Source organism: Anabas testudineus, chromosome 6 (genome assembly GCF_900324465.2).
Source record: "Anabas testudineus chromosome 6, fAnaTes1.2, whole genome shotgun sequence".
In the NCBI taxonomy this organism is placed as follows: domain Eukaryota; kingdom Metazoa; phylum Chordata; class Actinopteri; order Anabantiformes; family Anabantidae; genus Anabas; species Anabas testudineus.
Window position 1 is genome coordinate 2,578,139 of NC_046615.1, and position 60,948 is coordinate 2,639,086.

General features: G+C 40.2%; 5 protein-coding genes across 7 annotated transcripts in view; 3 read left to right on the forward strand and 2 right to left on the reverse strand.

The window, feature by feature from the left end:
• LOC113166199 (olfactomedin-4-like) overlaps positions 1-3,097 on the forward strand; it is a 4,720-nt gene extending 1,623 nt beyond the window's left edge. For both annotated transcript variants that reach the window (XM_026366194.1, XM_026366195.1), the window contains exons 5-7: positions 279-506; positions 818-986; positions 2,151-3,097. In XM_026366194.1, coding sequence (XP_026221979.1) covers positions 279-506; positions 818-986; positions 2,151-2,586 — 833 coding nt within the window. In that variant the 3' untranslated portion in view covers positions 2,587-3,097. The remainder of the gene's footprint in view (positions 1-278; positions 507-817; positions 987-2,150) is intronic.
• A 4,590-nt stretch (positions 3,098-7,687) lies between these two features.
• On the forward strand, positions 7,688-8,804 carry LOC113166057 (C-X-C motif chemokine 10-like). The gene is made up of 4 exons (XM_026365983.1): positions 7,688-7,790; positions 8,105-8,231; positions 8,318-8,401; positions 8,521-8,804. Exons 1-4 carry the CDS (start codon positions 7,736-7,738, stop codon positions 8,603-8,605), a joined length of 351 nt encoding a protein of 116 aa, XP_026221768.1. The 5' UTR covers positions 7,688-7,735; the 3' UTR covers positions 8,606-8,804.
• A 216-nt stretch (positions 8,805-9,020) lies between these two features.
• Positions 9,021-36,174, reverse strand: LOC113166421 (anoctamin-1-like). Of its 2 annotated transcripts, XM_026366549.1 has the most exons (25): positions 35,759-36,174; positions 31,814-32,206; positions 28,244-28,342; positions 27,432-27,583; positions 27,224-27,278; positions 26,081-26,129; positions 25,680-25,735; positions 25,429-25,467; positions 24,436-24,500; positions 23,342-23,476; positions 21,263-21,423; positions 19,811-19,893; positions 18,306-18,317; positions 17,178-17,252; positions 16,109-16,177; positions 15,789-15,987; positions 14,780-14,891; positions 14,535-14,592; positions 13,905-14,005; positions 13,671-13,813; positions 12,594-12,746; positions 12,371-12,423; positions 11,935-12,119; positions 11,029-11,134; positions 9,021-10,863 (listed from the first exon to the last, which is right to left on the reverse strand). In XM_026366549.1, the coding sequence occupies exons 1-25, from the start codon at positions 35,861-35,863 to the stop codon at positions 10,609-10,611; spliced, it is 2,913 nt and encodes a 970-aa protein (XP_026222334.1). In that variant the 5' UTR covers positions 35,864-36,174; the 3' UTR covers positions 9,021-10,608. The 2 variants fall into 2 exon arrangements, with proteins under 2 accessions (XP_026222334.1, XP_026222335.1); XM_026366550.1 differs by lacking the exon at positions 18,306-18,317.
• Positions 36,175-42,873: 6,699 nt separating this feature from the next.
• Positions 42,874-50,239, forward strand: zgc:101566 (transmembrane protein 263). Its single transcript, XM_026365261.1, has 3 exons — positions 42,874-42,965; positions 43,863-43,992; positions 46,678-50,239. Exons 1-3 carry the CDS (start codon positions 42,960-42,962, stop codon positions 46,956-46,958), a joined length of 417 nt encoding a protein of 138 aa, XP_026221046.1. The 5' UTR covers positions 42,874-42,959; the 3' UTR covers positions 46,959-50,239.
• A 2,397-nt stretch (positions 50,240-52,636) lies between these two features.
• Positions 52,637-58,430, reverse strand: LOC113165605 (carbohydrate sulfotransferase 1-like). The gene is made up of 6 exons (XM_026365258.1): positions 58,362-58,430; positions 56,977-57,347; positions 55,696-55,909; positions 55,335-55,561; positions 53,154-53,371; positions 52,637-52,973 (listed from the first exon to the last, which is right to left on the reverse strand). The coding sequence occupies exons 2-6, from the start codon at positions 57,307-57,309 to the stop codon at positions 52,637-52,639; spliced, it is 1,329 nt and encodes a 442-aa protein (XP_026221043.1). The 5' UTR covers positions 57,310-57,347; positions 58,362-58,430.
• Between the last annotated feature and the right edge of the window lie 2,518 nt (positions 58,431-60,948).

The following is a 60,948-nucleotide window of genomic DNA, read 5'->3' on the forward strand; positions in this document are numbered from 1 at the left end:
TCACTGGAAACCTGGTAGTTTGTACTTAGTATAAGATGAGCAAATCTGCAGAGTAAACCTACAGAAACTGATTAGAAAGCTGAACATCAGGTCCATTCAAGAACCTCAAATGATGATGATAATGATTGCGTCTGTGAAAAGCCTATCTCATCTCATGCTGATGAGTAAGAAGATGAGAGAAAAATGTTACAAGCTCCAAGACCCAATCCCAATAACCAGGAGAATTATCAACCATATTTACATGGTTTCTTTGTCCCCAATTCACATTTCCCCTGCAGAGAGGTGTCCCCAAGGCCAGTTACTTAACATCACTGGCCCCAGGGTGTACACAGCAGGAGAGTATCCTGGCTCTTATGCATATGGAGCCTGGGGTCGAGATCCCAAACCAGCAGCAGGGAAGGAGAACTGGTACTGGCTGGTGATCTTGACCTCCAGCAACATCTACTCCAACTACGTCCGTCTCTACTCCAGCCTGAGTGCTCTCATTGTTGGGGTCAGCGTCCCAGGTAAAGTATGTACTTCAACTGTACATGAGCACAGATTACAGCATTGCTTATAATTAATGCAATAATGCTGAAATAGAAAAAAAAGAAATGGTAAATATGAGCTTGGCAATATTCTAGTGTTCTTGTCAAAAAGAGGTGTTCATCTCCAGCCTACTGGTTCTTACTGAAGACCCAAGTCTTTGAAAACAATTCAATATATATTTAAACCTTTTAGCAAATGTGGAAGGAACAGAGAAACAGCGCATTTGTTGGGGAACTATTCAGCTAAGGTGTGAATCACATTTCACTATTTCTTCATCATCTTCTTTCAGGCAATGTCCAGATCCACTCCTCTAACCCAACCACCAACACCATCCAGGGTCCAAATGTCGTCATGTATGGAGACAACCTGTACTACAACTGTTACAACCAAGACGCTGTTTGTCGATTCAACCTCACCACCAAAACTGTTACCACCTTACAGCTGCCTAAAGGCACCAGGTTTAACTTTGTTTTTCAATTAATTTACACTTATTGAATTATAATCAAATTGTTGAATTATAATCAAATTGGCTGGTCTCAAGCTAGCGTTAGCCTAAGTAGCTTTTACTTTAGGCCAAAGGTATGTTGATAATAGTAAACAGTGTTTTCTCTAAATAAAAAGCATAAGGAGGTCTTGCCTACAGGACAGTACTGAAGGTAGGTTTTGAACCCCAGTCTTGCACATGGAGGGCAGTGAACTTACTACTATCCTATCAAAAAGTCTGATCTTTCATGTCTTTATTGAGAACAACCATAAAAACCTCATAGTGCTAGTGGAAAAAGTATGTGAACCATTGAAAGGCATACCTGGATTCTTGTTCAGAAAATTAGTTTGGAGGTGTGGACTAGAGCTTCTTTAAACTTAGAACTGGTTACCATCTGTATTCATGAGTCTATAGTAGATCAAACATTGAACTAGCATGTCTATGTCAGGACACCCCAAAGGAAGTTGCTGCTTACTAAAAAGAACATCACTGCACGTCTGAAGTTTGCCAGAAAGGCACTGATGAAGTATAATGAACTATTGGGAAAGAAAACACAGCACTACATTTTACTGCTTGGCATCATTAAAACATCATCCCAATCACAAAGTATAGTGGAGGAAACATCATGATGTGGGCCTACTTTGATGTATTGGGGCTTGACCAGCTTTCAGTGATTGACTGGAAGTTAAATTTTCAAGTGTATCAAAATTCTTCAGGGTAATGTAAGATTGTCTGTGTGTCAGCTGAAACTCTGTAGAGGTTAGGTGATGCTACAGGACAATGATGCAAAACACCAAAGTAAGTCCACAACAGAATGGACTCAGAGAAACTAAATCTGCCTTTGAGTGGCAAAGTCAGAGCCCAGACCTTAACCCAATAGAGATGCTATGAAACGACTTACAGAGAGTCACTCATGAGATGTGTAAAGAATATGACAGAGCTAAGGCACTTCTGCAGGAAGAATGGGCTAAAATTGCTCTTGAACAATGTGCGGGTCTGGTGGAGGGGTTCACATATTTGTTCTACCAGCCTTTGTTTTTTTTTTTTTTTTTTTTTGGTTGTTCTCCATAAAGGCTACATTGTATTTGTAAATACTCTTGATTTAGTCCGAATTCAGTTGTCTTTTTTGTTCTGTCAGGTATAACTCAAAGGGTAACTTCTGCCACCTTGAAGAATGCTACCCATACACTGACTTGGACCTGGCAACAGATGAATCTGGGGTCTGGGTGATCTACACGACCAAACAGGACTTTGGTAACCTCGTTCTGTCCAAGATGGAGGAGGGGGAACCACTAGCACTCGGACAAACCTGGAGAACCTCTGTCTATAAGCAGGGCGTGACCAACACTTTCATGGTGTGTGGTGTGCTCTACGCAACTCGGTTCATCAGCAAGGAGCTGGAGGAGATCTTCTACTCCTTTGACACTGCAACAGGGGTAGAGAGGTTCAACATTGGCGTCTTCATCCACAAAATGTCGACCAACATTTATTCCCTGAATTACAGTCCTGTGGACCACATGCTACATGCCTACTGTGACTCCCACATGGTCTCCTACAAGGTTTTGTTTGGGTAAATTTATGTTAACAACATTTTACACCAACTCTGTTATTCAAATGATGGCATCACAAATCAAGAGTCCACAAAAAAGGGTTTACCAAAAAGCACTGAGGCTGTGTGAAATTACATGAGCTATGCATGGTGGTGTATTTACTCCTGTTGTCTGATGAAATACTGCACATGATTCAAATGCACAGCGCCACCGCTAGATGGTGCTTTAGTCCAGACAATATTAAAACATATTCACTCTTACATTAGTGTGTCTTCAACATGGCATCACATGTCTTTGTTTAGGCTATGACTTATACATGGAGAGACACACACACGCTTTCTTTCATTTCTTGCTTGACCTTAAATATACAGATTACAAATACAATTCATTTTGGTGTCCGGCAGCTTGGCAATGCTATTGTAAACTATGGTAGAGGCAGGAGTTGGCTGTGTTTGTATTAATGTCTTGTAAATCCATATAGCCTGGGAGTTTGTAAATGCATGGCACAACAATAAAAATCTATCATTTCAACTGATGCTATGGAGTGCATGGGATATTTTGTAAAATCTTGTTTTTTGAAGTTAAGCACGGGATCAAATATTCAGTTCCATGTATTTTTAAGGCACAAAACATCAAATTTCAAAGAACAGTTTCCCTGACTTACAAGTAATTTGTAAATCTTAAAATGGACTTATATCCAGAGCTAACAGAAACCACCTACTGAATGTCACTGTGTCACATTGCATTGTAATTCATATTTCTAATTTATTCAGTATTTACTATAACCAGTTAGGTCTGCTGCTGCAGTGGGTCTGCGTTTGCATTGGTATGAGCTGGCTATTAAGACTTGATAAGTAGTCAAGTCAGTGTTTAATTTCAAGCTCCCATTATCAAGGGCTCTGCACAATTTCCACATCACTGAATTGGATGACGTCAGAGAGACAGAGTGACAGCACTAGAGACCCGACAGGACAAGCTCCAGTAGATGTCCTGTACTGACAGCAGGGCGTGTGTCTGAGTACTCACTGCTCATAGAGATTGATGAAAATTAAGAAATGAGACAAAGAGGAGTCCCCAGAGCTGACCTAGAAAGTCCCTAGACTGGAAGTGCAACCTGTTCTAAAACTGTGCAGTTTTGTCAAAAAGCATTTTAGGCAATCAGACTTATCATCTTTCTTAAGAATGTTGTTTTTTGTCATTGAAAACAGCCACACACGACTTTTAATTCAATTCAATTTTATTTCTATCGCTTTTAACAATTGTCATTGTTGTAAAGCAGCTTCACACGACCAAAGTAACTATAGAAGTTTATATGAAAAAGCGAATGTGTATGAATCTCAATAATCAGATTGTCCCTGATGAGCAAGCGACAGTGGCAAGAAAAAACTCCCTGAGAAGGAAACAGGAAGAAACCTTGAGAGGAACCAGACTGAACAGGGAACCCATCCACACATGGGTGATCACATGACTTTGCACCTTTTGCTTGTACAACCCCACAGGATAACACACATGACCACAGATCATTGTTTTGTAAATAACCAAAATTTTGTAAAAGCCCACAATACTTTTCACCGCTATATGAAGTGTGATCTGGCATGCATTAGGGTCAAAGCAGACAGATATCTGAAAAATATTCAGACAAAAAGTAAAATTGAAATTAAATTCAGGTCAGCGGATGATTCTCTGTCGTCGCCTGTTGTTTCAGTTTTCTTACCACAGGCTTGGTCACATGTGCAGCTGGTTTTCTTGAGGTGTCGAGCCCCACATGTTGTGTCCTCCACACAAGCACAAGCATATTCTCTAGCTGTTCTTTGAAGGACCTCTGTAGTCTCAAGTACTATGCTGGTGCTAGTCGCAAAACAAATCACGACTCAAATGACTTCGTAGCCACAGAAATGACTGAAATTCTCTTTTGTGTCACCACTTTCAGTCCTTTTCCTGATTTTGTCCTCAGCCACTGCAATGTCCAGTCTCAGCCTTGTCTGCTCTTTGGCCAAGTATATGATCTTCCTTTGACTGTTTTTGGAGGAAACAGACTCAAGTTTTTTGTTTTTGTTATTCCTCGTTCTTGTGTGAAGAGACCGAGGAAGACCTTATCACTTCCTGGGTTTCTCTTCTTTCCAGTTTTATTTGATAAAGCACAGAATATTCACTTGAAATAATGCTCAACACTATTTCTTAATTAAGATGCTCTTCATAGACTTTTCCAGTAGTTACTTGTTTCTTGTTGTTAATCATTCAGTACCCTGTCTGTACATTATGTTTAATATCAGTTATCATCAGTTCATTAAGTTAACCTGTTCACATCTCTTGTCTTGTTGTCTCTTGTTCTCATGTTTGTTCCAGACTGTCACAAAATGAAATGTAAAGTGGTAGAAAAGATGCATTATTTATATAAGATATGTATGAGTGCTAAAGTCTTGTGAGGTTCAGGGTAGTGAATGGAGCTTTTCAAGCTTCATTTACCAAAATTACTATCGAGGGAAAACCTACGTTTAGCTGAGTTCTATACAGTTGATAGATTTCAAATCACAATATCCATTGGATGTAACTTATTTGACTGCTGATTTTCACTTCTTGACACCCAACCCTTAGCCAATGTGACTTCTGTGTTTGCACTAGCAGAAAAACAAGAGGGGGGTTCAAGAGAAAGAGTCAGCTGAAAGTAATGTTGTTTGTGGGAAAGTATGATAGAGATAATCAAGTGTAAAAAAAAAAGCAGAGATACGGAGCGGAGCAGTCCAAATTATAAGAAATTTCAAAGTAAGACTTAGCTCGGACCTGGATTTGAGCCTACGAGCTGGCCACCTCCAAAGACATGCGCTTGTGAAATGGTGACTCTGCCCATAGGTGTTATGGTTTAAGAACCAGTAGTTAGTGTGGTAGGTTTCCCTGGATGGGCCAACCAGCTTACCTCTGGCATGACATTTGAAGATATTGCTTGACTGCTTCATGATCTCTTCATACATATAAGAGATACTACTGCATACATCCAGTTTAGATTGCATATTTTATCTAGTGTGGTTAGAGCTTTTGAGTTAATATGCACAAGAGAGCGGTCAACGTGTCATTATCCAAACACCCTTTCACTGTTAAACCTGTCCTAATGATGCTGGCACAGTCGTGGTCCAACTTCCCGTTTCTTGGCAGGTTGCTCTCTGCTGTCTTTCTTGAGTTCCCCCCCTCCCACGACTGTCAATCTAATAATCACCTGGACTGTTTGCGACAGTTCTGTGCCCTTTAACCTGTTCTGATTCAATCATCCAGTGCTAGATTGTTCATGCCTTGTCCTGCATCGACTCTCCAGTCTGATTTCTGGCTGGAACCTGTGTTGGTGACCTGTATTTGTTTGCCAACCTCCTGTCTCACTCATGTGATTCTTCATGACCACAGGCATAATGAAACAAAGTTTAACCTTTGCATAACCAATGCATAGTCTCAAAGACGTCTCTTCTTTAGCAACAAAAATATAAAAATCATTTTAGTCTACAAAGTGGCTTCCATTCTGCAGACTGAAATTGTCATCTGAGATAAAGCTATTGAGCAATTAAAGTCTCAGATTCTTGGAAACATGCTCGTTGGAAGAAAGAGGAACAGTCAGAGAAAGTAAAAGGCATGTAGGAAATTGAAACTACAATAAAATAAATAATGAACATGACAGAATGTTTTAACTTGATAGAATAGGACTTTAAATATTTTGCAATTTTGCAAAACTTCCAGTATAAAGTCGCTTTAGTGTTGGAGTAAGAATACATACTTACATACATGCAAACTTTATTTATTTGTTTGACTCTTGTAACAAGACTACTTTTTGTAGTATACCGATATTGACGGAGTCACATATATAATGGGCACTGGCATTAAATTATTTTTTTATTAATGTAATGTTGAATTGAATTTATTCCCCTGAACTCTGCTCTCCATTTGTACAATATAACAAAATCATTTTAATCTGTAAAGTGAAATTCTCAAGCCTAGAATCATTCTATGAGCAGCAGCCTCTGGATTCTGGGAAATATGTTTTATAAGGAGAAAGAGGAAGGGTTAGAGAGAGTGAAAGGAAAATGAAACCACTCTGTCATGTTACACCTAGGATGATATACAGTGCACAAAAACAGCAATAGCTGGTGCTAGAACAAATAAGGAGCAACCTGTTGACCTGTTTGTGTGTGAAATGAGTGACAAATTCCTACAGTATTCCAAGAAAACCAAATTAGTTTAGTTCAATTTGGAATACTGGAGTACCTGCACAATATTTACCTATACATACTTGTAGGTACAAGAGGCCAAGTTACAACAGTAAATTATTTGCTAAGCAACAATTTTAAATCTGGGAACAACTTAAAGTGTTGTTACACATGTAGTTATGACTTCAGAGGTCATCTAACCATTAGTATTTTAACCCACAACACAAATTTGCCCTTCCTCTATCCTGGTCATTTTTCTTTACCTTAACCTATCCATGAGCATGTATTTCTATCCTGCATAATATTTCATGATAATGACTTACTGAGCCTGTTAGCATGTGGAGCAGGTGCCTACTGGTCCATATCTATGGTGGTGATAAGTACAGGTAACATCTGAAGCAAGGTTTTACCTTCTGGGTACCTATTTTGTAATAAATGAATACAGAAGAACATTAACTGAGCAACAAAACTGGAAATCTGATGTGTTTCTGCTATGATTTTATTTCCTAATGACCATTTAGGCTACTTGCTCTTCGTATGACAGTGTGAAAATGTCTTTATGTATACATTGAACAAACTTTCTGCAGTTAGTATTTCTTCAAACATACTACCACTAGCCTGACAATAAATATCATGCTAACACAGTATGATGGCAGCAGGCTGTGTGAGTGGTGGAGTTCTCTTTCATTCTTCTAAGCTCAGATTAACATTGGCTGTCATTGGTTGTTTTCTTAATTTTTCCTGATTTTTCATTAGTAAATACAACAATCAACAAGAGTCACGGGAGGGAAAAAGGTGAAGAAATGTGCTCTTTCTGAGAAATATGCTTATTGAAAGAAGAAGGAGGAGGCAGGCAAAGTGAAAGGCATACTGGAAAGTGAAACCACTGAGCAGTGTATAAAAGAGAGAAATTCACTGTGCAGGAGTCCAGACGCGAGAAGAAGACACAGAGTGGTGTGAACAGCAACCTGACTGCAGCAACAAACATGAATTCAGATGTCATTGCCTTTCTCTTCTGCCTGCTTGCCCTCGGTGTGCAAGGTATTGTAAAAAGTTTGTACTTTGTGATTGTGATCTGGTTTCTTTCTGGTTGGGTTGTGAATGGGAAACATTTTCACTACATAAATAGACACAGATGACCTTTTTATTCAGTTACAATAAGAAAGGTAGGTGGCTCATAGGGAATAGAGTGGTTTCTTCCAAAAGACAGTAGGAAGAGAAAGTACAAAAATACATGCAAAGCTACACTAATCAGTATTTATGTCAACAATACATGAATTTGCTGTACAATGTTATGTATGAAACTACTTTAAAGATGATCAGCAGCTATAAAGAGAGTGTCGTTTCTCTAACAGGTCAACCAGCCAGCAGTTCGAGTAAGTGCAAGTGTTTGAGTTACGTCGGCAGGGTAAACTCCCAGCTCATCAAGGCCGAGCCAGTCATACACTACCCGAGTGTCTTCTGTCCAAACACAGAGATCATGTGAGTAAACGATGCTTTAACCAGTTTGGGTCTTTCTTCTGCAGTCTCCAGTTCCTCCCTAATGTGGCTCTCTTTTCTAATCATAGTATTACAACAACAGCAGATAAGGAAAAATGTGTGAACCCTCAGTCACCACTCGGGAGACTGATTCTGAAAAACTACAAAAACAAGTAAGATCTGCTGCACTGCACCAACACCAGACAAAATACTGTGCCACAGTGCTCAAGTTCCTCCATACGAAATACTACTGTGAATGTTTCATGTGTAATAGAATCCCCTGTTGTTTCAGGCACGGGAAGAAAGGAGCTGTGAGCATGACGACGGTTTCAAGCTCAACAACACTCCACACATCACCCAAGCTAAAGATACAGTGATACATTGTTGGGCAATAGAAGGCAATGTCTCCGGGATTGTCTTTATCATGTAAATACAGGTGTCTGTCTACTGTTTCTGTTTTTTATTTTTACTTACTGTTGTCTCTATCAAGTAAATCATCTGTATACATGATGGTGTTGAATAGTGTTGTATATACTTTTTAAATTCTACAAATAAAACACACCTGATGAGATTTCATCTCTGTGTACTGCCTCTTAAGTATTTTACATTGGACCAGCTTTAATGTGTTGGAGTCACACTTTCACTTGATGCCATTTTCATTATTTTGACAATTTCTCAAAAATACTGAATATTGTAGGAATTACAACTATTTGAAATATATACACTCTTAATTTGCCTTAAAGATCTTTCAGGTTTGTTCTATTTTGTTTTATTTCAACACTTGTGTGTGGACCTACAGTATGTGATTCAGAAATACTTTATGCTGCACAGAGTCAGTATGAATACATGCTACTCGTGCTCAGAGATTCAGGAGGGGGAAATGGAAATGTGTCACTGATTGGTCACTGTAAACCGTTCTCTTTAGCAGGGGAAATCTGAAATTGAATATCTGCAAAAGGCAGGCAACAAATCTGTGGCACTTTCCAGTCAAGAAAGAGAGACATGGATATTTAAAGATGCATTACAAAGTTTCTTTACTGGATCTCTATGTTAAGCACATAACACTTAAGAGCAAGAATACAATACAACCTGTTATTTTTAACATGACTTGTCCAGAGTTACCTCTTGTAAGATGAAAAGAGTGAAACTGGAATTTTCAGGTTGTGTTTAAGAATAGAGAAAACCTCCTTCTAAATCCTGCTGACACATGAAACTACACTACAGTCTACAAGCACAGCCTTAGAAATAGTATGTTGCGTTATTTGCTTCATATGTATATATCAATAAAAAAACTAGTAATGATGTTTATTTGAAACTGTTTAGCTGCCTTTAACAAATGCTATTTTTCTAAAAGCCTACCATTGCAGGCTAAATGTAACGTCTCAACAGATGGGGGAGGTCAAGGATTTGTGGCTTCCTCAAACTCGTGCTCGACTATAGTAAGTTTAATGATGCAAGTCCCTGCACGGCTGCATTTAATCTGTGCTCCCAAAATAAACAAACCTTTCAATTTCTTGTAGGAAAGATCAATAAAGAACCGGTGAATGAGATGTCATTGACTTCCAGAAGCTAGTGGAGCAGAGGTCCTGTTTCTTGTACGTGTAGCCAGATCACATTGTTGACTATTTGTCCCGGATCTGTCGGTTCTTCCAAAGTCAGGTTGTGGATTTATTTTTAAATTCAGTCAGTATAAACATTCAAACAGTGTTGGACCAGGAATTTCATCCAACTTTGGATGCACCGCTCTATTGAGATCAGGGTGAATATTATAAGATGTTTCTAACAGACGTGTTGATGCAAACAAACAGGAATCTATCTGGTCTGGTCAGCGACGTACAAAGAACAGGGTCCAGAGCTGCTGTTGGCTAATTCACATACAGTATGTCTTAGTAAAAACTTCACTGAACTATACTGATAAACCTTAGTGATGCAAAATGTTGCTCCCCTGACAGTAATGTGTGACAGCCTTGGTAAATTATCATACACACGTATAAATCTTATGCACATTTTGGGATTTGTGTACACTAAGCAGATCTGAGCATGTGTCATTATTTTACATATTCTCAGTTCAGTGTGTGCATTTTACAGATCTATAAAGAGTCCTGTCACACGTCCAAAGCTGAATACACATTAAAAACACTCTTGTACACTTTCTAAATTCTGTATGCACAAACAGATCAGGTTACACTTTCATAGCTCTGCACACGCTGCAACACACGTGGCTCCACGTTGACTTTCTTCACACCTTAGCCAGCTGCTCTTCCGATTGTTGGAATGTTCTGAACAAGAACAGGAGTTTTATTTTGCCTGTTTAAGCAGGCTGCCAGCAAGCTTCCACTTGCCAACTAAGACTGAACTAGAAGAATCACTGTTACGAGCATCAGAAGCTGTTGGTGCTGTTGGCGTGAAGTCCGGAGCGTTGGTGAGCTATCGTGCTGTTGTTGTTGTTGCTCCTGCTGCAGTTGTCCTTGCCCCCCGTAAAGCTCTTGCTCTCAAGGATTTGGACCTTGCCTTGCTCTTCTTTCATGAAGAGGTCCACCAGTAGAATCTTCTCCTTGTGCATTTGGACGCTGATGTCCTTAGGGATGTCTGGAATTAGCCAGTCCACAACATCGCTCATCAGCATCACAACATTCTAGTAGAGACAAATGGAAGAGAGTCATGTAAAGATGAGAGCCACATATTGAATTTTACTGTAATGTGGAGATGTTAATGTGAACAGCTCTGTCCATCACAAACTGTATTTACTGTCTCAAACCCACCAGTGATCTGTTTCCTCTTTCAGCCTTTTTCACCTTACCTGGAAGACGATGACAAAGGCCAGTCGGACAGCCAGCACAGTCCAGAACTCCTTGGAGATCTCATATGGAGTGGCTGACCAGGGAGGCTCTCTGTAGTCCTTATATCTTTAAAAACAAAATAAACCATTTTTTTGAAATATTTATAGATTTTTGTTTCGGGTTATTTAATGGCTCCAAACAAGCGTGTGGAAGGAGAGGCAGGGGTGGGACTGTGTTTAAACTGGTTTGTTATTTATTTTTGTCATCAACACTGGACTTGGACTTAAATTGAAATGATTATATGTTCCCTTTATTTTTTTAAAGGTGGATTTAGATTTAATAAATTGAAATCATTTTTTGTGTGTTTTTTTTTTATTTTTATTGTTGAACCTAAATTAAAACAAAATCCCAAAGCAACAACAGAAGTTTGGTTCAGCTTTGGCAGTAAGAGAAATGGGTTAGGCAATAAAAAAGAAAATCAGGATTAGGTTTCTTAGGTTTAGGTTTATTTTGAAAAAAAAATCCACTCAAAAAATGCTATTAGACTGTTACTTTTCATGATCTGTTACTGATGTTTGTTACAACACACGTCTCACGTTGGACCATGTCTCCTGTGCAAAAGTGCATGTTGACACATCCAAGCACCTCATCATCCAAACTATGCAGACTTTTGGTTTAATGTGCTGTCATTGCTCACAAATCAAATATTGACACACATGGCTTATTGTCATCATTTGACATCCCTGTGCATCTCATAATACAAAAGGGTACCTTTAACATTGGTATGAGTCACTAAAGGCTTCGAGATGACTTTTGTTTGTATTTGTGATTTGGCACTATACCATTGAATTGAACTACAACACATTCCACTCGACACATTTGAGATGACAGTGTGTAAAACAAAACTGAACAGATTAATTTCCCACCTGCAAATCTCAACACGGTAGCCGAGGTACAGTGGATCCATGGTTTCTTTGCCTTCCTGAAAGTGGCTGACATTAAAATAGGACAGTGTGTGGTTGACAAATCCATGCATGGAACCATCAGGGCTGTACATGTACTGGTAGACCATCCGAGGTATGAAGTCTGAAGTGAAGGAGATGACAAATGCCTGGGGATTGTGGTTGGGGACATGGTGGTGAGATTAGGGACAGACAGAAATGGGAGTAATGTGAGTAGATATATGTATTTAATTTTATGTTTACACAAAGATTTGGAATCAACCTTTATTTTTACAGGGATTTAAATGTAAATACCTAAAGGTGAAACTGGCAATTGCTGAGTCAGTTCACATCAAATGTGATGGAGAACAGAGCCAAAAGTCACAATACCTACTAACATGCAGAAGCATGTGTTACTTACATTGATGATGACGGCCACTTTTGCAACCCCTCTTAATATGTTGTACCATATGCCTGCAGACATAACAAAACACATCAACTACTATGTTTCAGACATACAACTAAATTCTAATTTCCATGTTTAAAGTGCATTTACAGCAGCAACCTTTATCTACGTTTTCTTTACTGTTACTACTTTAGTGCAAGTTATCTCTCTTAATTAGAACATGTTGAATGCCACCCACCAATGTCTTTGGCTCTTGCAGCCACGGGTCTTCGTAACTCAGTCACAAATTTCTTGGCATCAAGTCGTATTTCAATGATGTTGTTGAGCAAAGCAAAGAGTGGAGCCAAGGGAAAGGAGGCCACAAACAGTGTCACAAAACCGAACTGGATGACTGGAAGACAGAAGAATAATTCAGAAAATTCGACAGTAATGGACTAGATAGCTAATTGTGGGCTTACATAAAGTTTTCCAGTATCATGAAGCTGTCTCAATTTTAATTCATACTGACTGATACCTAAACTAAACATGGTCACATCATGCATACATGTTTTAGAGTGTGAAGATGAGAAATGATGTTCCAGCAGTTTTGATTTAAATTGGAGACATCATTTTAATTCCCTGCGTTGATGTTGTTGTTTTCGCCCAATGTTGCTGATGGACTTTCTGTCTTAATAATATGGGACAATTGGTAGTATTTCATGTCTTTGGTGTTGATCTTTTAATGTCAGGTTTGATGACTGTTGGAGAAGGCAGAGGTACTGACATGCAAAGGTGATTAGTCCTGACACTAGTACCTAATGTCCACTTTTTTCTTTTTTGATCCCGGTTTCAGGCGCTCTAATGACTATACATCACATACCTACTGTTATCATAAATATCCCTAAAGTCCCTTTGACTAAACACAGTTTCTCACAGTCCTTTACTAAAACAGTGAGAAATTGTTGTGCACTGTGAGTGTCTCCATCCTGTCTTGCTATCAGAGAGGAAGGAAGTTTCACCATTCTGAGACCAAATCCAAACTTCCATCATTAAATCCAGAGTCTTACATTGGAGGGGGTTTCTTTCTTCTCTACAGAAAGAATCTCATCATCCTTTCTATCCATGGGACACATCTGAGTTTTCCTTAACTCACATGATGTTGAGCATGCTTAATGACTAGCTGATCACTGTCAGCTAAGAATGTCTCATGCACACACATCGCCATGTTCAGTGGGTTCATCTGTGTGCTCCACAGTACACCACCTCCTAACATAATGATCATCTCTACTAGGCAGTGTTTGTGTGCATATGTGAGGGCATCACCAGAGGTACTGACTCATTTCCATATATTCAGGAGTTAACCCAGCAAATGGCTCCAGGAAGTGGTCGGTTTCGTATCTCTGCAGCTTCTTCTGTCTTTCTTCTTCCTTATAAGCACCTTGCTTTGACCGAATGTAGCGAATCAGCTTCTTCAGCTTGCTGATAAATTTGAATACACACAGACATTTTGTAACTGTGACAGTTAATAGTCACCAGTTGAAGTTGATGATGACAATGATTTTATACGTACGGCACTCCAATCTCAAAAAGGTTGTTCTGAATTAGCTGCTTTCCCAGCATGGTGATACTGAGCTGGATGCACAGTTCCATCAGGCAGCCCCCATGAGCACACTGTAAATCAGGCCAACATGACATCATATCATTTGTAAAAGGATATTTGAACAGTATGCAGATTAAAGATAGCACTTAACTATTTGCTGACATGTTCTCAAACACATTTTCCATCTTAGAAAACCTTACAACTTCTGCATGATCCTGTGCAAAGACATCCTGCTGGGGCAACAGGCCATTTTACCATGAGTCTCGTGTTTTTAAGGCATTACAATATGTACAGCCCTGGGTGTGATGGATGTATGATGATGATTTGTTAGAATTAAACTAATCCACAGTAGCTACTTGTCATAATCATAAAGTCACGAGGAACTGCAGATTAAGAATTGGTTGGAGCATGGTAGCTATGGGTAACATATACTGTATCGAAGGTGGTTTATTGGTTTATTACCTTATTATTGCTGACACTCTGATAAGAGAGTTCAGGAAAGAACGAAGAACAGTTTTTCACACAGCCTTTTTGTCTGTGTTTTGTTGTGACTGCTGAGAGTGGGATTCTAAACCCTTATCTAAAAATTGTGAATTTTACCTCTTCCATTCTGTATGATTCAAACACATACAGGTAGCTCCCCGGTCTGCCTACCAGTCTATAGGAGAAAAAGAAATAAAAGGGTTAAGACCAAATGTGTTTCTTAAAACATATATTTATATATAAGTATATATATTTCACATTTATTGAAGTTATATGAGCGGACACAAAATACACAAAATGTATGAATGTATGACACGTAAAGTAGCTACAAAGTACACATACAACATAATGAGGTTCCTGACCTTCCCCTGAAAAACGCAATGTAGATGATGGGTGTGAAAGCGTTGAAAAACTTGAGAATGAAGGTCTTGAAGATGAGTCGTTCCTCAAAACTCTTGTCTGTTTTAGGAACCTCTACAAGTGAAGAGAGGATGCTTAATGAAGAATGGCACATACAGGTACTTCGAAACACAGGCCTGCACCATCTCAACACTCCTAATTCTTAGAAATGTTTCTTAAAGTGTCACCTGTCTCAAAAAGCTGTTGAGTTAACCTAAGCCTAGCCTGGCACTGGCTAGGCTACTAAATGTATATAATTGAATTGTATATAAATGAAACCAATGCCAAGACCTACCTACGTTTGATTAAATTATCCAGAACTATAAAAATACCCGTAATATCTTAAAATATGAGGGAAAGGGCAGCCGTAAATTTGCTGAGGATAAAAATGCAGAAGTTTGTTTTAGTTTTTAAAAATATAAATATACATTTCTATACAATTAAGTCACAATCACAAATAGATTTGTGTTGTGTAATTGAAACCACAACATGTCAAAATATCAGATGTACAACATCCAGTTTTGTTAGAGAAAGATTATGGTCAAAATATTAGATTACACACAACAAAACCACAAACCCTTTCTCCAACCTTAACCAAAACACTTGCTGCTTTCCACTTGTGATAAATGTAGCATGTCATTCATTAAAAAGATGCAAGTGTTTTAACTTGATCTGATAAGTTGAATGATATTTTTTGTGAGTTCACTTGATTCTTTATATTTCATTTTTGAAGAAACAGATGTAGTATATTAGCAGACTTCCCAGCATTCATTGTTTGCCACTCAACATTTCTTTTTCAATTTTGACTTGAAAACTTAAAACTTAAAAACCTAAAAACCATGTAGTTTGAATCGTAGAACAACGATATGATAAAGGTTAGTGTTAATAAATGTATACATTCAGAACAAATTCAATTGGAGCAGCAGGTGACATGCTGATAGCCAGTATTACACCTGGCCTAACTGCACTTACCTAACACAGTGAGCCACCGTGCCACAGCTCCATACACCTCGTCCAGTATGAGGATGACCACCAGATTTATGATGGCTGCAGTGGTCTTAACTGTCAGCTGTACGTTGTTCCGTGTGATCTTGGAGCTCATGTGAAGAGCAGCTTTAGTGGAGATCCGGTAGAGAATCACACCAAACACAATGGCAAATGTAACACCAATCTGCCCATGAAAAGGTTTGCAGGATTACAAACTGAATACATATACTGAGAAGGAAAAGAAAGCACCATTCCACAGTCTTACCATCAACGATGGGTTGTATATGCAGAGAGATACTTCTTACCATTAACAGCATCATGACAAGGTTGGTCGTGTAGGCAGGAAGGCGGTCTTGACATGTGAGCTTTTCCATCTAAAACAAGCAAATGAAAACATATTCTTGGTAACTGCAACAAGCAGTACTGTAATGGAGGTTCTGTTGATGTGCCATCTTCTGAATTTCAAGTACTCAGACCCTGAAGTTCCCTTTAGCACTTTGTGGAAGACACATTGGCAGCATTGATTGATTTATAGGCTAAATAGCGTTGCATTCATAGTCTCTTCATACGTTTGAGGGGTCCATGGTGTAAGGCTATGAGTGGGTGAGTGGATAACCACAACACAGAATAAATCTCCATGGTAACCAGACTGGGATTCATTGATCTGGCATTTGTGCAACTAAGTCAAGGATAAGTTCAACCAGGATATCTGGAAAATCCCGGCTTAATCCCTTATCTTGGTTTTGCTCAACACCCTTCGGGCCTGCTTTTGTTGTTTTGTTTAGTTTTTTTTGTTCCTTTGGTCTGTCTGGATTTGCCCCTGGTGATTGGTAAGGTATTTTTTCTAATGTTAATTTGGGTACTACTATGACCAATTATCATTCATCACTTGTCACTTACCTGCTCATGCTAACTACTGTTGCTGCCGTTGATGCTTGGTGTGTATATATACTTACCTTATGCTACATGTCCATGTTGTCTGGTTGCCATCCTGTTTCAAGAGAATACTTACCTGTACATGCTGTGTATCTTGCTAAGATAAAGCTACTTACCTGTTATTCCAAGGTGTCATTGCTAGAGCTACTCACTCTTACTCACCTGTCCATGTATACCTTGCTGAAACGTGGTCACCTGTTACATACCCGTGGGAAGTGAGAGCAGACTATTGGTCCTCAAGTTCAAACTACATTATACCCTTTTAACTGCACCACAATGTGTTACCTCATGTTTCTTCTTAGGACCTAACTGTTAAACTGTTTGAAGAACATGGTGAATTAAGGTACAGGTGAAAGGTTAGAACAAATTGCTTTACAATACTTCTATGTTACACAGAGGTGAATAGATGGACATAAGTAGAGCTGACTTTTTGATTACCTTGTGTTGTGATTTCTGATCTTTGTTCATAGATTTCTGCATGACCCTGAATTCATATTCAGCCCTGGGGTGGTCCTGTAAGGATGGAAAGAACACAAGTGACAGATGGCTGAGAAGCAGAAGTGGTAAGTAACTCAGTATATTTACTCTAGTAATATCCCAATAGCAAAACTGTGGGCAGTGAAAATGCAGAGTGGCTAGTTTCTTTGGAAAACCACTAGCCACAGTGGCTGGTGAGCAATCAAACCCTGTTCTGGTGTCATCAGTAGGTCCTGACCAGACGTTAATAAGCACAAGAAATATTTAGTAACACAAAAAGTAGACACAGGTAGAGGAAAAGCTTGAGGTGCAACGTCAGGAAGTAATCACAGTGACAAATAAAGACAAATTACATTTCTGCTGATAATAACTGTAGCTACACATCATGGAACCTGGGAGTGGGAAGTTGCTCTAATGAAAGAGTATTTATGATGAAACCAACACTGAAGAATTTCTTAATTCAGGCATATTTTGAAGCTATTAGTAAATGTTAACTTGTTGTTTGTCTTTTTTTTTCTCCTGATCCTTTATGTGTAGAGTGGTCAAATTGAGTTTTTTTTTTCTTTTTTTCTAATCAACAAAGTATCTAACTTGGATCCGACTGTATTATAAGGTGCTCATAACTGCAATAGTCTGCTTGTGTCCATTCCAGGTTCCATTCTGTGTGACTGAGAAGAAAGAAAAGCTAAGAAAAGAGATACTGATAAGAACATAAAGCTTTTTGTTCTCTGGTCTGATCTCTCACATTTAGAGTTTAATGTAATGTTTCCCAAAATGAGCAAACAGGATGTGCAATTTGAGTTTCAGTTTTAACATTCTAATTTACTGGGAGGATTTGAACACTCACTCACTAAACATTCCCATTGGGTAATTTCTTTGGAAATGCTGTGTGTATGCGATTTATAAAGAACGTGCTTTGCTGTGTACTAGACTACGTTTGCAAGTGTAGTCACAGTAGGTTCCTGCAACATGTGTGAGTGTTGTGTGATGCGATATGATCAGAAGTTGGCAGCAACAGTAGCAGCAGCGGTAGAAAGGCTAGAAAGAGTAAAGAGGGAAGTTTATCAAATAGTATGAATTTATCCAAACCTTGAGAGCTTCCTGTGGAAAATAAACCCAGAGAGACAGAGGACGGTTGATAGTGTTATTAAAAACAACAACTTTAATTCACACTGGTACATTTGTCTCATAACTTGAGTAATTTGTTGTTGATATACAATAAAATAAAGAGGATGTAGAAGACTTTTTGTTGTTCATTAACTGAAAACTCACCGGTATTACTGACTATTATTCTGTTTGCAAATACACAACACAGACTTTCTAGCTTGATGCGTGGCACTTTACTTCACAGTTCCTGTGCAGTTAAGGATTATGAGCCACATTTTAGTTTCATCTACAAATAAAGTCTGCGTCTCTGTCTCAAAATTTTTGTGAGCAAATAATGACATAACATACATGGCAAGGCACAAATAATGCAGGCACACTCAATACAGCCCTTTGTTAAGTTAGAGAAAGACTCTCTGGTTTATTAAAGAATAAAAGCCTGTTTCCACAGCAGGATTTTTCCTTTAGTACCAGGAACCATAGGAGGAACACCCTGCATTTGCACCAGAGAAACCAGGTTCTGAATTTACTTCTGGGACCATAGTTTTGTGGTCCATTCAAAGTTTGGCTTGTAATGACATCATGTATTGTCGAGTCTCAGGGACCCAACTCCTACTCAGGCTCAGTTCAATAACCACACGCAAATCACATACAAAACTAACCTTTTGGTTTTTGGACAAACTTTATCTTCTTCCTCCATCCTTTCAGGATCTGAACAAACTGTGGATTTATTTGTTTCTGATGGAGCGGCCTGTATGTGTGTATGTTAAATTCCAACCAGTTTGTGGATGCTGATGCTGTCTGTGACCTAAACCTGGACCTCATTCAAAGTTTGAAAACCGGTCGCTTCGGAAAGGGTCTGTTTGCGCACATTTTCAGATTTGCCGCCCACGATAATCTACAAAGCTTTTGAGCATGACACTACACAGGCACATTTTAGGGACCTCAAAGTTTTTTTAAGCTCCAAAAGGTCATAATATCGGTGCTTTATTGTTAGTAAGGCATTGTCCATGCTGTGGAAATGCAAATCCCAATTCTCTTAGAGACTTTAACCACAGGAAAGGTTTCTGCACTTTACTGGTACTGGAAATGGTAAGTCACTAGGAAAAAAAGGTACAATCCAAACTTCAACGTGATTGATATGATTCATATACATGTTTACCTTCATACAAAGCTACAGTCTTTCTCTAACCTTAACCAAAAATGTCAAAAGTCAGTCAAAATCTTTTGACTGGAGTCAAACTCTGGTCTCCATTGTGAAAGTCATGCTCATTGTAGAAACTGGGTTGGTGCATGATGCATAAAGTTTGCATTGTGAGGGAGAAATTCAGTATTTCTACCAACACAGTAATGATAGCTGTTGAATATTAGTGCCAACATGTAGTAAGCTATACATATTCTATTGTTGATGGGCTGTAGCTCCCATCTTCCTTTCCTATGCTTTCACAAACCACCTATTTATTCTCAAATGTGACTCAGTCACCACTCACCTCCTCATCTTCAAACCCAGTCAGGTCCCATTCATAGTTCAGTCTCATCTGTCGCCTCTTCCAATGCTCCATAAACATGGCAGCTTTTAACCAGACAGAAACATCAGATTGATACAGAGGCACTAAGACACTGACATTTACACTCTGAATCGGTGAATATACTATTCAACTACAGTAGATCTTGACAAGTGGGTGATGAGGTGAATTGAATAAGGGGCACTGGTAAGTAGTACCACAAGTACATGTGTTGAGGTAGGGGTTATGTACTTTTAAAGAGTAAGTTCGTGATTTGTTTTTCTGGAACTGCAGTTTTTGAGCTTGCTTGATCTTGATCTTCACAGTAGAAGCTGGTAAAATGAATATATTTTCCTGTATGAGTATAGAATACAGACATATCATTGTTGTAAATGAAGTTGAAATATAAGAAATGTAAAGTATCATCATTTAAAAAAGAATCACAGGAACTGTCTTTCTAAGAGGTAACTTTAATCGATCAAAGTAAATGTAGAAGCTTAAGAGAGGCTTCAGCTGTGTATGGCCTATCGAGCTTCTCTACAGTACAGCAGCTAAAGGAAAGCTTTATTCAGACCACTGTGAAAGTTTCCATCTCACTAGTATTCTCTAGTCTCTGTGCTGCCCCTGCTTTCTTTGAATCCGACCTTCGATTTTCAGATTAAAATCTGGGAAATGAGATTGCCACTCTATATTATTCTAAGAAGAGTTCATCAAGGAAGCATTTGTTGACTGCGATGTGTGTCTTGAATCGAGTCTGGTGATGATCCGCTTCAGTTCATGAACCAAGGGTATCAATATTCTTCCAAATGGTCTGGTTTCAAAGAATTTATCATAACAGTCACCTGGTCAGGTATACCATTTCCTGCAGGAGCAAAACAACCCCACAACTGCACCGACCCACCTCCATGCTAAACTGCTAATGTTCTTCAAGTCATGGATGCTTTTATACCAGACATACTGCTGATTCATGGGTTGAAAAAGATGTAATGTCATTACGCCATGGAATGTACTCTCAGAACCCGACAGGCCTGCTTTGACATATCAATGTCAACTTTTTATGTGGTATTTAGTCAGGAATGGACTGTAGCAATGTTTTGGAGCAGAAAGTCTTGTTTCCCTTGGGAAAATTGTTGTTGGACAGATGCACATATTTGACTGTGCTATCGCAGGGCTATTGGTGTCTTGTCCAAGGACATTGACCAGGAGGCCAGGCATTGCATTAATGTACGACTGCTCCACCAAATACAACTGCCTAAAAGTAGTTTCTTGCTCACAGTGAGCAATAAAACCTTGTATTTCACGTTGTAAACCAGCAATCTACCAACTAAGGCAATCAACTTATTTTAAAACCCATGTATAAAATTTAATTTAACCATTTAACCACATGATCATCACATCACATTAGGGTGAGGGGGATGGCGGGGTGCGATCACTCACCCCACAAAGCCATGAATATGGAGAAGAAAACAGTGGCAGGGTTGTCAAACAGATGGCTGGCCCGAGCAGTTCCACAGGCAGAGCTGAGTTTCCAGTAGCTGCACACTCTGTCACACAGAGGGCACATGGTGATGTTGTTCCTTGGGTGGCAGATCTCCATGCTGGAACACAAGCCACATATTATTTCAAGGTTATATAGATACAGTTGCTTGGGTAAGTATTCTGACCCCTTCAATATTCTCACACCCACTGTGCTTGTAAATTTAATATGAAATGAGAAGGGGTGTGAGAAGCTTGTAGAGATTTAACTTACACTGTAAAATGCTTTGAGGTGACTTTTGCATTTAATTGAATGACCTAAAAACACTGGAAGCTTTTTTTTTTTTAATAAGCCCTTTATTCCTTCCTCCTCCTCCATTTTTTCAGTGAGTGACTGATGGAAGAGCACTCTCACCGAAGCAGCCAACTTCCTGACACTGTCAACACTGATCAACCTAGTAGGGCCATTCTGAACCCGACAGTGAGACATTAACATGTCTGTTGAGCGTGTGTGGTGTGTGTCAGCAGTGGGTGCAGATGTGTGCCGGCAGCTTGTGTCATAATATCCTGTGGATGACGAGAAACAGGTAGAGCAAGGAAAGGAAGGCCTAGTTTCCCCAGCTCATTCATCAAACTGTTTCCTTTGTCTCCCCACTTTTGTATTCTCTTTTTTTTCTCCACTATTTCTTTAACCTCTCACACTGTGAAGCTGTTACACATTAGCGTCTTCTTTAGCCAGCTGTTGAAACATAATATATAATGTACTTAATGTAAGGACAAGTCTTTGTTTAATTTCTTATCATCGTCTGCCTGTGTGATGATCATAGTGCTGCACTTTGTCATGTTCTTTTCCTCCAGGGGATGAAAAGTGTAATAAAGATGAATAATTAATATTAAGAGAATGTACAACCTTTTCTTATCAGAGAGGTGAAGTAGGGATAGAGGCAGAGGTTGTGCCAGGTTGATATTGGTATTTTAATACTACTGGAGATTGATTAAATAGTGAAGTCCTGTGTGACAAGCTCATATTTAAACATATGCACAGCAAAGCCATGTGTTTATGGTGATTTATGTCTTTGAACTATAGTATTTAGTGGTGACCATCCGTCTGCCTGACGTTTCTTTGCAGCCTCTTAAGCTACAACATAGGTTGCGGCCCAAGTTGAGGACACATGAACACATTTTGGTTTCTGTACACGCATGATGTTTCCAACTCTGACAATAAGACTCTGAGTCACTGTATACGGCAAACTTTTTTTGCTCCAGTCCTGATTATCTGCTGATTAAAGATGCTATTGTCTTGCTTGATATAAAGATTTCTGCTTACATTTGTTAGAGGTTAAATGCTCAGCTTGTGCCTTATTATAAAAACCTATAACATATCATAGAAACCAATAAATCAGCCATGTAGATTTATTAAAGGAAAAATCTAATTTATTTATCTTGTCCGTTCAATAATGAACAAAACAAAAGCCCTCATAAGATCATTTTCCTGACGACAATTGTACCTGACAGTATAAGGTTAATTTAATAAATTTATTTTCCAGGTTAATTTTCAAGAAGCAATGCTTACACAACTGAAGGACTTAAGTTCCGTTTGCAATTAGGTGATGCATACCTACCTAAAACTATTAAATAACTGTCTGATATCATAGAAGGCTTATAATGTTGCTGTAACTTGGTGCTTACAACTGAGTAAATGCTGATGTAGATCTGAACAATCTGCTTGACCTCATTTAGATTTGGACTATAGTATATTTAGAACCCATTTAACTATTCCAGTTAGATGTATCTGGAGCTCCTATTTCTCTGAATACCATGAAGTCTTTAGTGCAGAACATATTATCATAACCAGTGACACTGGTGCCTAAAGCAGTAACTTCTACAAGGCCTGATTCAAGGTAATTTAAGAGCTGTGGATGTCGGAGGTGTAGTAAAGGTTAATTAGTGTACGTCAAAGTGTGTGTGTGTGTGTGTGTGTGTGTGTGTGTGTGTGTGTGTGTGTGTGTGTGTGTGTGTGTGTGTGTGTGTTCTGTTTACCTTGGTATGTTGTCATCAACTGTTGCACATCCATACAGAAAGACAATTACACCCACTAGAGAGGCAGGAATCAGCATCTGGGTGTAAAGACCCAACCAGGCGAAGTAGAGGCCAATCTTCTCGCCAAAATACTTCCTAAATAACCCCCCCCACACACACACAGATGGAAATCATTTCACTTATTCAGACAAAAGTACCATATTACTATCAGAAGGTTTAAATTATATTGGCAATTGGATTGGCTTGAGTTTCATGGAGATGCTTCACCTCCCATGAATAAAGACTTTGTAACTGACAGGTTGGGAATCCCATGGATTTAACCTCTATGGAACTGTTAAGTTGTTCACAGGTGCTGAGTAGATGAAGGACATCTACGTCAAACTAAAATGACTACTTAACAAATTGAGGTGAACTAAGAAACCACATATCCACCTCATACAGGCATCTTTTCCCTGACAGTTTAACAGCTGTTCATACTTTCACTCACATAACCCCTGACACAAACCTAATGGTGCACCTAACTGAAGTGGGACAACGATTACCATGTTACCTCCACAACTTTAAAGGTGTTAACGAATTGGAAAACTCCATCGAACAGTCAGCAACAGCAAAACCAATTGCCACTTATTCCTGTTTAGGGTTGTAAAAAAGTAAGCAAGGTTTTGGATTCAGATTCAGAATTTTTGTGCTGCAGTTGTACACCTCTCTCTGCTTTTTTGTTGGGGATGTATAGTTCATGGTAATCTATTCAGTTTTTACAAACATGCAGCAGTTTATAGAGTGGATTCTGCAACCTCTGGGGTATATGCAAACCTTATCAAATAACATGAAATCTAAAACTTCTAAAACCTCCGTCCTGTATTTTAAGTAAGACAGTCACGGCAGCCTTAAATCCACTGTATAGGAATCAAATTTAAATTTCTGAATTTGGTGCAGTATGCAAGTATTATGTGTACTATAAAATAAATGTGCCCTTGCTGATGAATAAGAGAGCTACAGTACTTAAACATCAGAACTGTCATCATACACGAATGAGTGTCAGTCTATGAAAAATGATGACTGAACAAGTAAATCATAGAACCAAGCATCCTTACCGCACAAGTCCGATGGGCTGGTACTTGTAGAAGACACTGTAGTTCGCCCACTCTTCATATAAAAGCTGAGGAAGACAACAGTTTAGTTGTAGTTGTTTTGGTTTCTTATATTTCATTATGCCTTTGAGTCTTTCTCCTGTCATATTTGTCATTAACAGTTGAGTGGACTTCATCTTCCTATTATCTGTTTTTGGCCTCCACTATACTCTCCACCAACTCCTTTGGCTTTTTTTAATGGAAACTGTTTCATTTGGTAGCTGTTCATTGTGTCAGTCTGTGTTTAGCGCCCCAAAGTGGGTGATTATTTTCTTTAGGTTCAGAATAACTCCACTTACACTATCACACTGCAGTGCATCTGGACAGTGAATACTGTACAAACAAATGCTGGTACTTTAACACCCAAAAGATGCAAAGTTAGGGAATAAGGGGGCAACAACCTGGTTACTTTGATATTAATGAAAACAACAGTAGTGTTCTAAGATGTATCTAAATTGTGGTAATGCACTGCCCATCCAAAAAATAAAAAAAGTCACGGCCTTAATTTAACTAAGCAAATAGGTAAGAGCCTCCCATTGGATAATTACTGCATGGATGATTGTGTTTCAGCAACAAATAGGTAACAAGTTATTTAACCCTAACTGATGCAGGGGAATAGCTGTCTCTCAGCTAAATGATGCTACAGGGCTTTATAGTAGGATTCGTAAGTTAACAATATCACTAGACTTGCACATAATAAAAATTTAAATATAACAATCTGAAAAATAACAGCACATCATATGTTAGAAAGCTCAGGGTCTATTTTTATTTGTGTTAAAGACAAACACATTTGAACTTGCAAGCAGACAATCTTGGGTCTGTGAGTGGAGGAATCCACACACAAGCTAAAAGCAAACAAACAGGTGATTCAGATTTTTAAAAAAAATGATGTGACACATGATTAGTACACTTAGATGCAGATGTGAAACATTTATGTACGTCTAAGAACTTTCCTACCTTCCTGTCATTGGCCTCTGCACTGTCATTAATATCTCCCTGAAAAAAGAAAGCGGAAAATTGAGGCTATTTATTGTGCACATTGACTGGAAAGGGCGAGCCAGTGTTTATTCATGTAGGATGAACTCATTTTAAAGAGCTGACACGGCATCATCCCATTTCCTGTTTCAAAACACAGATAGATAAGCATGACTTGAAACTAGAACTATCCATGCCAATCATCTGATAGTGTGAGGACTGACATTACTCACGTCATGAAGAGGGTATGCTGCTGAATAGACACCATTACCAAGGAGGCTGGTGATGCCTGCCAAGAGAAAACATAGTTGTAGTTGTGGTGTTGCATTCCACATCTTTCTTCTGTCAGGTTCAAACTAAACAACAAAACTCAAAATATTTATTTTTTATTGCATTTTAGAAAAGGGCCAAACTTCAACAGATACTAGAATTTAATAGTTATATAGAGAGAAAGATAGGACGCTGTTCTATTTATACTGGACTATTGTTCTATTCGTGGGTTTTTATTATCAGGTTGTCAAAACTATTTAATTAAATGTCAAACTAGAATGTCAGACTTAAAAGTTTGACTAGTCTGGGGATAACATTGGTGAAATTTAACCCCACCAAATGGAGAGTTGAGATCCAGACTTACCCATACTGTACTTGGCCTTGCACTTAGTTCTTTTCAAGATTTCAAAAACCTGACCGAGAAGGGAAAAACAAAAGGTTTGAAATTAATTCAACATGCTGCTGAAGAAAGCAGCATTATAATAAAACTACAGTAATGACTAATATGAGCAGCAATACTGATCTCTGAAAGACGACGAATGCACAACTGAGAATAAAAGTCATCCTATTACTACGATTGGTGGAAAGGTTTGTATTAACTTTGCAACCATATGGGTTAACCATAGGCGCCTATGGTTGTTATCCTCTACTAGTTTTGTAATGTTTATATTATCATTTCTGTATTAGTAAACAGGTTTAATGAACTTTGTTTAAAGTAATGTGAGGGGTAGGATCAGCTGTATATTTTGCACACATACTGTAAATGCCTGCGTGTCCAAGGCTTAGGCAACCCCACACTACAAATTTACAGAAATATATGCAAAGTGGCTGCCTGCACATGCATCACACCACGTCAAGTGGTGACTACAACTGAGTGTTGTATATAACTCTCTCCACCAGCACCAGGTGGCAGTAGTTTGTATCTATCTTTCAAAAAGGGAAACTATAAGAACATCTAGGACTTCTACAATGCACACAGTAAACAAAGCAGCAGTGTTTGCTTAATATTCACCCCACTCTCGCTCACCACGGACATTTCATTGCTACTTCTAATCAAGAATATGTCTGATAATAAGTTGTAAATGGCACCGCAGCCTATTTCTCTTCCTGCACAGTTCTTTGCCAAGCTGAACAGCCAATTAGAATGGCATCTCTCATCGATGAGTCAACTGCCAATTCAACATGCTGAATCCGATAGGGGCCCAGCAAATGTCAAAGGTGCGGGATACACTACACAAACCAGGCCGACAGACATTGACAGACAGCCCAACGTTGGACAAAGGCCAACCATTGGCTTTGTGTGTCCCGGAACAGAGTGAACGACAATCCCTTCTCTCATCATATAAAGCTATTAGGCTGTTCTTAGCTTTCTTCTGAGGTTTGGTAAAGTTAAAAACAAGGGTTTAGATTTTCATTTCTGACTGAAAAATATGAAAATTAAAAGAAGTCACAGTTCTCTGTTAATGGCTACTTCGGTGTTGGTGGACACAAACCCATGTGGACTTACTATTGAACCCCTGGTTTTGCTGTCAAAGAAGCAGTCTTTGTCTGAAAGGTCAAACCTGTTAATAAAACCACACACACAAGTACAAGCATTGGTATTACAGTGCACAGAATGATTCCACTTGTTTAAAATGTCAATCTGATTGGATTGTGGAGCGGCATAGAGGCAGCCACGGCCAACAGAGATACATCAGTGTGAAAGATCTACTTACAAGTGTTGTTTTTCCCTGGAGAAAGTGTGTGACAGATGTTTGATGTTCTTGGGTTGGTGTTCCTCAACATGAGGGTGAAGAGGCTCCAGAGCTTTGCTGACCAAAGAGCTGATCTTGTCCATAACACCGCTTGAATGCTTCATTTCATACACCTTGAAAATCCCCACAAAACACATGTGACATACAATTTCATACTAGATAGACACCAACAAGTCCTCAAGTCTAACAAGTCGTACTAGAAGATACCTCAATGACCTGGTAAGCTGTTTGTTCCTACCCTCTTGTATGACCCATTTAACAAGTTTGCTGACTGAGCCCACATATCTAACAGCTGTCCATTGCAATAGCACTTCTGCCTCTTCAGCTGGACGTCTCCCTGTTTTCTGGTCAACTTCTGTTTTAAGTTTTTTCAATTCAAACCAAAATTTCCACAAGACTTTTATCAATCCAACAGCCGTTTAATGTCATACTCCTCAGGTTGCTCTCCGTTAATTCATTTTCTTTTAACTGTAGTTTTCTGTTAATGGAAAATGAGACCTCCATTCTGTCCTCAATCAGAGGAAGTGCAGGTGAAGGTGCAGCGCACAACATATAGAAAAGAAAACTAGCTTTTTTGAGAAGCAAATGTTCCCTTAATGCTAAGCTGGGGAGGCTGCTTGATGGAAGACGAAGTACATTGTTTTGGACAAACACAACACACACAGATCAGACAGGTAGTAACAAAATGTTGTAACTGGAATAATGTTAAGAGAGAAGTGACGTCTTCATAAAACAGAGAGACTGAAAAGAGACATTAAATCAGTAAATGGTACCTTTTTGGTGGGCATCTTCAGTTTCATGAATTCAGCCTCTCGACAGAGGACGTTCCAGGGAGCATGAATCTTCACAAAGCCCACACCTGGAATCTTGGTCTAAAGACAAATGGGAGAAGCAAAGTTGAATCAAGCACACAAGAACACAGCAGACAAATCTTTAGGCAATCTGAACCATGACTGGGGGAACGTTCGAAAAGCTTCAGCTTTCTGTTGAGCCAAAAAAGCAAGACTATAGTATGTGATGTGACCACCAAAGTTACAGCAGCATGGTGGGATTTCCCTTGATCAATGTAACCACAGTGGACAACAATACAAATTGGCTTGTTACACCACTGTATGTGTCCTCCTGCCTTCAGATGGCTGCAAGGAGTTAATGAGCTAAGGTTTAACTTTTTATACAGCGTATATCAGTGGAAATAAAATCTGATTGCAATTGTGTTCCTATACAAAAATGTATTTGTGTTTTTACAGGACCGGATCCACTGCCTACAGGAAATATCTACATGCTTCCACTAGTGCTGGCAAAATATTAGTATATTTACACCACATCTTTACACCAGGACTCCTGCCAACATAATTCTGTTATCCAATTCCTAACATTTTTAACACTTGTCAAGCTATCTTTTTGTGCAAAACAATATTCAAACAATAATCTCACAGTGTAATCCCATAGTTTACAGTCTTAATGATTACTAAAACTCATATCGGGTCCTCCTGCTGTGCTGATTCCTATATTCTGCCTTTCTGCCATATAGCACTGAGCTGCTGGTGGTTTGTGCTGCTGTTGTCGCCAAATCTCTTCATACCATGTGGCCACATCCAGAAGTGCCTGTATTTAGTTTAAATGTACATTTATTTCTGTGTCCTGTTCCCACCAGAGCTCGGTTTAGTGTTAATTTGCTGTATCACTGCTGTCCAACAGTTGGTAGCACACATGCATTTGCAATGGGAATTTCGTGTTTGGTCATTTTTTCTTTTGATTTTCTATGTGGTACTGGCAGCCGCAGGTCAGCCCTGTCAACTCACTGCTGTGGAGCCTTATTTTCTATTTATATGCTGGCATTAGGACATCTTATACATAGGCAGAATATCGGTTTACACTTTTACACGGCAGATACACAGATATATTTGAGCTCCCGCCCTGCAAATAGTTTTACAGAAATTGGCTGTGTCCTAAATTGTTGAAGACATTCAGAAGTCAGTCGCTGAAGGCACGTTCGAATGTGCATATATGATAAAGAAGAAAGTGTTGGTTTCCAATACATTTGTTAAGTATTTGATCTACTATATTACCAAAAACTGACTCAATATAGTTTTGATGTAAATTCTTACTGAGCTGATTCATTTACACTATAAACATTTGGACAGTCAATAACTGTTTCATTGTGGCAAAACTTCAATAAAAGCTAAAGTTACAGCCAAAGTTAAAACAAGTGCCTGGCTGTGAAGATCCTCAGTCATCCAGGTCATGGTTATCCCCAAAATCTGCAGTTCAGTGGTAACTGGACTTTTAGTTCCGTTCAGAACTGATGAGGCCCTCTGGATGGAAGGGGAAAATACAGTCCAGTTGCTATTAAACAGCGATTTTTGGGACATCCTTCAGAAATAGACTATTTCCAATTTTTGTCTTTGTTTTGAACCAATTCTAGGTTATTGAGTAAAAATAAAATCAGTACATTTTGTGAACCACTACACCCTGTAATGGACTACAAACATTTTATGTTCTAGATCGGACTGGATTGAAAACCACTTTAATAAACACAGTTCATCACAGCAGCTCAGGTCTGCTTCTTGTGTCTGCATCTATTCCATTCACAACACCTGTAATCCTGCTGCACAAACTGTGTACATTACAAAAAGACTCTCTGCTACTCTCTTTAAGTTCTACTCCCTCTTCATCTTCCACTTTAATCGGTCTAATCAGTTTAATCTCAAGTCATTGTTTTTTCAGTTTGGAGGTCTCTGCCAGTGGTCAGATTTTCCCATCCTAGCTGCTACATAACCAGCAGCATGTGCCAGCATGCTGATCGTGCCATTATACCAGCACATCCAAATGAATCCCAGCCAGTGTTTTCTTCGCGTGGTCACACGTACAACAGACCAGAGCTTAAGACATCAGACACAGTCATATTCCTCTGTGAGTCTGTTAGGCTACGAGTGACGTAAATTGAGTCACCTCTCGAGACAGAGGGCGTATGGGGTCCAGTCCAAAGCTGTGTCACTACCAGCAGTGCCAGCGCACTAACTGCGCATGTGTCAGACGAGGACTCCACACAACCCTGAAGAACAAACATCGAAGGTCGTCCTCGACACCGTTAGTACACACTGTTTTATTTTTCTTCATTTTGTTCATCTTGTTCAAACACCAACAAACAAGGAGCTCATTTCTCACTGTCGCTCACAGTCCACTGTTGTTCTGAAGTGTGAATGTGTGGAATGTGTCTGCGTGCGTGTCCCTTAATGCAATGTGGGTGTCCACCGTGTGAGTACGTGTCCACTTGAGGCAAAGCGGAAAACTTGGACTGACCTTTATACACTTTAACCCATAGAGACAGTGCAACTTTGCTTTCTAACTTATACAGCCTGGTTCCTGCTTTAGTGCGCAGACTGTGCTGTTGCCTGTGTGAAGGTTAATATCATTGCTACAGAAACATCAGATACAGAACAACAGATTTCATGTGTAAGCGCTTCTGTAAGTTGGATACAAAGACATGGACAAAATCGTTGGTACCGTTCGAAAGAAGAACCCGCAAAGGTCACTGGAATAACTCTAAACTGACAAAAGTAATAATAAATAAAACTTTACCAAAAATTAACCTGTGAAAATCACAATCATTGTTTTTAAGCTGTGGTTTAACTAATGAAACCGGCCTGGACAAAAATGAGAACTTATTATTATATTAAGTGAATTTTTTGTTGCACAACTTTTTGAGGTCATTCACTGCAAGCAAGTGATTTCTGTAGCTCTCAGTGAGACTTCTGCACCTCTCAACAGGTATTGTGGTCCACTCCTCAGAAGCAGACTACTCCACACTGCATGTTTCAGCTCTTTCTACAGATGTTCAATATTATTTAGATTCATAGAAGCCCACTTCAGAATAGTAGAATGATTTGTTCTTAGCCATTGTCTTCTGTCTTTTCGATTTGCCATCGACTGTCCTCTTTCGGCCACGTCCAGGAAGGAGGGCTTCAGTCCCGTGGACCTTAAAACTTCAGAATAATATGTGCAACTGTAGATTTCTAATCTCCTGAGACAACTCTGTCTTTCTAGTTTTCCTGTGGTCCATGTTCAGTGTGGTACACACCATGATACCAAACAGCACAGTGTCCATCAGTTTTTCAGATCATTTTTGTCCAGGCCAGTTTCATTAGTTTGTTTTTTATTTTGTTTGTTTTTTTTAAATCTCAGTTTAACCACAACTCAAAAGCAAAGTCTGATGTCAGTTCATTTTTAGTACATTAACCTTTTCCTTCAACTTTTTCAAGTTTCAACTTCTTTCAGGGACCGGTATGAGTTTTTCTGTAAAGGATGGGTACCAACAATTTTGTCCATGGATGTTAACTCACGTCTTCATCTTTCTCCAGTTCCAGCCCCATCTCTCTCAGTTTCCCCTCAAACTCCTCCCTCCTGAAGGCCTTGTGATCCTCGTGGACACTGAAGGTCTCGCCCACGCAGCCCAGCTCCACGTCGGCCGCTGCTGACGACGGCAGGTGTGACGAGCCTCCTGTATTTTGTGCTTGGTGATGCTGCACATGTTCCCCCCGGCTGTGGGGGCCTCGACGTAGACTACGGGCAACAGCATTTTCAGCCAGCAGGTGCATCGACTGTCGACTGGAGCGCCCCCCACCTGGCTTCTTCATGGTGTAGGTGAGGACGTAGTCGACTCGCCGCTGACCGTCCTGGAAGTAGAGGCCGTGCCAGCAGTGGACATTTTCCTCTGGGTTTAGAGCTCTCAACAACTGGTAGTAGACACATGGGGACACACAAGGAGGGGTGAGCATTTAGGACAAGACACAGCATGTAGAGGCAGAAGGGTTTTGCTTACATAAGCGGTTTTTGTTTCTCTCATGTTTCATGGATGCAGAAGGTCTTTTATTAAAAGATAAAAATATCAAGATGTATTCCACAAAGGAAATCTTAAGAGCTGTATTAGTTTCTAATCTGCTTCCACAAAAATCAACATGATGGTATAAAACTATGTGAAGCTTTGGGGGCTTTCTTCCTGTGCATGAGTCACAAAGTAAACAACTCTGTGATTCAATATATTTGAATTTAAATTTGCATTTTAAGTTGAGGGGAATCCATCACATGGTTTTTAGACCTTAAGTGCACATGCAGTGTGTTTTGTTGTGTAACACTCAGGGCACCTTTTACCTGAATTTCTTCAGGGCTCAGTGTCACTGGACGTTTTCCTCCATGTGGATCCCTGCATGATAAGTTAGGACACCCCCCACTGCTCTATCTGTGTCCACTCTGGGCTCCTGCATTTTTGCTTGACATTTATGTATGTGTCAGATATTCTATATGATTTATAGTGTAATGTGATGTGACCAGGGAGTGGCAGCAAAAACTACACCAGTCACTTCCCCAGCCTCTAACTATATAAATAACTAAATAAATAAAATACCCAGTTATCAACGTTGACAGCAGTTTTTAAAAACACAAAAGTTGTTTTTACATATATTTTCTATGTACTAAGAGGTCACTGAACAAATAACCCACAAAGGTTTCAGGCAAGCGTATCCAACCCCTGCGCTTCTGCATGTCAGCATGCTAAAAACAGATACTGTATATTTTTCTGTCTAGACCCTAATGTTTGTTTCTTATCAGACTGCCATGGGGTTTGATCACCCATGTTAATTGTGGTAAATTATTTTGATTGGTAGTTTAGGATTAGTTACATTTGGTAAAAAATAAATAAATTTAAGTCTGTGTTTCATTGTTATTTTTATTTTTATTTATTTATTTTTTATTGACTTGCCCAAAAACAATAAAATCTCGAGCCACTGACGCGTCACCACATGGAGCTGGAGAAGCTGCCCCCTCATGTGTGGGGTATTTTCTATTTATTGTGTGCTGTTTTGTGAACCTGTGTCTATTTATTGTTTGTGGATGTGGTATCAGCTTAGCGATTATGAATGTCCAGTAGCAGCACACCTGCTGACAGCACATTTAGGTCAGCAGCATGTCACTCATCAACACATTCCCATAGAGACTTTGATGCAGTGACAATAATCTACAAAGCAAATTAGTCATGACGGGCGGAAGCTTTTTATTTTTACTTGCAATTATTAGAGGCTGTGATAATTCGATAATACCTCTCTCTCTCTCCCTGTGTGTGACAGATGTATCACATCTAGGGATAGAGAGCTGATCTGAACATGGAAAAAACCTCAATACACAATGTGCCCATCAGTCTGACCAGCTAAACCAGCTGAAGAAAGAGGCTGACCTGATGTTAGCACAGATCGAGCTCTGATGTCCATCCTCAGCTCCAGCTGCAGCACACTGTGTGTGTGTGTGTGTGTGTGTGAGTGTGTGAAAACAGCTGTGAGATTCATGTTTGGCACAGTGCCCTGATTTTCAGGGTCTCAGTATGACTTTCCTATATTTTCAAGAATTTGGACGACGTGGTGAATGAAAATGAGGATTTCTGGAGTTCTGGGTCAGTGAGGTGCCGTGGTAGTGGTGTCAGCTGCTACGCCCACTACAGAGTAAATTCTATATGTGACATAAATAGTGAGTGAATTATGAGCTATGTCATGACCTAAGCCTTTTTCTCCTTAGTCTACTTATAACGTCTGGCTTGAGATCTGAAGGAAGGTGTTTACAGATCAAACTACACAAACAGCTCACATATATATTTAAATGGTAACTTTATTTCACAGTTTACTGGGCATAGCTAGGTTTGGATTCTGATAGTTGGTTTCTTTTAGGATCCTGTCTGAGGTGTACATCTTACATAAATCCTCAATACATAAATGAGGATATATTTAGTGAGGTTTACTGAAAAAGGTGTTGTTGGTTGCATTGTAGTTCTGTAGTCCCATACTGGGAACTGAAAGTCAGGATTTATCAGCCACTGCTACTTTTACTGTGTCCAATATGTTTCTTCTTGTGAGGAATCAACTCATCCTCCATGATTCTGAGTAGCTCGGCCACCTGAGTTACCCTGACTAAATTGTTTCCTTGTGGCACAACACACACCTGACTATTAATTTATTGTCATTAGCAACACAATAACTACATTTCACTACCAAAACAATTCTCTTTAGATACTTTAGTTGAGAAAAATATGAAACAGCAGTTGGGTTTGGGTGATGAGCTTAGGTAAACAGTGCTGCCGACCTGGCAGGTGGGCATCTGTGTGCTACCCGACCGTCTGCTACTGAATCCACTCCACATGTATATCACATGTTTGGAAGTGTTATTTAAAATTAGCAACCAAAAAAAACATCTGTCAGCTGTCAGGCTCTGTAGTAATGCTGCCAAAACAGGACACAGACCATTGAGAATCTTGCAAGACACACTGGAGAACATTGCTCTGTGAAAACATGTCCGTAAACAGTCAGGTGTCCAGCAACTCAAATGTAACCTGTGTATTTACGTATTAAAGAAGTGACTGATTTTACACCATGTGCCATCACCTCAATTAAAGTCAACAGGCAGATTTGGATAAAATACATTTTAGAAAACCGGATTTAATCATTAAAAACTTAATTTCAAACACTTAAAGTAGGTTTTTTCAAGTGCTCCTGCTGAATGTGGCGAGACTTTGGCAACTGCTGTATCTGAACTCCTTAAAGTGCTCAGAAGAAAAGCTCTGGGCAAACATGTCAGGAGTTAGTTTGTCCGTGCACACAAGCTGGGATCAAATCTGTCTGTGCAGACGGGTCATTAAAGAGGCCCCATGCCTCGACCTTCTTTCTGCAGTAATACAGATCTTCTTTTATGAGCTCTTTGCTGCCCAGACCACCATGGAGGAGCCACACATTAGTTCATTTTAACGTGTGGTGTGATGTCTCCTGTCAACAAAAGGAATCAACTGTGTTTAGATCTTTCTCATCAATTAAAGTATCAGTTACAGTGGAACGCTGCCTAGAGAATCCAAATGACTTCATGTTTACAACTCTTGGGAGTAAAAACACAGTGGGAATCCTGAACGGATCAAATCTAGATTGCTGCAGTTGATTATTTTGGCACTGTTCAAGAACACAAACAGCTCAACTGGATAGAAAATGACATGCAGTCGTGAGGAATATCAATTTTTAATCAAGTTTCACTTTGTACTTTATGTGTTGTTTTAACGGCGGGAACACTTCTCAAGCATCATCCTGACACATGACTTTCTCAAATCACAGCATACATACAGCGTTACCAGCACAACAACCATGTGTGGAAAACCCCATACACCGCTCTCTACCTCTCTCTACCGTTTGTCTTTCCAAGGCTCTGTCTAACTCAGCTCATCTCTCCTGTGTGCTCAGCACATCTCTCGTGGAGACACTCACCTTAAACTTGCCATGGAAGATGATATCTCGTAGAAAATGTGGAGCCTGTTGCTCAGACCTGGAGGTTGAAGATGGCTCGACTTCCAATTCTGCTTCCTCTGCCATGGTCCTGTCGGCAGGTTGAAAGCAGACAGGAATTGAGGTGGTGAGGAGCTGTTTGCAAACAGAATGGTCTGCCTTGTGCTCTTCTTCTCTTCTCTACATCTGTGTCTCCTGTCTGAAGGGCCCCTCCCCTGCCTCTCGTCTTATTTTCTTTTGACTTGCCACTTTTCCGTAGCTTTGACGGCTCCCTTTAAAGCTCAGTTTCTGTCTCAGTGTGGACTGACTGAAGTGAGCCTGCAGCCTTGTTACTTGAGAAGTCTTCTATGAGCCAAGATCTAAACTTAGACAACGATAAAACTCCGAACACAAGGTGCCCTCCCTCACTCTCTCTGTCTATGCTCAACTATAATCACTACAAGACCGGCCACACCAATACACACCCAATATTTCTCCCTCCCTCCTTCCCACTCTTGGCCAGAGGCTAATAATCACTGCAAGGTCAAATGTGATGCATTACATGCACTGTAAAAGAAATGACAGCATGGTTCATGAACTGAAAACATTCACAAGTAAAACACTCACTAGACACTAGTTCTGCTGGACCACCAGCAGGTACTGCACCAGTTCATGGAGCAACACGTATGCATGTTGTTCTCTGTTTCTCCACTCTGTAGTGACGTAATGACATTAGTTAAGGACATTTTTTAAAAATGACATTAGTTTTAGTTTTTTGTTGTTGTTTTGGGGTTTTTGTTTGTTTGTTTTTTGTGGGTTAGGGCTGTTTGGAACACCAATGACCTACACTCTGTATTGTCACTGAATGCCTCACAACATGATGCATTGGAGTTCCAACTTCTGGAAACCAAGAATGTGGACGTCTGTGCAGCAGTTTCAGTTAGTTTTTTTGTCTGGGATCTTTTAAGGTGAGGTAAAGGGAGCAGGAGAAGTTGTTTGCTTGCAGAGTGCAGTGAGCAAGAGGGATCGTAGACCAGGATGAGGGAGTTCAGGTAAGTGGTGCTGTGTTCACCACATTGTAGGCAATGGTCAGGGTTTATCTGATGCGAGCAGCTACAGTACGCCAGTGCAAACCTCCAACATCACCACAGAACATCTCGGATCACCTGCCCCTGCCACAACCCCACCGTACTGTCACTGTACTTCCAGGTCTATCTCTGCCAGAGCAACTTGGAGTTTTGAAGCCAGAAATTCACTTGTGAATATATGTTTAATTCTGTACATGTTTCTTTTTAACCGATATAAAGTTAATTATTACACAATAAAATAACATGTCATGCTGTGTACATTCATTAGAGCCAGTGAATTACAACCACAAGTATCTGTTCCTTCACCTACCTCAGCTTACATTATAGCAAAGTGAAAACCCAATAATAAACATGACTTTATTTTTTATTAAATTTATTGTTAGATGTCAAAGTCAAAGTGTAGAGTTATTGATCTTACTTAGTGTGAGATGGACTACATTGAAAAAAAAAGTACAAACCTCACTTTTAATTAGCTGTAATCACTGCAACCAAAGAGACTGAACTGATATTCAATGAAGGTGCATGAAAAAGGTAATAAAACCCTGCGGTCACCAAAACTCTCTTTGTGTTGTCCTTGGGTTTGTATAATGAAATGTGGCTGAGGAACTCCCTCCACAAGTAACAAACCAGATAGTGAGCTTTGAGTGGAGCGTCAATGGGCTGTTAAACATTTCCACAGCAAACTTACAGTAGAATAACAAGAGTCATATCACCAATAACAGAAAGATGCAGGTGACTGTTCTCACAGAATGTCACCACAGAACATCTCTCCACAGATTTGATGAGAGTGCTATTATCCATGTCAAAGAATATTGTCAAAAATGAAGGTGAAGATGATTATAAACAAATAAAAAAAACATCTTGCTAATGTGGGATGCATTATTGTTTGTATTTCTCAGTCTTGCTGTATACTGGAAAAGAAAAAGAGATACAAAAAATAATAATGCTGTCTTTAACTCTTAAATATGAAATGTGCCTGTATAAAGAGTGGCTGACAGAGACAATATCCAGGATGCATTTCAGGGGCTGAGAGGTATTCTTTTTAACTGCAGGAGCGATCACACTTCTACATAACATAGAACTCTGGTATACAGACTAAATACACTTTGATTAATTGCTTTCTCTATTGTTAGTGTTAGCTGCAAAAGTGGAACCCAGGAAATCTGTGACAGTGCTCCTCACATCGATTAAAAAAGTGTCCAAAACATAGCTTTAAGTGAATTCTGTAGAGATTTTCATCTGTGAAGCCGTTCCAGGAAACTGTCCTTTCTTCCATAATTGTTTACTTTGTGAGAACCGAGATCCAGAAACTTTCTGTACAACCTCTCATTCCTGACACTTCAATCCCACAGGCTTATGTAACACAGCAGCAACATCCGCACTCGAGTGTATTTTTAGACTTTAAGAGTTAAAAAATATACAGTGATTCAAGAAAAGGAAAGCGGGGACCTTGTAGAGCACAGGCCGACGAGCTCCCAGGGGACGTCATGTGTCTGACTCGATGCTGGGAGCAAGATGTAGGGGTCAAATGCTAGTTCTCACAGGAAACAGAAGGAAGTGGTGTTTGTGTTCACATACTGTAACTCAGCTTCTCTAACAACAATGGCCAAACTTTGTTTACACTAATCAAATTACGGATGGACTGATGTGGATATTATAGATCAGCCTTGATGCTTCTTGAGCTCAAAAAGAAACAAACCTCAGCAATCAAACAGACATAGTTGTTGTATCATCTGACAATATGGTAAACCGTTTGGCTATTAAGGAATAAGTGAGGAACAAATCGAATGATCTGATAATTTAACAAATCTGTGCAATCTAATATAATAAATGCATCATATTAATATAATTTTCTAATGCGTTACCACCCTGTTTACATAAATGTGTGTATATATACACATACACATTATTTCTTTTATTCGTACAGTACATATCTGTATATGTGTAAAGTAAAGTCTTACTTACTTTTCACATTAACCCTCTCTTAAAAAATACGTTTCTACATTGCAATTGTTTTGTATGGAATTTCTTTGCAACCAGATATTGTTTTATATTAACATAATGATGATATGTTCTTAAGCTACTTAAATGCAATTACAGTGACACTGGCCATGTCAGTGAAATGTTCCCAGAAATTGATTTTCTTTCTCTTCAAGGAGAAGTGCAAAGCTAAATCAGGGGAGACCTCTTTTAATACACTGTAAACTGCAGTATATCTAACCTTTTGTCTCTCTATCTCTTGTCTAAATTACTTTTCTATGTCTTTTTGGTTTTTTTCAATAGTTTTTTATAGGTTTTGCAGGAAAAGTGAACTAAAGTGGAGGAGAATCAATTGAGAGCTTTTCTTTTTGCTTGAATGAGCAGTTCTGGACTCTGGACATACTTTATCTAAACCATCAGAACAGTCTGTTTTTTTTTATGCTTAATTGACAACAAGTATAATTCTTGCTTTATTTTAAGCACAACACCTCAGATTATCAAACACTCCTCTAATTTTAGTTTACTTTTTTCTACTTTTAGCCCGGATTGTTTAGTGGTACAAGAGGACACGATGAAAGATAAGTGGTACATTTTCATCTCCCTGGTCCACTGCAGTCAAACCGTGAAGGAGAGATATGTCTCCAAACATACTGGAGTATCCCAGAAGCTAAAATGGTAAAGTGTATATCATATAACAATGAATAAAAGACAAAGCAGTGATGCAATGCTTTCTGTGCTAAGAGCTTTCCTTTCATCTGTGGAGCAGCCTTGCAGAACGCTACTGAAAGAGGTTCGTACAGCAACACACTCAGCTCAGCGTGTACTTGAGTGGAGAGCAGTGATAGAGTCCTATAAATCCCAGGGTCAGTGGTTCAATTTCTGGTTCCTCATGGCTACAAGATGAGACACCAAAACCCTGTAGTATTGCTGACATGTACTGTTTGGCAGCTGTCCATCAACAGTTTCCCCATGGGGATTATTAAAGTATGTCATTCTCATTATGATGTGTTGTGTACCACTTGTGAACTTGTTTATAGTTCTTCCAAGCTGCTCTACTCCATGGCAGAGTTAGTTTAGTTGTGTCAAGATTTTAAAAGGGAACATTTAAGCTCAAGTTTTATTTATTATGTAGTACCTCTGAAAACCTTGGAAGTACATTTTCAGCATGTAATATAAACATAAATAGCATTTTTTTTATTATAACATAAGAAATACAAATAGCATGATATGAATCATAGGTCTAGATGTAGATTTTTACACTCTGACTTGTACTTTTCTATGTATTTCCTATAAAATCATTGTCCCTCCATTGTCTAGTCAGTGGCCAGGTAAATAGTCTTGTGAAACCATAAATTGAACAAACTGATCAGCAAAGCTGGCTCTGTGCTGGAGACTGGTTTTGAGCCCTGACGCATTCATGGAGAATCTCTGCATCCTCAGTCCTCTCTATGACCTGCTGATGAAACAGGAGAGAACTTACAGGAAGACGTTTCTTAGGCTCCACATGATAGGAAGGCATTCCTGATGTCTGCCATCACCCTACGTGTCAGGAGAGTGGTCTCCTCTAACAGAAAAGTTTTTCCTTGTCACATCACCAAACTAACAAGCAGGTGATATTTTGTCCCCAGCTCTGCACCTCTGACACATCACTGACATTAAGTCAGGGATCACAAGGCTGGCATACACATCAGAATTGAGCATTAGCTCAGTTCAGTGGTGTAGTGTTGACGATAACATACTATCAGCACTGAACAATTTTAACACCACACACGACAGTCCTCCCTACAAACATCTATTAGCCACTCGACAAAACCATTTGCTGCTCTTGACACCATTAAAATTCTTGGCACACTTCTTAGGGTTTTCTGCAGCCCTTGTCATCAAGCTCTGAGCTGTTAGAGGCTCCACACCACTTATTTGTAAGTACTTGGACTAAGGAGATGACTGCTCAAACATCCTGAGAAAGAGCTGAGCTATAAAACCGAGCACACCATTGCACATGGTGCTACTATGTTTACAAACACCAAAAGGATTAGAAGCATCAAGTCATAATGGAGCTACAGACGATACCGAATGTTTTGATTCCAAATCTAGAGGGACACCTTAAATGTAACCGGCGCAGCTATTGCGATCGTTACGGTAGTTAATTAGCGGACGCGAGAACGCATTGGCCAATTGAATGCGAGTTAAGCCATCCCATGTGACTTCACTTAGCCAATCGATTCTGTGGATCACAGGCGGTAAAATTAGCGACTCAACAGTAGATGAGAGAAAGTTCGAGAGAGGAGAGAGACAGACGACAGAGAGGAGAGAGACAGACGACAGAGAGGAGAGAGACAGACGACAGAGAGGAGAGAGAGACAGACGACAGAGAGGAGAGAGACAGACGACAGAGAGGAGAGAGACAGACGACAGAGAGGAGAGAGAGACAGACGACAGAGAGGAGAGAGACAGACGACAGAGAGGAGAGAGACAGACGACAGAGAGGAGAGAGACAGACGACAGAGAGGAGAGAGACAGACGACAGAGAGGAGAGAGAGACAGACGACAGAGAGGAGAGAGACAGACGACAGAGAGGAGAGAGATACAGAGAGGAGAGAGACAGACGACAGAGAGGAGAGAGACAGACGACAGAGAGGAGAGAGATACAGAGAGGAGAGAGACAGACGACAGAGAGGAGAGAGACAGACGACAGAGAGGAGAGAGACAGACGACAGAGAGGAGAGAGATACAGAGAGGAGAGAGACAGACGACAGAGAGGAGAGAGACAGACGACAGAGAGGAGAGAGATACAGAGAGGAGAGAGACAGACGACAGAGAGGAGAGAGAGACAGACGACAGAGAGGGAGAGAGACAGACGACAGAGAGGAGAGATACAGACGACAGAGGAGAGAGAGACAGACGACAGAGAGGAGAGAGAGACAGACGACAGAGAGGAGAGAGATACAGACGACAGAGAGGAGAGAGACAGACGACAGAGAGGAGAGAGACAGACGACAGAGAGGAGAGAGAGACAGACGACAGAGAGGAGAGAGACAGACGACAGAGAGGAGAGAGACAGACGACAGAGAGGAGAGATACAGACGACAGAGAGGAGAGAGACAGACGACAGAGAGGAGAGAGATACAGACGAAAGAGAGGTGAGAGAGACAGACGACAGAGAGGAGAGAGACAGACGACAGAGAGGAGAGAGATACAGACGAAAGAGAGGAGAGAGAGACAGACGACAGAGAGGAGAGAGACAGACGACAGAGAGGAGAGAGACAGACGACAGAGAGGAGAGATACAGACGAAAGAGAGGAGAGACACAGACGACAGAGAGTTTTTAATCCAGAATGGACAGACTCCTTTTTGTTCATATTACCACTGAACTAAACCAGTTTGTCCGATACGATCAGAAACTGTGACTCTTATGAAAAGTACCTATGTCAAACAACATTATGAGACAAAACACAAAGGGTTTTGAACACACATATCCACTGAAATCTGAAGTGTGATCACAGAAAGTTTCTAGTCTCAGAGCCCAGTATGACCAGTCCACCAGGATCTTGAGTACTGTAGCTGTATTATACCTGTATATAATACAGCTGCATATATAGATACAGGTATAATACAGCTACAGTATATGTGAGATCTATTATGACTTGATGCTATCTTAGCTTGTTATACAGTTATGAAGGCCAACTGCATCTGCTAATGTATTTATTTATTTATATACAATTCAATCTGTGTAATCTAAAAACTACAGTGGCCCGCTGTGCTCAAAAAGGCGGCGGCGATAACTTGACGTCTTCTTCTGTCCATTTACTTAATTAGCTCGACAGCGCATTAGTCTCACACGTTATCAGCATCGCCCTCATCATCACATTTAGCAGCCCATAATACCAGAGCTGCTGACGGCTGTGCAGCATGGATCTGCCTACACGGAGGATTATCTGCAGGCTCACCGACCGACGCACTCGTCAAACGCGGGCGTCTGCTGACAGTGTGCGGCCGCGCGCTGCCATTACAACAGCAGCGCGCAGTAAACAACAGACGTCACTTCCGCTTTCAGGGTTGACAGCAAAACAACAGAAGCAGGAGAAATTAAAATACACAGCGAAGAAACATTTGTGGGGGAAGAAAAACCACACAGGATGAAGGTAAGAGCTGGCTTTTAGGTTTGTTTTTTGTTTTAGTCTCTTACGAGGTTCAACTGGAGATGCTCTGCTGATATTCAGCATTCATTGACGCTGTAGCCAATAAACACAACAGCGTTTTATCTAGGTGAAGTCACAAATGTCCGTTTCGTGCGTCTGCGTGTCTGACACGTTCAATTCAGCTTCAGAGAGAACAGACGCTCTGCGGGCTCCACACCGCGGCTGTAGGCTTTGTTAATACGTTAACCTTACGTTAGCGAAGCCAAACAACAGAGACAGTCAGAGACGCTAACCCAGAGCGCACTGTGCTGCCAAATAACTGCGTGTGTGCGGAGCCGAGCCGCCGACACCGTACACTGTGTTCAGTGACGTGACGTGACGCTGACACGGACAGCTCATCAGGCTTGGAGGAGGACAACACAGGAACATTAGGCTTGATTGGAAGTCTGGTGCACACACGTTTGCTTGCTGTAATTATTGGACCTTTAAGATATCCCTCCAAAAGATCCTTCCCAAATAAATGCTAGGGGACGAACCCCGCAATCTTACATCTGTGTTAAACATATTTAAATTTGTTATATTGAAGACAATAAAATGCTTGAGACTGGTGCCACTGCTGCAAACGGTGTCACAGGTGTCACCAACACTTTGCTATGTCAGAGTAGCATGCAACATTGAATACTAGATGCCTGGTTGTGTTGGACATGCTTTTGGGCACTGCATATCTTCTATTTTCTATTGGATCTATTGTTGTTAAGCTACAAACAACTACAAACATTAATACAATTCTTTTATGTATCTTGTACATCCATATGCTTAGATAGTAATTTTGTTTTTTATAGCTCATCCATTCATTCTCCTGTTGCCGATCACCATCTATAATTATATGCTGTCTTCCAGGTGCTGACTTCACAGCAGGAGGGGGTGGAGGAGGGCAGCTCGTGTCCCGCCGACTCCAATGATCACCACGACTGTGAGGACAGTGAAGTGGAGGAAGTCCCCCCCTATCTCCAGGAGGAACACGTACATGGTGAGGAACTATATCTACGGACCCTCCTTTCGCTTTCAGCCCCCATGCTGAGGGGTGCAGTATTTCTTTGAGGAAGATGAGAGGTGTGAACTGTTACATACGTTAATTGCTGCGCTTGTGTCAACAGATGGAGCATTGTGCTCATGCAAGCCATGTTAGTTTCTGGGTGTTTTGTGCCGTTCACTGTAGGGCTGCACAGTTAACTGTTTTTAGATTGCAATCTTGATTCATACACCTGTACGTTCTAATTCTTCTTACTCACATGACAGTAATTGTCATATGTTTCTATTAGGAGGGAGATTCACTGCCTCAAACCAGCACCAGAAACACTTCCTTTTTCTCCGAAACAGTAATTAACATTGACAGAATAGCATTATAACATGTGACTAAATGTGACATTTGCCATCAGTGACTAAAGACAAATTTGTATTTGATTGCTTTTTTGGAAGTTGTAGTCACCATTAATCAGCAGAAGTGACTGTGCTCATTCATTTGAAGCCACATATTGGTGCTTCTTTTTCCTTCTGACAGTCCTGAAAAGTGTGCTGTGCAATCAGACCTGTTATTGTATTGACAAGTGACCTTGAAAGTGGATATGCGCTACAGAACTAGTTTTAACTTATTTTACCCATTTCAGTAATGATCATATTGTTTGTTCTGTACTATAAAGATAACTTGTAATTCAAAAATTTAAATGAATAAACAGAGAATGCAGTTTTTGGTATGACCTCTATCAAGAATTTTATAGTTTGATTATTATCACATTATCATACACAATAATAGTTCATATAATCCACAGTAACTTGGAGGCAAGGACAATATGAATAAAAAGCATCAACCAAGGAAAACAACTTTTTATTTGTAGGGAAATTAGTTAAAAATGAGACAAACACTTTGTGAGCAGGTTGAGTCGGGCTAGGACCCAATAGCAGCCAATCTCACCCGTTCATCTCACCCCCCTTCAAAAACAAGAGATGGAGAGAGAGAGAGAAAATTTTATATGAAGAGAGGTTAACACATTAAAAATACACACTTCTTCTTTTCTAAACCCCCTCAGTCTGGCTTCTCTGACTTTATCTCTGAAATATCTGACACGTGCTGTCCCTCCGATGTACTCATTCCTGATCCTGTCCATCCTCGTCACTCCCAAAAAGAACCTCACCATCTTCAGCTCTGCTACCTCCAGCTCTGCCTCCTGTCTATACTTCAGTGCCACTGTTTCTAAGTCGTACACCAACAACACCTTTCCTTTCATTCTGCTGATACTCTTATCACACACTTGTCTTATCTGATACTTTTCTCCACCCGTTCCATCCTGCTTGCTCACGCCTCTTCAGCTCTTTTCCACACTCTCCGTTGCTCATTGACCCTCCGTACTTAAAGTCCTGCACATTCTTTATCTCTGCTCCCTGTAACTTCACACACACACATTTATTCTCTCTTACTGCGGCTGACCTTCATTCCTCGGCTTTCCAGAGCACACCTCCACCTCCCTAGATTTTCCTCCCCCTGCTCACTGCTCTCACCACAGATCACATTGTCATCTGCAAACATCATAGTCCATGATGATTCCTGTTTAACTTCATTTGTCAGTCTGTCCATCACCAGAGCAAACAAGAGGCTCAGAGCTGATCCTTGATGCACCTCCACCTCCACCTTGTATTCTACTGTCACACCTACAGCTCACCTCACCACTGTCTTACAGCTCTCATACATGTCCTGTACTACTCTAACACACTTCTCTGCCTCTCCAGACTTCCTCATAAAATACCACAGCTCCTCTCTCGGCACCCTGTCATACGCTTTCTCTAGATCTATGAAGACACACTGCAACTCCCTTTGCCCATCTCTGTACATTAGTATCTCTGTTTTTAATCAGCATTAAAATACACAACACTGCAATTATCAATATATGCACATAAATACGCTGTCAACAGAATTAAAAGCTACTGTGCTGGTAAAATTTGCCAGATTGCTAAAATTTCTGCAGACTGCCTCACAGCAAGAAGGATCTGGGTTTGAATCCACAGGTCGCCAGGGTGCCTTTCTGTGCGGAGTTTGCATGTTCTCACTATTTTGGCGTGGGTCCTCTCCAGGTACTCCAGCTTTCTCCCACCATCCAAAGACATGCACGTTAGGCTAATTGGTTACTCTAAATTGACCATAGTTGTGAATGTGAGTGTGAATATGTCTCTCTCTTTATGTCAGCCCTGTGATAGACTGGCAACCTGTCCAGGGTGTACCCTGCCGTGTCTTTGTAAAGAGGACAAGTCAGTCTGGCATTGAAGAGATAAATGTATCCAGTCCATTCATGTTGAGCTTTGCCAGTCTGCAAACTGGATCCAAGTAAGATTCTGCTCCAGACTTGTTTTTAAAAATATTTCTCTAACCCCAAGTGCAAGTTTTTTTAGGCAAATGAGGCAACTCTGTGTATGCACACAAGTGCCAAGTAAGGGTAAACACTAGGGCACCCATGTGGCCACCCACATATTTTTATGTGAGCGGCCATAAGGACAAATTACCATCAAGGCTTGGTTATTTTGTGCTGTCGATCTTGTGTTATACCTCTGTGTAGAGTACATTCACATAGCCCCTTTCAAACATACATTATTTTATGTTGATCTAATTTAACATGTTGGACTACTGTCTGTGTCTCTAAATCTGTCTCTGTATCTCTGTCCTCAGACACAGAGAAGGACCACCCCAGGCCAGACGGGGGAGTCATATGGAGAGTGGGCGGTGGCTTGTTCAGCATGACACGAAACGTTGTTGGTGCAACCCTAGGGGGTGTTGCCTGGGTAGGAACTAAAAGTTTTGAGCTCACCAAAACAGCTGTGACCAGTGTGCCGGCAGCCAGTGCAGGATTGGTCAAAGGGAGCGTCTCCATGGTTACAGGAGGTGTCGGAGCAGTGGGATCTGTGGTGGCAAGTAAAGTCACACCAAGAAAGAAGGACAAAGCTGACTGATGAACAGTGGACTCTGTGTGTGTGTGTGTGTGTGGTGTATGTGTGTGTGTGTGTTTGTGAGTAATGCAAACGAGCAAAATACCTCGAAAGCTAAGAATGGATTTATCATTATTCTTCTAATCAAGTGTATTCACTCATGCAGCTACAAAGCTACAAAAGCAACTAGAAGTCAGTCAGATTGTCACTAGAGATGTACTTCTACAAGAGGTACAGGCATCAAAGGTGCAACGTGCACACAGTGCACAGTGGGAGGTTAAAAAAGGTTTAACTTTAGGAGGAGCATCCAATGAAATTATGACACAATATAAATAAGAGGCGGAAAACTATTACAGTCAGACCTCTGGAATGTCAACGGCACATAATACGTCCTTTATAAAGTTATACGTTATGCATAAATACGCGGTTTCAAACACATATTAATGTGTTAACACACTAAATCAGATCATGACAACATTTTTAGGAATTTTGTATGACATTTGGGATGACGTGTTACTGTATTTCCCGAGATGGGTGTACAAATACTCCATGTATTGTACTGTATGTTACTGTGGAATCTGAGCACAGCTTAGTTTGTATTAGTTTGTTTCTAATATCTCTTATGTGGTCAGTCCTGAAGCTGTAGTTTACATTTGGAATCGGTTTTATCAGTGTCAGTATTTTAGTTTATATATCAAGAATTTTGTTGAATGGGGAAAACAGTTCCAGTTCACGTTCCCTCTTTTACAGTGAAGTTCTGATAGGAATCATTTCAGCTATTCGGCTGTAGTTTTAACTTGTACTGAGGCTACATTAGCCAACATACATCAGCATAACTCTATTAATGAAACAAAACATGTTTCAGTGGATATTGGGAGAATAAAAAATGAAAATGATACAGAGCACGATATAGAAAAAGAGAGTAGAAATAGACAAGACAGGGTTTTATTTATTTATTCCAGCCCAGACAGTAAGTATTTGTACAGTTCCACATTTATTGTTCTTCAGACTCTGTGCTGGACAGCCTACTTCATTAACCTTTAGTCTTTATTCTAAATGTGCTAAATGTTTCTGCAGGGTCTCAGCTGACCAAAATTGTGGTTTGGAGTTGAAGCGTAACTTTATGGAGGGTAGAAATACAGAAATCTAAATACAAAAATAAAACAATAGTAATAAATGTATACAAATTGAAATAAATTGACAAGTAAATAAATGCAACATTAATAAAAGTGAGTATATTTTTACAATGTAATACATATACATTTATATGTGTCTACTTCTTTTAATATACATTTCAACATGTATTTATTGCTGTTTGTCTGTCGGTCCTAACCTCAGTCTAAAGCTGGATTGATCTACTGTGGGACTAATGTTAATTTCTCAATGAGAGCTCAGTCCTCTCTCTTCTATCTATGTGGCTTGACATCACAGAACCTTTGGATTTTTGCAGTGGTTCTGCTTTAGACTGGGGTCAGGATAATTGGGACCGCCTACCTAATTAGCATATAGACACATATAACTAGAAATAATTGTTGAAATTTAAAAATAAATTAATTAAGTGGACAAGAAAAGTATAAACAAATGTAGATGTATTACATTGTGGAAATACTGTATATTAATCACATTTATTTATGCATTTATTTTGACACATTTATTATTTAATTTATTTTTTTGCTTTTACTGAAGTCATTTTTCTTCCTCCAAATAGCTTCATCTGCATTCATTCATTAATTGCGCTTGACTTGTGCAGTGAAATCAATAAACTGGAAGATAGTCACAAAAAAGATGAGATTTGCAAATTATCACAAATAATTTAATAATTTGATGGTGGTTAAAGCAGATTAGCATAAACAAGAGTAAGGTTAGTGAGATTAAATTACAATATAGTGTGAAAATATCACTTTAAGCAACGATCATCAAGTCATTTTGCCAAATGCATGTTATGCAAGTGACTATTTCTGCATAATCAAGCTCCTTGCACAGGTGTATGCATGCACAAAAAGTGCACATCACTCACCAAGAAAAATGTCTCTAACTGAAAATGGAGACTAAGCACTTGACTTAAAGGGCGGTTTCCTCTCATTAAAACTCTACTGTTTGGCATCCCTGACACTACTGCAGAAATGCAGAAGTAAGCTAATAGGCAATGTCTTTAGTTTGATAGGTCACTATGATAGATCTTTCTATCCATCATTTTACAATGCGGATTATTTATCACAGCCGCACATTTTTCATTGCATAAATGTACTTGAAGTTTTCTTTTTTTAAATGTTCTGTATTTTTATGTTTCTTAAGGACCTTTAGTTGATATTAGTGCCTCTTACTTGTGTGTATTTTAGCATTGTATGTCTTCAGCATTGTCTTTGCAGCCTGTTTCACAACATTTACTCTGCTTTTATGTTCTTACATGGAAATCACATAATTTTTGCACAATCTCATTTCACAAATGTTACAATCACATTCAGTCAGTTTTCTGCTGCAAATGTAATGAAATGGACTTCACACTAGAAAAGGGCAGAGTAAGCTGTATGATACATTATACTGAGCCCGAGGAAGGTGACAGTTATAATGTTAACCATGGCACATTCACTGATGCTTGGAATTCATAAGGTAATAAGCTAGAGAATGAGATCTGCTTGTTTAGGATAGAAAATCATTTTTCTCTTTTACGGTTTTAAGGTGCCCAATAAAACAGCAATAACACAGTTATGTCAAGGCACAGTGTGAGTGTACGAATAGAAATGGACTTTTAAAACATTTTTTTGGGGATCAAACCAGAGCAGTAATGTTTCTTCACAGGTCTATGATTTTCTTGACAAACAATAGTGTATACAATAACCACAACAGCTTCATTATCTCACAGAATGTCCATACTGGAAATCTGGGATTGTTTTGGAGTCTGCACAGAGTGCCCCATTCTGAAAAATGCTCAATGCAACTTCCATAAAATAGAGGTTATAAAAACATACGTGTAGATAAATAACTTGTCCTTTATGATGTGACTGTGTAAAGACCAAATCAATTTTCATTAGTCTAATATTTATATTTGCACTGTTGCTTTGAAGCTACATTTCCATAAGCAACAAAAGACTACAGTTTGCTGCATGTCAGACAATAGGCTATTGCTCTTTCCTTCATGTTACTTTTAGCCTGCTCCTTTTCACCTTCCTCCCCTTTCTGATAGTTTTAAATCTGAATCCTCTGTTACTATGGCAGTTTTCAGACTAAGCAATTTTGTGTATTATAGAATTATTTTTGCAAACAGGATGAGGCTGTATTCTGTAAAATAAAAACAGCAGTGTTTTCTCTCAATTAATGTCATGCCAGTTTTTTCCTACGTCACCAAATCACAAATTTGTCTCAAAGGGCTGCGTTATCTGCACAGCATACAACACCTGCTATCTGACTTCTGATAGACAGATTGATGAGGGTAAAGTACCCTGAAAGGACGAAAAGTCACAGATTGCAAAGCTATATAAAGATAATGAGCTGGGAGGGCAACAAGTAATCTCCACTTTGAAAATCAGGATGTCAACAGCCACGACAGAGCAATCTCAGGAAAAGAGAAGCCCAAATGAAAAGAGAGAACAAGGAGGAAAAAAGGGGAGAAAGACAGAGAGGGGTGCACATACACACGTAGCTTTGAGATCATAGGACATATTTGAATTGGAAGGACATATTGTACATATATATAGGACATATATTCTATTAGACTAAATAGATTCATGGAGGAAGGACTAAAAGAAATGACTAAATTAAAGGTTAGGTTCAAAAGTTTTCTTTATTTAGGTTACAGAGGCATAATAGACCTAGCAGCCAGATGACTGCTTTTTGATTCTAGAGTAGCAGTGCTTTGAGAGCAGAGCGCATGAGTGGAGTATAAGGTTAAAAGACCCAACGGGTATTAAAGATCATGTTTCAATTTCATCAGAAACACTTTAAATCATAAAACTGGGTATCATCAGCATAATAGTGTTAGAGCAAATAATTCTGTGAGAGTGTAGAATTTGGTTAAAGGGAAAAAGCAAAAGGGCCAAGAACAGAACCCTAGGGAGCTTTGTATTTCACATTAAAACATTAAAACAGTAGGTTAAATGGTAGGTTGAAGGCTGCTAAGAGCTAGTTTCTAAATTTGTCTGAACCAAACCATCTTACTGCAGATGTAACTGGAGATGTAGTGCTAATGTAAAGGGCTCAAACAAGTATCTATGTGTGATTTACACTGTTAGATTCACGAGATTCTTTTCAAACATTCAAACATGGTAAAGCTTATCACCGTCTCTTTAAAACCCATTAAAATGGACCAAAAATAGTCAAAAATTAAAACAAGCTGTAATTTCACTGGAGGCAGCTGTGTGGGATATATTTTAGACTTCCAGTAGAAAGAAATAGATTGGTAATTCAATACTGAGACATAAAAAACAACTAAGTGGTCAGTCTCCTTTGACTCAAATGAACAGACTCTAAGCACGAAAGTCATCATAGAATATGATTATGACCTAATTACTGCACCAGTATTTCATACTGAACTATAATGAATGTAAGGTCAATAGTCTCTGGAGACTACCAGTAGATGAACTGGAACCTATACCAATAAAACTTAAATTAAAAGCAGAAAAGTTTTAGTTTAAGTACTTGATGAGTAAATGTATGTACGACCACCCTACAAATATTACTTCAGCTAGAAGAACTGACAATGATTATAGGCTTGGAATTAAGTTTAATTTCCTGCTTTGATTGAGATTAGGCAGAAGAAACAAAAAGACTTGATGAAGTCCTGAATGACTTATGCTCACTAGAAAAAACATAAGATGCTCATTTCAATTTGTTGTGTTTACTCTAACATAGTTGGACAAAACACATTCATGACCACATTCTCTTTGAATTTGAATTTGTGAACCTAAACGTACTGTTATTAAAAAATATAAAGAGTTCTGCAATCTAGTTTTTCTATGTTTGGGAAAAATAAATATGCCACTATCCTGTTCCATCCCTGTTCTAAACTACAATGTACACAATTTACAATATAATGTGATTGGTATCACTGAGAGTTATAGGCTATGGATGAGATGCATTTGTTATCACCACCCTGGAAAAAACTACTAGAAAATAATTTCATACTTAAACCAAGTCCTGCTGCCACTGAACAACATTTTAAGATAAACATAACCTGCATGACTGAGAGTCTGCACAGACGTTGCTATAACATAAAAACCATCTGGTTTTAAAGATTCCCTACAAAGAGAAACTGATAAAAAAAAATGTAATAACACACCATCATACGTGTCTGTCGAAAACCTCATAGGTTGAAATATTAAATGATTTAAACTACAGTATGAATGTACATATATCTAAACATGATTAACTTTAGGTTGGGTCGCCCTATGTCTTCTGTTTAAAGGGCAACAGTGCTGAAACTGAGGTAGCTCATTGGCCAGAAGGTAACTAGATGAAGAAGAAATGAGAAACTGCTGAGCCTCCTCATGTGCTCAAGTAGCATTGATGCCAATGAAGCTTATTAGAGATCGTTTTAAAGAACTTGGACTTTTAAGCAAACTGATGCACCCCTGACACAGAGGAGATCCACAGTGGTCAAAGAAGCTTTGACTGTATTGTTTCTACATTAAGACTGTCCTTTCCTACTGGTTACTCAAACCACATTAGAATTACTATGTAGTATACTGTATATGACATCACTTATTTTAAAAAAATGGGAGGAACGTCCTGTCCTCCACCAAAGAGTGTGAGAGGTTCCTCAGTTCTCTGGGATGAAACACTGTCTTGTATCCAAGGAGCTCCAGCAGTGGCTGGCAGGCGGTCTGAGTATAAACCACCATATCGAAAGAAAGCTTCACCCTCCAGTTCTCCGCGTTGGCCGCAGAGTCCCGAACTGTGGTGAACTTCTGTCGTGATGACAGATCACTGCTGCCACGGGTGTTGTTGATGATCCAGTCCTCCACACTGTGATCCAGAACCAGACCCAGGAAACTGTAGAGCTCCCTTGTCTTCTGAAGAGGAAACCTGGCCAAATCTTCGTACCTGACCGAGGCAGGGAAGGGACATTAGACAAGGACTATTTAGCAATTTGTGACTACAGTATGTAAGGTGTAGGCAACAAAAACTACTGCACAAGGTGAGAGCTGTGAACTCTCCACACATTCCTGGGCTGTAGGAGGATAAACACTGTATGTGTATTAATAACATCTCTGATTTTCTCACCTGAGTAGCATGTACCTCCCTCGGAGCCAGTCAGGTCTGGCCAGGCCCGTGGAAACAGACCTGAGGAAGTCCTCACAGACTGTGTTGATCTGTCCCAGGTCCAGGTTGTGGGGTCGACGTCCAGTTGCTCTCCAGAGACGCCAAAGGCGGTAGGTGTCTCGGAATGTCTCAATACGAGATGCAAGGATCCCGCGTGGATCTCGAACAAGCTGCACCACCTGATGGTGATGATGATGATGAAAGAATGAAATATTGACGGGTTTTATTTGCCATTACCAATAGCTATTGCTTGTGAGGTTTGTGTCCGAGCACTGATATCAAGTTTAGATCAGATTGTGTCTCTCAAAAAGAGAAATAGCTAAACACAGAAACACTTAGTCTAGTGTCTAGTTTCATATTTTGTTAGTCATATCATATAGACATTTTTAGATTGAAAGGGTCAACACATTGTCTAGTACATTTCCAACCTACTATCACAACGGTACTTTGCTGTAAACTTCAGACAGACATATTTCCTACAGGTGAACAATGGCTGCAGTTTCCTTTGGAGAGATAACCCAGAAGTATAAATATCTGCTTATCATATTTAATGTAAAAAAAAAAGCTTGTGTCTGTCTTTTATATACGGCACATGCACATGATGCTCAGGTTGTCAGGTCAATCCAGTCAACACTTACATAATACTGTCTATCACATCAGGGCAAGTGTAATAAAGGCTACTGTGAGCCTGCATTGGCTGTATTGCAGTACGTGTGCACATGTCCGAACATGTGTTTGGAGTATCTCTGAGCGTCTGCAGTCATTGTCACTACATGTTCAGTCAATACCACTTTAGCAATGCATCGATTGCTCATCTAAACTTCCATCATCTGGTCTACCATGTTCTCAGCAAGTGAAAAGCCACTAAACACAGTCTCCTGACTCAGTGGAACCAAACTGACCTGTCAATACAATAACAAATCACATCGCATCTAGATATCATTTATGAACACATGCCCTGGTCCAGACGTCTGTATTAATTGGTGGAAACTTTAAATGAAGATGTAGAAGAAGCTTAATTTGAGTTAACAATATTTTCATACTACAGTTAAACTCAATTTTTTTCTAATGTACTGATGGATAATGTCGTTTTGACAGTATGTGACATAAAAAGCAGTTTTCAAAAATGTATATAAAGAAAACTATCTCAGAATTGAGAACAGGATGAATGCAGCCAAACACAGAAAGTAAATGTGCTCCAGAATGAGACCCAGGTGGCGGTTCACCTTTCAGTATAGTCATGATCCAAAGCATATGTAGGCAAAACAATGCTGCAGTGGCTTCCAGTTTCTTACTGACCTTCACTGGTCCAATTAAAACCCAGACTTAAACTTGTGAGAAGCTAAAACTGTTAACGCTTGCTAAGGTCCAAGTGAACCTCTGCATATTTGTATTGTTCTGTTCCAGCCAGCCTTTTCTGATCTTCTTTAAACAGAGACAACTCTTCATTTAGGACCACTTCCCATTAACCTTCTTTGGAACTGGTTTTCATAAGGACTGATGTTGTAATTGTTGTACGTTTTGTTTCTATTAAGGTTTATTGTTTTGTTTTGGAACCAGCTCCAAGTTCCAGCTCTACATTTAAGACTAGACCTAAAACTTTCCTTTTTTTATAAAGCTTATAGTTAGGGATGGATCGGGTGAGGTAGTTGTGTTTCCTCCTCTTCGTCTCTCTCTCTCTCTCTCTCTCTCTCTGTACTCCTCTGAAAGTATCCACAGCCCTGGAGCTGTATGTCTCCAGAGTTACTGGTCCTACCAACCTGCCCAGTGTTTTTGCTGTTTGTTTTTTTTGTTTGTTGTTTGTTTTTTTCTGTTCTGTTCTCTCTCATCTCTTTACACTGTCCCCAACCGGTCGAGGCAGATGGCTGCCCACCCTGAGCCTGGTTCTGCTGGACATTTCTTCCTCTAAAGGGGTTTTCATCCTCTCCACTGTCGTCTACTGCTGCTCAAGTGGGATTGTTGGTTTTTTTGTATAATTCTCTATACAGTTTTATTTTGTAAGGTCTTGAACATTAAACACTGTAACGTGTTTTGAGATGACTTCTGTTGTGATTTGGTGCTATACAATTAACATTGGAATGAATTGAAATTATAAGTCGCTTTGAATAAAGGATAACTAAATGTCTAAATGTATTTCTTTACCTTCAGGTTGAGTCTTGGATCCTCAATCAACGCTCTGAGGTCAGTAATTTGGGGGATCCGGACTGTTTTTATAGCTGCGTGGCGTTTTGCTCTGCATACATCAGCAGCCAGCGATACATTGAGTGGTCCACACCTCTTCACACACTCCCCCTCATCAGACAATACCAGACTCTGTTCCTCTGGACCCAGAGAAGCCTCACATACAGGGTGGGAGCACAGAGACTGACCTAAAGACAGGACCCAAACAAAAACAATAAACTGTAAGACAACAACAGTGCAGTGCAATTAAAGTACTCCTGTAGTGTCTTTATGAGAACAGAATTGAGAACACGTGGACACAGTGATGACAAGTGTCTCTTACTAGCTCCACGTCTGAACAGCTTGTCAGTGGAGTGGTTAGCAGGACGAGGTCGGATGTAGCTCTCCAGGCTGTTGAGGTGACAGTGGTACAAAGACCTCAGCAGGTCTCTGGCTGCTCCCAGCATTACCCTTCTCTCAGCCAAGTTCCGACTTTGCGCCAGCCGAGGAAGCAGCGCCAACTGAACGTGATACAGAGGCTCAAACAGGTAGAAGACCTGGGATATGAAAAATAATATCAATGACAAAATATGAAAGCTACAATGTATTCCCACACATAAACTTTGTAATGGAATTTTTAAAGTGCAATCAATAACATTTTTGTGCCTCTGCAGACAAAATAGCCCACATATTTCATTGGGTGTCACTGCTGGAGGCCAGTCACTACTGTAAGTGCCTCAGTGGCTCCTGAGCTGACTAACAGGTAGTGTGGCCCCAGGTCTACTGAGCTTTTAGCTGTGATGATTCAGAATTATGTCTATTACGTCCTCGTAGCCCCTTCCGCACTGACTTTCATTATGCAACATGTAACACGGTTCTGGATGATTTCTAGAGGAAGTCAAACGTCACACAGTTCTGTGCAGAAATGCCACAGAGTTCTCTGGGCCTGAGCTCATGTCAGACGAGCTGTGGGACAGTGGATTCTGTGGTAAGATCAATCCTCATCTCAGCTTGTTTTTGGGGAAAAATGGATGTCAAGTTGTCCATGCCAAAGCATGGAAAAGATCATCCAGCTTTAGAAGGACGTTTCGTTGTGTTTTCAATCAGCACAATGCTAACATACCTGCCACAGGGCTTTCTAATGACCAGCTAGTTTTTAAATTGAAATAAATAAACCTGCATTAGCAAACACAACGTGTTATTTGCTGATGACTTCAGAAAACAAAACTGCTGTTTCCAGCTGTGATAGTCCTTACAACATTTTCAATGCTGATTTTCTTTCAAAAAGCATTTCTAGGTGACCTCAAACTTTTGAACGCCGGTGTATAAATGATAGTATGGTATACTAATTACCAGCAACCTAGTTTACAGTGGCTATGCTTTACAGGCAATCTACACTGCATTGAAGTTAATTTGACCAAACTGACCCTCAACAAGTGTTCCAGTGGTCCCCACTGTTTATTTTAGGTTATAAGTTCATTTAATTGTGTGTGTGAGGGGTCACTCTGTTGCTTGATTTTACCTCTGCCTTGCACCTAAGATGACCTTCATAGATAATGTTGGCTGAATTGATCTGATAGTTGACTTGAAACATGTGGATAACGTGTCCGTATTACATTCTAACCTCTGGATGCTGATTGAACAGCTGACCCACGAACGAGGATCCGCTCCGTGTGGTGGCCAGAATGAGGATGTGGGTTCTCTTGCTGGCGGTAAAGGAGGGTGAAGGGGGAGTGTGGGAGACCATCTCGTCGCAGCCTTGATCTGAGCCCTCAAGCGGCTGCTGGCCCAGTCGTGTCAAATCTTTGAAGCTGCAGTTGACAGCAGAGACCGTGGTTGCCAGGCCCACAGAGCACAGCAGGCTTAAAGGCTTGGTGGAGAAGGTGCGGATGGCCGTGTACTGGATGGCTATGGAGGCTAACGCGAGCAGCACCACGGATTTCCAAGAACACTGCATGATGGCTGGACTGATGCATCAGGAATCTGCAGCACTGTCTGCCAGACAGTGGGACAGAGACAGGAGTACATAAGGAGGATGGGGACACAATGAGATACGATTAGAATCGTTGTCTTTTGTTGAATCTTTTGAAGAACATCACGGAGCCTTTTGGTGAAAGATCTACATCTTTAGTCAGATTGTGTCTCACATTACTCCAATAACTCTTTACTCTCAGGCTGTGTTGATGATGATATGTTTCAAATCTAATAATCCTCGTTTGAATTTCTTTATTTACTGCAGGGTAGCTTGTAAACGTCAGTCCAGGGATCAATGAAGTCTTAAGATTACAAAAAAACACTAGTAACTGTAGTTAATGGTTAAATATGTAGTGGAGCAAAATGGAGAATATTTGGATTTGAATCAAAGTATGAAGTAACAGAAACTGGAAATACTCAAGAAAACCTGTCATGGTATTCATACAGTGCTTTTAAATACACTATCAGTGGTACTTTACACAACTGATGACATTTTCAACACAAAGCAGCACTGATGGATCTTTTGAGGTAAATAGCAAAGTATTTTCATTAATGACATACGTTGTAATATTTGTCTTAAGTACTAATTTTAGAAAAACTCCAAAGCTCATTGAATGTGTCTTAGTAAACAAATGAGTGATGTAGTGGAACTAAATGTTATGATCTACACGAGTCAAATAAATGAATTGATTAGATCAGATTACACTAATTAATAGATACATGATAAGAATAGCTTTTCTTTCTGCCGCCTGACGTGAAGTCTAGCTTCCAGATAAATCTATCTATTATCTATCTATCCATCTATCCATCATCTAGCCATCTTCGAATGTTCGTCCTCGCGCCGTCTCCTCCCGTCTGCTCCTCCTGCTTGAGGGTGTCCTCTCGGCCGGAAACGCCTCGCTTTCCTCCACTTACCTCTCATCTCATCTCATCAGCAGCAGGAGGTGGAGGAGGTGGAGGAGGAGGAGGTGAGCAGGCGGTGACGAACACACGATGAGGCCGCCGTGTGGCTCCGCCGCCGGGGCAAACACCAACCTGCGGCCGCCTGAGCTGCACAAAGGGAGGCTGAGGACATGACGCCGCGGACAGGAGACGATCCAAATCCAGATAGAGCCGTGGACTGGAAACCAGGGGGGGAGATGCTGCGGCGGCGGACAGGCGCATGCCCCTCAACAGGCTGCTGGGCTGGTTCGTGACAGACGTGAACGGCACAAGTCTCTCTGTCTCTCTCTGTCTCTCTCTCTCTCTCTCTGTCTCTCTCTCTCTCTCTCTCTCTCTCTCTCTCTCTCTCTCTCTCTCTCTCTCTGTCTCTCTCTCTCTCTCTGTCTGTCTCTCTCTCTCTCTGTCTCTCTCTCTCTCTCTCTCTGTCTCTCTCTCTCTCTCTCTCTCTCTCTCTCTCTCTCTCTCTGTCTCTCTCTCTCTGTCTCTCTCTGTCTCTCTCTCTCTCTCTGTCTCTCTCTCTCTCTCTCTCTCTCTCTGTCTCCACGCTGCATCCTCACCCCGATCCCCCTCCACACCACCACCCCCTCCTCCTCCTCATGCTATTTATGGTTCACATTTTTCTGTGGCTGTCTCAGAATGATACTCACCTTCCTGCAGCCATTGTACAATGACAGAAAGGTTACCCCCCCACCCCACCCTGTGCACACCAGCCCGATCTGGGGTGTTTCCAGTAGAACCTGGACATAATCAGAAAGAACCACTGTAGGTTCTGATGAGTGGTGTGAAGCAAAGTGTGATTACAAGAAAGATTGCAGTATTGTGAGACATGAATAGAGAATAAACAAGTTCCAGCTTCAACAGTTTTTAGATGTTGGGAGTGAAAGTGCTGAGTGGGCACAGTGAGCCAGCTGCTTCCACCATTGCTGGACCAAAATAAGATTACAATTACATTCAAGCACTTGTGTAAAGGAGTATATGAATTCCCTTGTTCAAATACACAGATCTCATCAGAGGCTTGTTTAAGTAATTCGACTTGCAGCCATAAATATGTCTGTGCATCAGGTTTCCAGCAGAACATTGCTGACTAACCACGTAGCACCCTTCTCACCCCAAGTGACCTCCTGCTCTTCATTTGACCATCAAAACATTTGATCACTAAGTTCTTCTTTAGTGTTTCTCTGTAAAATGTTTTTTTACTTGCAATCGATGAACAGTTTTGATTTCAGTGTCAAATGTTTGCTCTCACATACTCTTACATCTATTCTGACTGTACTATGAAGCCACGGTATTATTCTGTGATCCTCCTGCCCTCTGCCTCGACTCCCGAGCTTCATCCAAACCTGAACACTGACAGAATATAGAGGACACACAGGCAGATGGTTTAGTTTAGATGTCTTTTTTTTCATTACAGGAAAGTGTCACTTTAACAAGTCAACATTGCTGTCTAGAATAACTGCTGTATTTCCTTTCTCATAAATATCTCCACCGTGAACATGCAGCCTTTTACATTCATCTGATAGTAGTTGAATCTTTCTGCCACAAAAGTAACACAAATGTGTTCACACAAAAAGTACAATGACATTTCTTAAAACAACTTATTTTTAAACCGTGGTAAGTTGAAATTTTTAAGATGCATGACCTCTTAGGAATGCTGTTAACTTGTAGAGACATAAAGTTCACTGTGGATTTTGCTGAGAGTGACAACAGACTTCCTGTGATTGTCAAGTGTGTCTACTTTAATGAGAGGCCACTGCAGGACTGCTGGAAGCGTTGAGCGTCAGCTCTTAACAGTAACATACAGCAGAACCACACTGTTTACAACAGTTGCTTTTATTGAAATCCACAAATCTTTGAACTGTAGCAGCTGGTGTTTGCCAGTAGAAGGCAGCACATTGACATACTGTAGATCAGGGGTCACTAACAGGCGGACCGCGGTCCGGATCCGGACCCAGAAGCTGTCCCAAACGGACCCGGAGCTACAGACGATACCGAATGTTTTGATTCCAAATCTAGAGGGACACCTTAAATGTAACCGGCGCAGCTATTGCGATCGTTACGGTAGTTAATTAGCGGACGCGAGAACGCATTGGCCAATTGAATGCGAGTTAAGCCATCCCATGTGACTTCACTTAGCCAATCGATTCTGTGGATCACAGGCGGTAAAATTAGCGACTCAACAGTAGATGAGAGAAAGTTCGAGAGAGGAGAGAGACAGACGACAGAGAGGAGAGAGACAGACGACAGAGAGGAGAGAGAGACAGACGACAGAGAGGAGAGAGACAGACGACAGAGAGGAGAGAGACAGACGACAGAGAGGAGAGAGACAGACGACAGAGAGGAGAGAGAGACAGACGACAGAGAGGAGAGAGACAGACGACAGAGAGGAGAGAGATACAGAGAGGAGAGAGACAGACGACAGAGAGGAGAGAGACAGACGACAGAGAGGAGAGAGATACAGAGAGGAGAGAGACAGACGACAGAGAGGAGAGAGACAGACGACAGAGAGGAGAGAGACAGACGACAGAGAGGAGAGAGATACAGAGAGGAGAGAGATAGACGACAGAGAGGAGAGAGACAGACGACAGAGAGGAGAGAGATACAGAGAGGAGAGAGACAGACGACAGAGAGGAGAGAGAGACAGACGACAGAGAGGGAGAGAGACAGACGACAGAGAGGAGAG

What these genes read in the sequence shown, in the direction of transcription:
- LOC113166057 (XM_026365983.1), top strand. Translation starts at nt 7,736, where the DNA reads ATGAATTCAGATGTCATTGCCTTTCTCTTCTGCCTGCTTGCCCTCGGT. An exon ending in GCTTGCCCTCGGTGTGCAAG is followed by an intron (nt 7,791 to 8,104) that starts GTATTGTAAAAA and finishes TTTCTCTAACAG; the next exon opens with GTCAACCAGCCAGCAGTTCG. An exon ending in TGTCCAAACACAGAGATCAT is followed by an intron (nt 8,232 to 8,317) that starts GTGAGTAAACGA and finishes TTCTAATCATAG; the next exon opens with TATTACAACAACAGCAGATA.
- LOC113166421 (XM_026366549.1), bottom strand. Translation starts at nt 35,863, where the DNA reads ATGGCAGAGGAAGCAGAATTGGAAGTCGAGCCATCTTCAACCTCCAGG. An exon ending in TCTTCCATGGCAAGTTTAAG is followed by an intron (nt 32,207 to 35,758) that starts GTGAGTGTCTCC and finishes GTCTACTACCAG; the next exon opens with TTGTTGAGAGCTCTAAACCC. An exon ending in CTTTTTGAGATTGGAGTGCC is followed by an intron (nt 13,814 to 13,904) that starts GTACGTATAAAA and finishes CAAATTTATCAG; the next exon opens with CAAGCTGAAGAAGCTGATTC.
- zgc:101566 (XM_026365261.1), top strand. An exon ending in CCAGGAGGAACACGTACATG is followed by an intron (nt 43,993 to 46,677) that starts GTGAGGAACTAT and finishes CTCTGTCCTCAG; the next exon opens with ACACAGAGAAGGACCACCCC.
- LOC113165605 (XM_026365258.1), bottom strand. Translation starts at nt 57,309, where the DNA reads ATGCAGTGTTCTTGGAAATCCGTGGTGCTGCTCGCGTTAGCCTCCATA. An exon ending in TGTTCAATCAGCATCCAGAG is followed by an intron (nt 55,910 to 56,976) that starts GTTAGAATGTAA and finishes TTCATATCCCAG; the next exon opens with GTCTTCTACCTGTTTGAGCC. An exon ending in ATCCAAGACTCAACCTGAAG is followed by an intron (nt 53,372 to 55,334) that starts GTAAAGAAATAC and finishes CATCACCATCAG; the next exon opens with GTGGTGCAGCTTGTTCGAGA.